This window comes from Lissotriton vulgaris, chromosome 4_1, assembly GCF_964263255.1.
Source record: "Lissotriton vulgaris chromosome 4_1, aLisVul1.2, whole genome shotgun sequence".
Taxonomy (NCBI): Eukaryota; Metazoa; Chordata; class Amphibia; order Caudata; family Salamandridae; genus Lissotriton; species Lissotriton vulgaris.
The window spans coordinates 1839535248-1839607336 of NC_141691.1; the positions used below are offsets into that span (position 1 = coordinate 1839535248).

The following is a 72089-nucleotide window of genomic DNA, read 5'->3' on the forward strand; positions in this document are numbered from 1 at the left end:
ATTTTTGGAATGAGCAATTGCTCTTCCCCCTTTTTTTTATGCACTAAATCATTTTTTTGATTTTTCACTTTCACGCCCCTAGGTCAGGGTGGACGATTAGAGAGTCCATACCGCCGGGGTATAATTCTGTCATTATAAATGCCTAGGTAAATTTAAACAACTGTAAAGGATGAAACATGTTGACTGACTAATTAGTATTCTGAATTAACAAATCCATTACCTTGGGCATTAAATTCAGACACATAACTCTTTCATTTGTGTACTAAGGATCAAGAATTATAGAATTGTGCATACACATTAGGCACTTTTAATTATAAAACTCACAACATGCCCTTTTCACACAACCAGCTCCGCAGTCTTCTGGCGTCGTAGCACACCAAAGAGGCATTCGGCCTCTTTGGTGGGGCCCAATGATGAAGCATGACACTGACTAGGTCGGTGTGTGAGGGCTTTCTTTTCCACCTAAAGTGGGTGTGCAATTCCCCAGTTGCATCGCTCCGTCTCTGTGGCAATTTGAGACTTATTTAACGTCTCTTCTCTTCTTTATTTAGATTCAACAGGGGACTAAGTGTTCCTTAATCTCCCTGCCTCTCCTATTGTTGTTTTGTACTTGCTTAAAATTACAAACAATGCTTCTAATACACTCTTTACAACTTCAAATAAAATTCACATTGTGTAATTTACATTTCTATCTTTTTTTTATACCTTCCTTTCTACACCTCTATATCCTCTCTCTTCCTTATCATACTTCTCTCTTTTCCTTATCTTTCCTACTTTATCTTTCTCTTTTCATCTTTCCCCTACTCTCAATCTTGCCTATCCACCCCTCTTTATTTCCATCTCTTCTTCCTGCCCTCCATCTCTCTCTATCTTGCTCACTTTATCCTCCTTACTACTATACTTTACTAGTTACTCTATACTACATACACTACTTCTAATACTCTATTTACGACTTCTAATATGCTTCATCACTCAAACCACACACATACTACACATACAACTTCTACACATAGACTTAAAGTATGTACTACATATACACTTTGTACACACAATTTCTACACATATGCCTTTATACATATACGTTCGCCACTCTTTACACATGCACTCTTTACACATGCACTCTTTACACATGCACTCTTTACACATGCACTCTTTACACATGCACTCTAGTCACAATGTTTCAAAAACCTATATCAACATACAATACAATACACTATATACTATTAAATATAACTTACTGTATACACTTTTTAATACTAGTAATTAATTAAAATTAAAAAACTTTTTGCTAAATATTTTTATATACTAACAATGATTAGGAGTATCGAGCCACTTTTATTATATTAATATGTAAACTCAATATTAATGCTTGTTTTCATTCTTCCTTAGATTGCCAATTGATTGAATAAAATCAGACGTTCATAATTGTTTGACACAACATCATCAGTGAAAACATCATCACGGTAAAAGTATCTATTTTGCTTCTGTATTCACTTGTAAGTATAGAAATAGCAAGGAAAAAAATAAGACACATATATCAACACACACACACACATATATATATATATATATATATATATATATTATATATATATATATATATATATATATATAATATATATATATATATATATATATATATATATATATATATATATATATATATATATATATATATATTCACTGAAAAAACCATAGGTTATAGACCATATATATTTAGGAATTCGCATTTACAAAACCTTATTTTACTCACACAAAACCATTGAAATTCCATATATAGTTAGTTGCACTAACTATATATCGCGCACCCGCAATCCACTGCTGATGATGTCACATATTACATCATTCATGACATGGTCAGTGACATCACTGATGACATCACTGATGACATCTCAAATGACATCACTGATGACATCTCAAATGACATCACTGATGACATCACTGATGACATCTCATTTGACATTACTGATCACATCACTGATGATATCATTCATGTGATAATACGATGAACCTCTTCAGACTCTAATATAACCTTAGATACAATCAGTGTAAACAGACACTCACAGACTGTCACTCATCCATGGAGTTACTCACACACCTAGTCAGTCAATCAAAGAATCAATCACACCTCCATTTCCTCAACTATACAGTTATACAAACTTTACTTATTCAAACATATACTAACACATATTAACTCTCTTATACAATCCCTGATACAAGTTCACAATGATCCATACAGCCACTCACACATTCACTGGCTCTTATGCACAGTTATTTGTATATGTCAACTCTCACATGTACTGTGTTTTACATATGTACTTACTTTGACATGTAGCACTGAGATATCCATTCACTCACCAATACACTCATGCACACAGTCAACCGCCCATACAGCTGTTTCCACATGCACTTTTGAAACCATACATCTAGTGAATCAACTGCTCACACATCTATGCACAGAGTCATACACCTCCCAGCCACCCACACACACACTCAGTCTCCCATACAAATACTTGGGCAACCAATCAATAACCCATATAGTTACTCATATAGCTACTTATCAACACATGCAACAGTTTACAGAACAACAGACATAATGATGCACAAATTAAGACAGTTTAGTCACTAACCCATGCACTCAGTGAGACACATTTAATCACTCACTCATACAGTCAGTCATGCACCTACTAAATCCTTCATCCAGACACTTATACATCCACTCATTCTTCAATATGTAAGACATATTTTAACTTTACAGAAACATACAGTCACTGGATGTTGTCATCAGTGATGTCATCAGTGATGTCATTTGAGATGTCATCAGTGATGTCATCAGTGATGTCACTGACCATGTCATGAATGATGTAATATGTGACATCATCAGCAGTGGATTGCGGGTGCGCGATATATAGTTAGTGCAACTAACTATATATGGAATTTCAATGGTTTTGTGTGAGTAAAATAAGGTTTTGTAAATGCGAATTCCTAACTATATATGGTCTATAACCTATGGTTTTTTCAGTGAATTTTCAAGGTTTTGTAAATGCTAATTCCTAACTATATATGGTCTATAACCTATGGTTTTTTCAGTGAATTTTCAAGGTTTTGTAAATGCTAATTCCTAACTATATATGGTCTATAGCCTATGGTTTTTTCAGTGAATATATATATATACATACATATATAAACATATATCATCTGTATATCTATATAAATACAAACATAAATGCATGCATACATATACTTATATGCATTTTAGGGTTGTTAGGGCGTTTTCGTGTGTATTATGTAGCTTTTTTAGGGCTTTTGGGTCAATTAAGTAGGGTTCCCGGAGCCTAGGGCTGAGGGGCCGGTTCAGTTTCGTGCGTATTGGTGTTGGCAAGGTTTTGAGGGATTTTGGCGGTTTTTGGTCGAGATTTGGCCGTTTTATGGCTTTTTTTGTGTTTGCGGGGGGCGCGTATTCGGGTTGAAATTCGTCCCCGTTCCAGTGGATGGATTGGGCTGATTTTTGGTGAGATGTTAGGGAATCGCTGGAACTAGTTTCCAACCAAGTTTGAAGCGGATCGGAGCAGTGGAAGTGCTTTAAAGAGCAATTTTTGTGCGGAGTAGCGAATTGTCATGTTATTCAATGGGAGTTTTTGGTGCGCATGGAGAAGGTGAATTTGGGGTGTTCCAGTTGCGCTAGAGGGACGGGGCTTGGGTGAGCTGTAGGGAGAGTGGATCGGCAGGTGTGCCGAATTTTTGGGATTTGTTGGCCGAAGGGAAGGGTGTGATTGGGCAAAGTCGATTTGGTGAAAACGGTGCGTTATTTACATGAAAGTTGAAAAAACACTAATAAAAGCAAAGCTAAAAAGCCACCTCATTACAAACAGAATGGCTTTAACTTAAACGAGGGCGAGATCTATTGCATTTTCAATGCTTGTTTACTTTGGTTCCATCAAGAAGGCATTCAGATGTGTCACACATTTGCCATAAATTCTGAATGTTAGCACTCTAGTTGCACATTAGATCACTGTAGTAAAGCTACTGCTCACCAGGGACGTCTGCTGCTGGTATTCAAAGTGCATGATTCAGTCTGCATGTCAGAATTTTTTTAATGAAATAGAAGAGGATTTGAGAAGTCACTCAAAATGATCCCTAATTTTTCTTTCTGAAGCACTAATCATACTTTCTATGGCAAAATTAACCCCCTCATGTTGTTCCTTTTTAAATTGAGTGTCTTCAGACTTACCACTTCATTCCAATCAAGATGGCTTCTGGTGTGCCATACTTTTGTCATAAGTAAGACTGTTAGCGCTCTAGTTGTTCTTTAGAACACTCTGGGACATTCTGTCATTGGGCTATACTTGGGGTACATCTGGGTGATATTTGGGCTACATTTAGGCTCTTTTGTCTCTGGTGGCCATCTTGCGAGACTATGTCAGAATTTTTTAATGAAATTGAAGAGGGTTTGAGAAGTCACTCAAAATGTGCCCTAATTTTTCTTTCTGCAGCACTAATCATAATTCATATGGCAAAATATACCCCCTCATTTTGTTCCTTTTTAAATTAAATGTTTTAAGAGTTACCACTTTATTCCAATCAAGATGGCTTCAGGTGTGCCATACCTTTGTAATAAGTAGGACTGTTAGCGCTCTAGTTGTTCTTTAGAACACTCTGGGACATTCTGTCATTGGGCTATACTTGGGCTACATCTGGGTGATATTTGGGCTACATTTGGGCTCTTTTGTCTCTGGTGGCCATTTTGGGAGACTGCATGTCAGAATTTTTTAATGAAATAGAAGAGGATTTGAAAAGTCACTCAAAATGTGCCCTAATTTTTCTTTCTGCAGCACTAATAATACCTTCTATTGCATAATATACCCCCTCATTTTGTTCCTTTTTAAATTAAATGTCTTAAGAGTTACCACTTTATTCCCATCACGATGGCTCCAGGTGTGCTATACCTTTGTAATAAGTAGGACTGTTAGCGCTCTAGTTGTTCTTTAGAACACTCTGGGACATTCTGTCATTGGGCTATACTTGGGCTACATCTGGGTGATATTTGGGCTACATTTGGGCTCTTTTGTCTCTGGTGGCCATTTTGGGAGACTGCATGTCAGAATGTTTTAATGAAATAGAAAAGGATTTGAGAAGTCACTCAAAATGTGCCCTAATTTTTCATTCTGCAGCACTAATCATACTTTCTATGGCAAAATATACCCCCTCATGTTGTTTCTTTTTAAATTAAATGTTTTAAGAGTTACCACTTTATTCCAATCAAGATGGCTTCAGGTGTGCCATACCTTTGTAATAAGTAGGACTGTTAGCGCTCTAGTTGTTCTTTAGAACACTCTGGGACATTCTGTCATTGGGCTATACTTGGGCTACATCTGGGTGATATTTGGGCTACATTTGGGCTCTTTTGTCTCTGGTGGCCATTTTGGGAGACTGCATGTCAGAATGTTTTAATGAAATAGAAAAGGATTTGAGAAGTCACTCAAAATGTGCCCTAATTTTTCATTCTGCAGCACTAATCATACTTTCTATGGCAAAATATACCCCCTCATGTTGTTTCTTTTTAAATTAAATGTTTTAAGAGTTACCACTTTATTCCAATCAAGATGGCTTCAGGTGTGCCATACCTTTGTAATAAGTAGGACTGTTAGCGCTCTAGTTGTTCTTTAGAACACTCTAGGAGGCTGCAGTAGAACACAAAGGAATCAACTGACAGTCTCTGTCCTTGTTGGATGTACATGTTTTACTGAGAATGTCAGACTTCATTTTCACATGACTGAGAAAGATAATGTGAATTTACAGAAAATATGCTTTCAGTTTAGCTTATAGATCCCCTTCCAAACCACTGTGGGAAAATCATGAGATATTAGTTTTCTTTCAAACAATATTCATGATATCACAGCAGAAGGTTTTTTCACATGGTAAAATCAGCTTAGAACCCACCACAATTCCTAAAACGAGTATGGTACCATCAACAAATGATTTATAATGTAACTAAAGTCCTAAAACCCTCTATTAACTACAATGCTTTTTAATGAGGTGCTATCATGTATATTGGTCCCAAGATGGCTGCCAACACTTCTTGGATGAAGTGCTGACAGCCAATCAGATCAGATGTGTGGTTAGGCTCCGCCCAGATATATATATTTTTTTGAACCTAAATTACTCAAAATCCACTGGAGCACATATATTGAGACCTAGCAAAGGCACATCAGGCTAACAGTCCCTACAATTTTGCCAAGTTTCGTGCAAATCCATTCAGCCGTTCGAGCTAAAAGTGAGGCCAACCGCCCTATGGAAATTAACATGGGAAAAATGCGTTTTGGGACCCCCCTTTTTTCTCGGCCCCCCCTTGATGAAACCCCCCCAAATTGTCAGGGGCTGCTCAGAAACAAAATGTTCCATTTTCCTGAAAATTTCAGCCAATTCCGTCCACAAACGCCAAAGTTATTAGACATAGAATTTTCAAAAATCCCATAGAGAAAAAATCCTAACTATATATACCTACTGGCGACCGCCAGTAGGTAATATATATATATATATATATATATATATATATATATATTGTATATACTTATAATTAGGAAATATCATATAGAAGATTTACATAGGTAAGATTAATCTTAAGAAAAAAAAAATTAGTTAGGAAAAAAATAAAGTAAGAATCAACATAATATAGCCGTTGCATAATTTGCTTTTGTTTTTAGGTAACTGCCAAAAAAAAGGTAAGGGATATATAGATATATATCACATTGAAAAAGTTCAATTGTTTACTTCTTTCACATTGCTCATTCTTAAGCAAAACTTCATCAAAGTAAAACTAATTGCTTTGTTTTGCTACCAGCTCCAACTATAAAACAGGTCAAAAACAACAATAGAGTGGATTTAGATAAAAAAAAACTAGAACTAATCATATATATAATTATTTATTAAAAAAATATATATATATATTTATATACTTACCATTGACAATTGTTTCTTTTGTAAAGACAATTGCTAATTGTTTGGAAATATATACAATTACAAGTATCTTTTTTAAATAAGTTATCAACCTGTAACTAGAAATCTATTTAAAATCAGTAAAATAACTATATATATATACATATAAATATATACAAATATATATATATATCTATATATATATATATAGATATATATATATATATACACCCTAATAGTATAAATTATAGCTACTACATCACTAAAATTGTAAAAAAGATACATCTAAAGTTGCTACCTAAAATACAAAGCAAAAAAATAGTGTAAAATTAAATTAATTGCCTTGAATTATAGTTAACTACAAGACAAATATATATAAGAGAGAGAGAACCAAAAAAGACTCAGGTATTACAAAAAATCTAGCAATACTGTAGCGATATCAAATTATTTAATAAATTAGCTTAGCTAAGATGCAAATACTAGCAGCAGATTATCATCAAGGTCATGACAAATTTACATGCAATTCTAGAGGTTATCAATGCTTGCCAAATAGTACATTTGCAATTATACACAACTATTACAAAGATGCACATACATGGACTAAAGAAGACTTGCATTACATTATGAAATTAGGTGATGCTTTATATATAGATATGCATTTACTTAATAGCGAACAACTTAGGCATCCAGATGAGTTACCAAATTTTATTGAACACAATACTACTATCTATTCACTTAAACTTAAAGAACCTTATTATGGAGACATATTACAACAACGTGACCCTTCGTTTCCAAATCTCAACCAAATAATAAAACCTGCACTTGATTACAACTCCGGTGTTATACTTTGCATGGAAATTTATGTTATTTCCATTTTTAAGAAAAATGATTCGTACTTTGTATTTGACTCACATAGTCGTGATAACACTGGAATGCCTCACCCAAATGGAACATGTATTACTATACAGTTCATATTTGAAAAACTTCTAGAGTACATCACAAATCTGGCACACTATCTAAAGAAACCAAACATGAATTGTGTACCGTATGAATTAACTCCAATACAAATAAGTACGATTAAAAAAGAATCGCTTCAAAAAGCAATGGTGCTTCATGAAAAAAATAAGAATGCAGTAGCACCGAAAAATCTTTATGTGTATTCTACTAAAGCTAGTGAAAAAATTTTCACACAAGCATTTGAAATGCGTATAGAAAGTGCCAAAAATTTCATTCAGAGATGTCAATCTAAAACAAACACTTTTTTGAATAAGGAACAGCCATTAGCATCTTTAGATAATACTCCTAGTACTAGTACATATTCCTGTGCAATTCTCACTACAACAGGGCCTAATAATCTATCTAAAAACAACAGCAAGCAGATCAGCACAACACAATATACTAATACACCACAAGAGACTACTCCTACTGACACATATGCAAGTATACTTAAGAAAACACTAAAGGGCAACACAGAAAGACAACATATTATTAGCACACACATAAATGTACAACAGACAATACCAGCAAGTAATTTAAATACCAACACATATGGAAAGGGGCGACCACTCGGTCCCCCCGAACGTATGGTGGAGTACCCCGATCCCCCCGGGAGGCCATCTTGGGCGGGAGGCGAGTCTCGGTTGGTATGCCCGAAGCGGCGTAGCCGGGGCGCGCCTTTTCCCGCCCTGGAGTGGGTTGTCCTAGACGCTGACGCCGCCGGCCACGCCCCCGGAGGCAGGCGGAGGCGGGTTTACGCCCGCCCGAAGACGGATAAAAGGAGCAACAAGCCAAGAAAGCATCCTCTTGTTCCTGTGCTCTGAAGCTGCACCTCCCCGCTGCACGTGAGCTCGAGACGGAACGAAGAGCCAATTTTGAGCGTTGTAATTTTGTTCTTGTTTTACAGATATCTTCGTTGGAGAATGCCGGGCAAGAAGGTCGGAGAGCGGGTCGGTACCGATCAGATGCTCCGCATGCTCGTAAAGGAGGTAGCCGAGTTGAAGAAACAGATGGCGGTGAAGAACGGGGAGGGAGGCCCTTTTTTAGGGCTTTTGGGTCAATTAAGTAGGGTTCCCGGAGCCTAGGGCTGAGGGGCCGGTTCAGTTTCGTGCGTATTGGTGTTGGCAAGGTTTTGAGGGATTTTGGCGGTTTTTGGTCGAGATTTGGCCGTTTTATGGCTTTTTTTGTGTTTGCGGGGGGCGCGTATTCGGGTTGAAATTCGTCCCCGTTCCAGTGGATGGATTGGGCTGATTTTTGGTGAGATGTTAGGGAATCGCTGGAACTAGTTTCCAGCCAAGTTTGAAGCGGATCGGAGCAGTGGAAGTGCTTTAAAGAGCAATTTTTGTGCGGAGTAGCGAATTGTCATGTTATTCAATGGGAGTTTTTGGTGCGCATGGAGAAGGTGAATTTGGGGTGTTCCAGTTGCGCTAGAGGGACGGGGCTTGGGTGAGCTGTAGGGAGAGTGGATCGGCAGGTGTGCCGAATTTTTGGGATTTGTTGGCCGAAGGGAAGGGTGTGATTGGGCAAAGTCGATTTGGTGAAAACGGTGCGTTATTTACATGAAAGTTGAAAAAACACTAATAAAAGCAAAGCTAAAAAGCCACCTCATTACAAACAGAATGGCTTTAACTTAAACGAGGGCGAGATCTATTGCATTTTCAATGCTTGTTTACTTTGGTTCCATCAAGAAGGCATTCAGATGTGTCACACATTTGCCATAAATTCTGAATGTTAGCACTCTAGTTGCACATTAGATCACTGTAGTAAAGCTACTGCTCACCAGGGACGTCTGCTGCTGGTATTCAAAGTGCATGATTCAGTCTGCATGTCAGAATTTTTTTAATGAAATAGAAGAGGATTTGAGAAGTCACTCAAAATGATCCCTAATTTTTCTTTCTGAAGCACTAATCATACTTTCTATGGCAAAATTAACCCCCTCATGTTGTTCCTTTTTAAATTGAGTGTCTTCAGACTTACCACTTCATTCCAATCAAGATGGCTTCTGGTGTGCCATACTTTTGTCATAAGTAAGACTGTTAGCGCTCTAGTTGTTCTTTAGAACACTCTGGGACATTCTGTCATTGGGCTATACTTGGGGTACATCTGGGTGATATTTGGGCTACATTTAGGCTCTTTTGTCTCTGGTGGCCATCTTGCGAGACTATGTCAGAATTTTTTAATGAAATTGAAGAGGGTTTGAGAAGTCACTCAAAATGTGCCCTAATTTTTCTTTCTGCAGCACTAATCATAATTCATATGGCAAAATATACCCCCTCATTTTGTTCCTTTTTAAATTAAATGTTTTAAGAGTTACCACTTTATTCCAATCAAGATGGCTTCAGGTGTGCCATACCTTTGTAATAAGTAGGACTGTTAGCGCTCTAGTTGTTCTTTAGAACACTCTGGGACATTCTGTCATTGGGCTATACTTGGGCTACATCTGGGTGATATTTGGGCTACATTTGGGCTCTTTTGTCTCTGGTGGCCATTTTGGGAGACTGCATGTCAGAATTTTTTAATGAAATAGAAGAGGATTTGAAAAGTCACTCAAAATGTGCCCTAATTTTTCTTTCTGCAGCACTAATAATACCTTCTATTGCATAATATACCCCCTCATTTTGTTCCTTTTTAAATTAAATGTCTTAAGAGTTACCACTTTATTCCCATCACGATGGCTCCAGGTGTGCTATACCTTTGTAATAAGTAGGACTGTTAGCGCTCTAGTTGTTCTTTAGAACACTCTGGGACATTCTGTCATTGGGCTATACTTGGGCTACATCTGGGTGATATTTGGGCTACATTTGGGCTCTTTTGTCTCTGGTGGCCATTTTGGGAGACTGCATGTCAGAATGTTTTAATGAAATAGAAAAGGATTTGAGAAGTCACTCAAAATGTGCCCTAATTTTTCATTCTGCAGCACTAATCATACTTTCTATGGCAAAATATACCCCCTCATGTTGTTTCTTTTTAAATTAAATGTTTTAAGAGTTACCACTTTATTCCAATCAAGATGGCTTCAGGTGTGCCATACCTTTGTAATAAGTAGGACTGTTAGCGCTCTAGTTGTTCTTTAGAACACTCTGGGACATTCTGTCATTGGGCTATACTTGGGCTACATCTGGGTGATATTTGGGCTACATTTGGGCTCTTTTGTCTCTGGTGGCCATTTTGGGAGACTGCATGTCAGAATGTTTTAATGAAATAGAAAAGGATTTGAGAAGTCACTCAAAATGTGCCCTAATTTTTCATTCTGCAGCACTAATCATACTTTCTATGGCAAAATATACCCCCTCATGTTGTTTCTTTTTAAATTAAATGTTTTAAGAGTTACCACTTTATTCCAATCAAGATGGCTTCAGGTGTGCCATACCTTTGTAATAAGTAGGACTGTTAGCGCTCTAGTTGTTCTTTAGAACACTCTAGGAGGCTGCAGTAGAACACAAAGGAATCAACTGACAGTCTCTGTCCTTGTTGGATGTACATGTTTTACTGAGAATGTCAGACTTCATTTTCACATGACTGAGAAAGATAATGTGAATTTACAGAAAATATGCTTTCAGTTTAGCTTATAGATCCCCTTCCAAACCACTGTGGGAAAATCATGAGATATTAGTTTTCTTTCAAACAATATTCATGATATCACAGCAGAAGGTTTTTTCACATGGTAAAATCACCTTAGAACCCACCACAATTCCTAAAACGAGTATGGTACCATCAACAAATGATTTATAATGTAACTAAAGTCCTAAAACCCTCTATTAACTACAATGCTTTTTAATGAGGTGCTATCATGTATATTGGTCCCAAGATGGCTGCCAACACTTCTTGGATGAAGTGCTGACAGCCAATCAGATCAGATGTGTGGTTAGGCTCCGCCCAGATATATATATTTTTTTGAACCTAAATTACTCAAAATCCACTGGAGCACATATATTGAGACCTAGCAAAGGCACATCAGGCTAACAGTCCCTACAATTTTGCCAAGTTTCGTGCAAATCCATTCAGCCGTTCGAGCTAAAAGTGAGGCCAACCGCCCTATGGAAATTAACATGGGAAAAATGCGTTTTGGGACCCCCCTTTTTTCTCGGCCCCCCCTTGATGAAACCCCCCCAAATTGTCAGGGGCTGCTCAGAAACAAAATGTTCCATTTTCCTGAAAATTTCAGCCAATTCCGTCCACAAACGCCAAAGTTATTAGACATAGAATTTTCAAAAATCCCATAGAGAAAAAATCCTAACTATATATACCTACTGGCGACCGCCAGTAGGTAATATATATATATATATATATATATTGTATATACTTATAATTAGGAAATATCATATAGAAGATTTACATAGGTAAGATTAATCTTAAGAAAAAAAAAATTAGTTAGGAAAAAAATAAAGTAAGAATCAACATAATATAGCCGTTGCATAATTTGCTTTTGTTTTTAGGTAACTGCCAAAAAAAAGGTAAGGGATATATAGATATATATCACATTGAAAAAGTTCAATTGTTTACTTCTTTCACATTGCTCATTCTTAAGCAAAACTTCATCAAAGTAAAACTAATTGCTTTGTTTTGCTACCAGCTCCAACTATAAAACAGGTCAAAAACAACAATAGAGTGGATTTAGATAAAAAAAAACTAGAACTAATCATATATATAATTATTTATTAAAAAAATATATATATATATTTATATACTTACCATTGACAATTGTTTCTTTTGTAAAGACAATTGCTAATTGTTTGGAAATATATACAATTACAAGTATCTTTTTTAAATAAGTTATCAACCTGTAACTAGAAATCTATTTAAAATCAGTAAAATAACTATATATATATACATATAAATATATACAAATATATATATATATCTATATATATATATATAGATTCACTGAAAAAACCATAGGTTATAGACCATATATAGTTAGGAATTCGCATTTACAAAACCTTATTTTACTCACACAAAACCATTGAAATTCCATATATAGTTAGTTGCACTAACTATATATCGCGCACCCGCAATCCACTGCTGATGATGTCACATATTACATCATTCATGACATGGTCAGTGACATCACTGATGACATCACTGATGACATCTCAAATGACATCACTGATGACATCTCAAATGACATCACTGATGACATCACTGATGACATCTCATTTGACATTACTGATCACATCACTGATGATATCATTCATGTGATAATACGATGAACCTCTTCAGACTCTAATATAACCTTAGATACAATCAGTGTAAACAGACACTCACAGACTGTCACTCATCCATGGAGTTACTCACACACCTAGTCAGTCAATCAAAGAATCAATCACACCTCCATTTCCTCAACTATACAGTTATACAAACTTTACTTATTCAAACATATACTAACACATATTAACTCTCTTATACAATCCCTGATACAAGTTCACAATGATCCATACAGCCACTCACACATTCACTGGCTCTTATGCACAGTTATTTGTATATGTCAACTCTCACATGTACTGTGTTTTACATATGTACTTACTTTGACATGTAGCACTGAGATATCCATTCACTCACCAATACACTCATGCACACAGTCAACCGCCCATACAGCTGTTTCCACATGCACTTTTGAAACCATACATCTAGTGAATCAACTGCTCACACATCTATGCACAGAGTCATACACCTCCCAGCCACCCACACACACACTCAGTCTCCCATACAAATACTTGGGCAACCAATCAATAACCCATATAGTTACTCATATAGCTACTTATCAACACATGCAACAGTTTACAGAACAACAGACATAATGATGCACAAATTAAGACAGTTTAGTCACTAACCCATGCACTCAGTGAGACACATTTAATCACTCACTCATACAGTCAGTCATGCACCTACTAAATCCTTCATCCAGACACTTATACATCCACTCATTCTTCAATATGTAAGACATATTTTAACTTTACAGAAACATACAGTCACTGGATGTTGTCATCAGTGATGTCATCAGTGATGTCATTTGAGATGTCATCAGTGATGTCATCAGTGATGTCACTGACCATGTCATGAATGATGTAATATGTGACATCATCAGCAGTGGATTGCGGGTGCGCGATATATAGTTAGTGCAACTAACTATATATGGAATTTCAATGGTTTTGTGTGAGTAAAATAAGGTTTTGTAAATGCGAATTCCTAACTATATATGGTCTATAACCTATGGTTTTTTCAGTGAATTTTCAAGGTTTTGTAAATGCTAATTCCTAACTATATATGGTCTATAACCTATGGTTTTTTCAGTGAATTTTCAAGGTTTTGTAAATGCTAATTCCTAACTATATATGGTCTATAGCCTATGGTTTTTTCAGTGAATATATATATATACATACATATATAAACATATATCATCTGTATATCTATATAAATACAAACATAAATGCATGCATACATATACTTATATGCATTTTAGGGTTGTTAGGGCGTTTTCGTGTGTATTATGTAGCTTTTTTAGGGCTTTTGGGTCAATTAAGTAGGGTTCCCGGAGCCTAGGGCTGAGGGGCCGGTTCAGTTTCGTGCGTATTGGTGTTGGCAAGGTTTTGAGGGATTTTGGCGGTTTTTGGTCGAGATTTGGCCGTTTTATGGCTTTTTTTGTGTTTGCGGGGGGCGCGTATTCGGGTTGAAATTCGTCCCCGTTCCAGTGGATGGATTGGGCTGATTTTTGGTGAGATGTTAGGGAATCGCTGGAACTAGTTTCCAACCAAGTTTGAAGCGGATCGGAGCAGTGGAAGTGCTTTAAAGAGCAATTTTTGTGCGGAGTAGCGAATTGTCATGTTATTCAATGGGAGTTTTTGGTGCGCATGGAGAAGGTGAATTTGGGGTGTTCCAGTTGCGCTAGAGGGACGGGGCTTGGGTGAGCTGTAGGGAGAGTGGATCGGCAGGTGTGCCGAATTTTTGGGATTTGTTGGCCGAAGGGAAGGGTGTGATTGGGCAAAGTCGATTTGGTGAAAACGGTGCGTTATTTACATGAAAGTTGAAAAAACACTAATAAAAGCAAAGCTAAAAAGCCACCTCATTACAAACAGAATGGCTTTAACTTAAACGAGGGCGAGATCTATTGCATTTTCAATGCTTGTTTACTTTGGTTCCATCAAGAAGGCATTCAGATGTGTCACACATTTGCCATAAATTCTGAATGTTAGCACTCTAGTTGCACATTAGATCACTGTAGTAAAGCTACTGCTCACCAGGGACGTCTGCTGCTGGTATTCAAAGTGCATGATTCAGTCTGCATGTCAGAATTTTTTTAATGAAATAGAAGAGGATTTGAGAAGTCACTCAAAATGATCCCTAATTTTTCTTTCTGAAGCACTAATCATACTTTCTATGGCAAAATTAACCCCCTCATGTTGTTCCTTTTTAAATTGAGTGTCTTCAGACTTACCACTTCATTCCAATCAAGATGGCTTCTGGTGTGCCATACTTTTGTCATAAGTAAGACTGTTAGCGCTCTAGTTGTTCTTTAGAACACTCTGGGACATTCTGTCATTGGGCTATACTTGGGGTACATCTGGGTGATATTTGGGCTACATTTAGGCTCTTTTGTCTCTGGTGGCCATCTTGCGAGACTATGTCAGAATTTTTTAATGAAATTGAAGAGGGTTTGAGAAGTCACTCAAAATGTGCCCTAATTTTTCTTTCTGCAGCACTAATCATAATTCATATGGCAAAATATACCCCCTCATTTTGTTCCTTTTTAAATTAAATGTTTTAAGAGTTACCACTTTATTCCAATCAAGATGGCTTCAGGTGTGCCATACCTTTGTAATAAGTAGGACTGTTAGCGCTCTAGTTGTTCTTTAGAACACTCTGGGACATTCTGTCATTGGGCTATACTTGGGCTACATCTGGGTGATATTTGGGCTACATTTGGGCTCTTTTGTCTCTGGTGGCCATTTTGGGAGACTGCATGTCAGAATTTTTTAATGAAATAGAAGAGGATTTGAAAAGTCACTCAAAATGTGCCCTAATTTTTCTTTCTGCAGCACTAATAATACCTTCTATTGCATAATATACCCCCTCATTTTGTTCCTTTTTAAATTAAATGTCTTAAGAGTTACCACTTTATTCCCATCACGATGGCTCCAGGTGTGCTATACCTTTGTAATAAGTAGGACTGTTAGCGCTCTAGTTGTTCTTTAGAACACTCTGGGACATTCTGTCATTGGGCTATACTTGGGCTACATCTGGGTGATATTTGGGCTACATTTGGGCTCTTTTGTCTCTGGTGGCCATTTTGGGAGACTGCATGTCAGAATGTTTTAATGAAATAGAAAAGGATTTGAGAAGTCACTCAAAATGTGCCCTAATTTTTCATTCTGCAGCACTAATCATACTTTCTATGGCAAAATATACCCCCTCATGTTGTTTCTTTTTAAATTAAATGTTTTAAGAGTTACCACTTTATTCCAATCAAGATGGCTTCAGGTGTGCCATACCTTTGTAATAAGTAGGACTGTTAGCGCTCTAGTTGTTCTTTAGAACACTCTGGGACATTCTGTCATTGGGCTATACTTGGGCTACATCTGGGTGATATTTGGGCTACATTTGGGCTCTTTTGTCTCTGGTGGCCATTTTGGGAGACTGCATGTCAGAATGTTTTAATGAAATAGAAAAGGATTTGAGAAGTCACTCAAAATGTGCCCTAATTTTTCATTCTGCAGCACTAATCATACTTTCTATGGCAAAATATACCCCCTCATGTTGTTTCTTTTTAAATTAAATGTTTTAAGAGTTACCACTTTATTCCAATCAAGATGGCTTCAGGTGTGCCATACCTTTGTAATAAGTAGGACTGTTAGCGCTCTAGTTGTTCTTTAGAACACTCTAGGAGGCTGCAGTAGAACACAAAGGAATCAACTGACAGTCTCTGTCCTTGTTGGATGTACATGTTTTACTGAGAATGTCAGACTTCATTTTCACATGACTGAGAAAGATAATGTGAATTTACAGAAAATATGCTTTCAGTTTAGCTTATAGATCCCCTTCCAAACCACTGTGGGAAAATCATGAGATATTAGTTTTCTTTCAAACAATATTCATGATATCACAGCAGAAGGTTTTTTCACATGGTAAAATCACCTTAGAACCCACCACAATTCCTAAAACGAGTATGGTACCATCAACAAATGATTTATAATGTAACTAAAGTCCTAAAACCCTCTATTAACTACAATGCTTTTTAATGAGGTGCTATCATGTATATTGGTCCCAAGATGGCTGCCAACACTTCTTGGATGAAGTGCTGACAGCCAATCAGATCAGATGTGTGGTTAGGCTCCGCCCAGATATATATATTTTTTTGAACCTAAATTACTCAAAATCCACTGGAGCACATATATTGAGACCTAGCAAAGGCACATCAGGCTAACAGTCCCTACAATTTTGCCAAGTTTCGTGCAAATCCATTCAGCCGTTCGAGCTAAAAGTGAGGCCAACCGCCCTATGGAAATTAACATGGGAAAAATGCGTTTTGGGACCCCCCTTTTTTCTCGGCCCCCCCTTGATGAAACCCCCCCAAATTGTCAGGGGCTGCTCAGAAACAAAATGTTCCATTTTCCTGAAAATTTCAGCCAATTCCGTCCACAAACGCCAAAGTTATTAGACATAGAATTTTCAAAAATCCCATAGAGAAAAAATCCTAACTATATATACCTACTGGCGACCGCCAGTAGGTAATATATATATATATATATATATATATATATATTGTATATACTTATAATTAGGAAATATCATATAGAAGATTTACATAGGTAAGATTAATCTTAAGAAAAAAAAAATTAGTTAGGAAAAAAATAAAGTAAGAATCAACATAATATAGCCGTTGCATAATTTGCTTTTGTTTTTAGGTAACTGCCAAAAAAAAGGTAAGGGATATATAGATATATATCACATTGAAAAAGTTCAATTGTTTACTTCTTTCACATTGCTCATTCTTAAGCAAAACTTCATCAAAGTAAAACTAATTGCTTTGTTTTGCTACCAGCTCCAACTATAAAACAGGTCAAAAACAACAATAGAGTGGATTTAGATAAAAAAAAACTAGAACTAATCATATATATAATTATTTATTAAAAAAATATATATATATATTTATATACTTACCATTGACAATTGTTTCTTTTGTAAAGACAATTGCTAATTGTTTGGAAATATATACAATTACAAGTATCTTTTTTAAATAAGTTATCAACCTGTAACTAGAAATCTATTTAAAATCAGTAAAATAACTATATATATATACATATAAATATATACAAATATATATATATATCTATATATATATATATAGATATATATATATATATACACCCTAATAGTATAAATTATAGCTACTACATCACTAAAATTGTAAAAAAGATACATCTAAAGTTGCTACCTAAAATACAAAGCAAAAAAATAGTGTAAAATTAAATTAATTGCCTTGAATTATAGTTAACTACAAGACAAATATATATAAGAGAGAGAGAACCAAAAAAGACTCAGGTATTACAAAAAATCTAGCAATACTGTAGCGATATCAAATTATTTAATAAATTAGCTTAGCTAAGATGCAAATACTAGCAGCAGATTATCATCAAGGTCATGACAAATTTACATGCAATTCTAGAGGTTATCAATGCTTGCCAAATAGTACATTTGCAATTATACACAACTATTACAAAGATGCACATACATGGACTAAAGAAGACTTGCATTACATTATGAAATTAGGTGATGCTTTATATATAGATATGCATTTACTTAATAGCGAACAACTTAGGCATCCAGATGAGTTACCAAATTTTATTGAACACAATACTACTATCTATTCACTTAAACTTAAAGAACCTTATTATGGAGACATATTACAACAACGTGACCCTTCGTTTCCAAATCTCAACCAAATAATAAAACCTGCACTTGATTACAACTCCGGTGTTATACTTTGCATGGAAATTTATGTTATTTCCATTTTTAAGAAAAATGATTCGTACTTTGTATTTGACTCACATAGTCGTGATAACACTGGAATGCCTCACCCAAATGGAACATGTATTACTATACAGTTCATATTTGAAAAACTTCTAGAGTACATCACAAATCTGGCACACTATCTAAAGAAACCAAACATGAATTGTGTACCGTATGAATTAACTCCAATACAAATAAGTACGATTAAAAAAGAATCGCTTCAAAAAGCAATGGTGCTTCATGAAAAAAATAAGAATGCAGTAGCACCGAAAAATCTTTATGTGTATTCTACTAAAGCTAGTGAAAAAATTTTCACACAAGCATTTGAAATGCGTATAGAAAGTGCCAAAAATTTCATTCAGAGATGTCAATCTAAAACAAACACTTTTTTGAATAAGGAACAGCCATTAGCATCTTTAGATAATACTCCTAGTACTAGTACATATTCCTGTGCAATTCTCACTACAACAGGGCCTAATAATCTATCTAAAAACAACAGCAAGCAGATCAGCACAACACAATATACTAATACACCACAAGAGACTACTCCTACTGACACATATGCAAGTATACTTAAGAAAACACTAAAGGGCAACACAGAAAGACAACATATTATTAGCACACACATAAATGTACAACAGACAATACCAGCAAGTAATTTAAATACCAACACATATGGAAAGGGGCGACCACTCGGTCCCCCCGAACGTATGGTGGAGTACCCCGATCCCCCCGGGAGGCCATCTTGGGCGGGAGGCGAGTCTCGGTTGGTATGCCCGAAGCGGCGTAGCCGGGGCGCGCCTTTTCCCGCCCTGGAGTGGGTTGTCCTAGACGCTGACGCCGCCGGCCACGCCCCCGGAGGCAGGCGGAGGCGGGTTTACGCCCGCCCGAAGACGGATAAAAGGAGCAACAAGCCAAGAAAGCATCCTCTTGTTCCTGTGCTCTGAAGCTGCACCTCCCCGCTGCACGTGAGCTCGAGACGGAACGAAGAGCCAATTTTGAGCGTTGTAATTTTGTTCTTGTTTTACAGATATCTTCGTTGGAGAATGCCGGGCAAGAAGGTCGGAGAGCGGGTCGGTACCGATCAGATGCTCCGCATGCTCGTAAAGGAGGTAGCCGAGTTGAAGAAACAGATGGCGGTGAAGAACGGGGAGGGAGGCCCTTTTTTAGGGCTTTTGGGTCAATTAAGTAGGGTTCCCGGAGCCTAGGGCTGAGGGGCCGGTTCAGTTTCGTGCGTATTGGTGTTGGCAAGGTTTTGAGGGATTTTGGCGGTTTTTGGTCGAGATTTGGCCGTTTTATGGCTTTTTTTGTGTTTGCGGGGGGCGCGTATTCGGGTTGAAATTCGTCCCCGTTCCAGTGGATGGATTGGGCTGATTTTTGGTGAGATGTTAGGGAATCGCTGGAACTAGTTTCCAGCCAAGTTTGAAGCGGATCGGAGCAGTGGAAGTGCTTTAAAGAGCAATTTTTGTGCGGAGTAGCGAATTGTCATGTTATTCAATGGGAGTTTTTGGTGCGCATGGAGAAGGTGAATTTGGGGTGTTCCAGTTGCGCTAGAGGGACGGGGCTTGGGTGAGCTGTAGGGAGAGTGGATCGGCAGGTGTGCCGAATTTTTGGGATTTGTTGGCCGAAGGGAAGGGTGTGATTGGGCAAAGTCGATTTGGTGAAAACGGTGCGTTATTTACATGAAAGTTGAAAAAACACTAATAAAAGCAAAGCTAAAAAGCCACCTCATTACAAACAGAATGGCTTTAACTTAAACGAGGGCGAGATCTATTGCATTTTCAATGCTTGTTTACTTTGGTTCCATCAAGAAGGCATTCAGATGTGTCACACATTTGCCATAAATTCTGAATGTTAGCACTCTAGTTGCACATTAGATCACTGTAGTAAAGCTACTGCTCACCAGGGACGTCTGCTGCTGGTATTCAAAGTGCATGATTCAGTCTGCATGTCAGAATTTTTTTAATGAAATAGAAGAGGATTTGAGAAGTCACTCAAAATGATCCCTAATTTTTCTTTCTGAAGCACTAATCATACTTTCTATGGCAAAATTAACCCCCTCATGTTGTTCCTTTTTAAATTGAGTGTCTTCAGACTTACCACTTCATTCCAATCAAGATGGCTTCTGGTGTGCCATACTTTTGTCATAAGTAAGACTGTTAGCGCTCTAGTTGTTCTTTAGAACACTCTGGGACATTCTGTCATTGGGCTATACTTGGGGTACATCTGGGTGATATTTGGGCTACATTTAGGCTCTTTTGTCTCTGGTGGCCATCTTGCGAGACTATGTCAGAATTTTTTAATGAAATTGAAGAGGGTTTGAGAAGTCACTCAAAATGTGCCCTAATTTTTCTTTCTGCAGCACTAATCATAATTCATATGGCAAAATATACCCCCTCATTTTGTTCCTTTTTAAATTAAATGTTTTAAGAGTTACCACTTTATTCCAATCAAGATGGCTTCAGGTGTGCCATACCTTTGTAATAAGTAGGACTGTTAGCGCTCTAGTTGTTCTTTAGAACACTCTGGGACATTCTGTCATTGGGCTATACTTGGGCTACATCTGGGTGATATTTGGGCTACATTTGGGCTCTTTTGTCTCTGGTGGCCATTTTGGGAGACTGCATGTCAGAATTTTTTAATGAAATAGAAGAGGATTTGAAAAGTCACTCAAAATGTGCCCTAATTTTTCTTTCTGCAGCACTAATAATACCTTCTATTGCATAATATACCCCCTCATTTTGTTCCTTTTTAAATTAAATGTCTTAAGAGTTACCACTTTATTCCCATCACGATGGCTCCAGGTGTGCTATACCTTTGTAATAAGTAGGACTGTTAGCGCTCTAGTTGTTCTTTAGAACACTCTGGGACATTCTGTCATTGGGCTATACTTGGGCTACATCTGGGTGATATTTGGGCTACATTTGGGCTCTTTTGTCTCTGGTGGCCATTTTGGGAGACTGCATGTCAGAATGTTTTAATGAAATAGAAAAGGATTTGAGAAGTCACTCAAAATGTGCCCTAATTTTTCATTCTGCAGCACTAATCATACTTTCTATGGCAAAATATACCCCCTCATGTTGTTTCTTTTTAAATTAAATGTTTTAAGAGTTACCACTTTATTCCAATCAAGATGGCTTCAGGTGTGCCATACCTTTGTAATAAGTAGGACTGTTAGCGCTCTAGTTGTTCTTTAGAACACTCTGGGACATTCTGTCATTGGGCTATACTTGGGCTACATCTGGGTGATATTTGGGCTACATTTGGGCTCTTTTGTCTCTGGTGGCCATTTTGGGAGACTGCATGTCAGAATGTTTTAATGAAATAGAAAAGGATTTGAGAAGTCACTCAAAATGTGCCCTAATTTTTCATTCTGCAGCACTAATCATACTTTCTATGGCAAAATATACCCCCTCATGTTGTTTCTTTTTAAATTAAATGTTTTAAGAGTTACCACTTTATTCCAATCAAGATGGCTTCAGGTGTGCCATACCTTTGTAATAAGTAGGACTGTTAGCGCTCTAGTTGTTCTTTAGAACACTCTAGGAGGCTGCAGTAGAACACAAAGGAATCAACTGACAGTCTCTGTCCTTGTTGGATGTACATGTTTTACTGAGAATGTCAGACTTCATTTTCACATGACTGAGAAAGATAATGTGAATTTACAGAAAATATGCTTTCAGTTTAGCTTATAGATCCCCTTCCAAACCACTGTGGGAAAATCATGAGATATTAGTTTTCTTTCAAACAATATTCATGATATCACAGCAGAAGGTTTTTTCACATGGTAAAATCACCTTAGAACCCACCACAATTCCTAAAACGAGTATGGTACCATCAACAAATGATTTATAATGTAACTAAAGTCCTAAAACCCTCTATTAACTACAATGCTTTTTAATGAGGTGCTATCATGTATATTGGTCCCAAGATGGCTGCCAACACTTCTTGGATGAAGTGCTGACAGCCAATCAGATCAGATGTGTGGTTAGGCTCCGCCCAGATATATATATTTTTTTGAACCTAAATTACTCAAAATCCACTGGAGCACATATATTGAGACCTAGCAAAGGCACATCAGGCTAACAGTCCCTACAATTTTGCCAAGTTTCGTGCAAATCCATTCAGCCGTTCGAGCTAAAAGTGAGGCCAACCGCCCTATGGAAATTAACATGGGAAAAATGCGTTTTGGGACCCCCCTTTTTTCTCGGCCCCCCCTTGATGAAACCCCCCCAAATTGTCAGGGGCTGCTCAGAAACAAAATGTTCCATTTTCCTGAAAATTTCAGCCAATTCCGTCCACAAACGCCAAAGTTATTAGACATAGAATTTTCAAAAATCCCATAGAGAAAAAATCCTAACTATATATACCTACTGGCGACCGCCAGTAGGTAATATATATATATATATACACCCTAATAGTATAAATTATAGCTACTACATCACTAAAATTGTAAAAAAGATACATCTAAAGTTGCTACCTAAAATACAAAGCAAAAAAATAGTGTAAAATTAAATTAATTGCCTTGAATTATAGTTAACTACAAGACAAATATATATAAGAGAGAGAGAACCAAAAAAGACTCAGGTATTACAAAAAATCTAGCAATACTGTAGCGATATCAAATTATTTAATAAATTAGCTTAGCTAAGATGCAAATACTAGCAGCAGATTATCATCAAGGTCATGACAAATTTACATGCAATTCTAGAGGTTATCAATGCTTGCCAAATAGTACATTTGCAATTATACACAACTATTACAAAGATGCACATACATGGACTAAAGAAGACTTGCATTACATTATGAAATTAGGTGATGCTTTATATATAGATATGCATTTACTTAATAGCGAACAACTTAGGCATCCAGATGAGTTACCAAATTTTATTGAACACAATACTACTATCTATTCACTTAAACTTAAAGAACCTTATTATGGAGACATATTACAACAACGTGACCCTTCGTTTCCAAATCTCAACCAAATAATAAAACCTGCACTTGATTACAACTCCGGTGTTATACTTTGCATGGAAATTTATGTTATTTCCATTTTTAAGAAAAATGATTCGTACTTTGTATTTGACTCACATAGTCGTGATAACACTGGAATGCCTCACCCAAATGGAACATGTATTACTATACAGTTCATATTTGAAAAACTTCTAGAGTACATCACAAATCTGGCACACTATCTAAAGAAACCAAACATGAATTGTGTACCGTATGAATTAACTCCAATACAAATAAGTACGATTAAAAAAGAATCGCTTCAAAAAGCAATGGTGCTTCATGAAAAAAATAAGAATGCAGTAGCACCGAAAAATCTTTATGTGTATTCTACTAAAGCTAGTGAAAAATTTTTCACACAAGCATTTGAAATGCGTATAGAAAGTGCCAAAAATTTCATTCAGAGATGTCAATCTAAAACAAACACTTTTTTGAATAAGGAACAGCCATTAGCATCTTTAGATAATACTCCTAGTACTAGTACATATTCCTGTGCAATTCTCACTACAACAGGGCCTAATAATCTATCTAAAAACAACAGCAAGCAGATCAGCACAACACAATATACTAATACACCACAAGAGACTACTCCTACTGACACATATGCAAGTATACTTAAGAAAACACTAAAGGGCAACACAGAAAGACAACATATTATTAGCACACACATAAATGTACAACAGACAATACCAGCAAGTAATTTAAATACCAACACATATGGAAAGGGGCGACCACTCGGTCCCCCCGAACGTATGGTGGAGTACCCCGATCCCCCCGGGAGGCCATCTTGGGCGGGAGGCGAGTCTCGGTTGGTATGCCCGAAGCGGCGTAGCCGGGGCGCGCCTTTTCCCGCCCTGGAGTGGGTTGTCCTAGACGCTGACGCCGCCGGCCACGCCCCCGGAGGCAGGCGGAGGCGGGTTTACGCCCGCCCGAAGACGGATAAAAGGAGCAACAAGCCAAGAAAGCATCCTCTTGTTCCTGTGCTCTGAAGCTGCACCTCCCCGCTGCACGTGAGCTCGAGACGGAACGAAGAGCCAATTTTGAGCGTTGTAATTTTGTTCTTGTTTTACAGATATCTTCGTTGGAGAATGCCGGGCAAGAAGGTCGGAGAGCGGGTCGGTACCGATCAGATGCTCCGCATGCTCGTAAAGGAGGTAGCCGAGTTGAAGAAACAGATGGCGGTGAAGAACGGGGAGGGAGGCCCGAAGCGAATCGTCGGACCAGCATTGCCGGGAGTAATCCCTAGCGGGAGAGGCAAGAGGTCCAAGAGGGGGGCACCTGGGGGGGAGGCCCCGGTTCCCGATACACCGATAGAGGAGCCAATCCCGGTTCCGAAGGAGGGGCATCCGATCCCCGTGGTAGTCACCCCCGTGAACGGGGAAGATATGCCTCCCGAGTTGGCTGCACAACTGGCAGCGTGGTTGGGAAAAGATAGTGAGGGCACCATGGCTGACGACGCCAGGGCAGTAATGAGACAATTGCGGGAATCTAGAGAGGCTGCGAAGGCACCATCTTCTGTTCCCCCACAGGTTCCGGTGGCTGAGATTGCAGCAGGCGCGAGTTCGGCAGCAAGTACAGCACCTAGTTCAGGTAAGCGGCTACTGCCGATTGCGGGGGAGGGGTCTGTACCCTCACGAAGGGAGAAAGTGGCCCAGCATGTTCCACTCGAAATTAAGGAAAAGATTTGGGCTGATAAGTATGTGAACATGTTTTCTTTGCTTACTGACCATTACGAGATCGAGCATGTGAAGGCCCAAAAAGAGCTTATGCATCCGAGTGTTTGGCGCGCAAAAATGGCCGCCTTTAAGGTCGACGAGAACATAGGTACTTGGGGCAGAGAGTTTGGCATTTTCACCTCCATTATGGGTGAGCGAAGGCCTGAGTTGTTGACGGAATTGCCTATTTATCAGACACGTATTATGGAGTATTCTCTAGCGTACGAGGGCAATCAGTGGTTTTGTTATGACAATATTTTTAGGAAGGCTAAGGAGCACGACCCAGCTCTAACTTGGGATTGTTATGACTCCATTTCTTGGCAAAAAATTGAGAATTCAGGCATGTTAAAGGTACCATTGTCGGGGGGTGTCGGGGGTGAGTCTTCCCGCCAAACCGCTGGGACACCCTTTCAGACGGGTGCAGGTAACGAGCATCACTCGAAGTCGAGTGGCAACGCAGGTAAAAAGGGGATTTGTTGGAATTTTAACAGGGGAAAATGTACACGGCCTCAGGGGTCATGCAAGTTTAGACACGAATGTGGGGGGTGTGGACGGTCCTCTCATCCCGAGACCATGTGCAGAGCCAAAACGGGTGATAACAGTGGTAGGGGAAGCGCCAAACAGGTCTGAAATAGTCTGAGGGGCGCCTTTACCTACCCCGGTTGATACCATGGCAATGATTCCTTGGCTCAATGAATACCCGGATCATGTCTCCGCTGGGGTGTTGCGAGACGGGTTTTCGTATGGTTTCCGCATTCCAGTGGGGGATTCTCAGGGTAAAACTAGTTGTAAGAACCAACTGTCGGTCCTGCAGCATACGGCGGTGGTACAGGTAAAGATTGGGAAAGAGGTGACTCGAGGGCGGGTTGCCGGTCCATTCGATTTACCACCGGTTGCTAACTTTGTTTGTTCCCCCTTAGGGGTGGTCCCCAAGAAGGACCCGGGTGAGTTTAGGCTAATACATAATTTGTCAGCCCCACGAGGTCTTTCCGTGAATGATGCGATAGACCCGGAAGTGTGTTCGGTGCGGTACGCATCTTTCGATGAGGCCGTCGCCATGTTGAATCGCCTGGGGCCCGGAGCGCTGATGGCCAAATCAGACATCCAGTCAGCGTTCCGGTTGCTCCCGGTACACCCAGACGATCAGCGTCTCCTTGGTTTCATGTTTCAGGGTCGCTATTACATGGATAAATGTATGCCAATGGGTTGCTCCATATCTTGTGCTTATTTTGAAAAGTTCAGTTGTTTTTTGCAATGGGTATTCACAAGAAAGACGGGTTTTCAGCATGGATGCATTATCTCGATGACTTTCTGTTCCTGGGGGCAGCCGGGGATCCAGAATGTGGACAGGCTTTAAGAGAGTTTTGTGCCTTAATGAATCACTTTGGCGTGCCATTGGCACCAGGTAAGACTGTGGGTCCCTCGACTTCACTCGAGTTTCTGGGGATCGAGCTCGACTCAGAGGAAGGTTGTTTTCGGTTGCCCAAAGAGAAGGTGTTGAAATTCAGGGCATCTCTTGAAACATGTATTCGAGAGACTAAGGTAAACCTGCATCAATTGCAACAAATGGTGGGCCAGTTGAATTTTGCCCTTAGAGTAATCCCAATGGCCCGCCCTTTTTCCCGCTCGATTGCACAAGCCATGGTCGGCCTTAAGGAGGGACATCACCGCACGAGGCTCTCGGCAGAGATTCGCCAGGACATGCGCATTTGGTTGGCATTCCTGGCGGATTTCAATGGTCGAATTGTCTGGAACAAGCCGGCGGTGTCCTCCGAGGAGCTGGGGCTGTGGACAGATTCGGCGGGGAGTATAGGTTTTGGCGCCATATTCGGTACGCAATGGTCGGCTCAGAAATGGCCGTCATGGTGGCACGAGTGCGGGCTGACAAGTAACATTGCTTTCCTCGAACTCTTCCCTATTTTGGTGGCCCTGAAAACATGGCCTGAGGGGTTCCGAGATCACTCTGTGGTGTTCTGGTCTGATAACATGACCGTGGTTGAGTGTATCAATAGTCAGGCAGCACGTTGTAAATGGATTCTGAGATTGCTTAAAGAAATTGTATTGTTGTGTATGCAGTTGAATGTGCTCTTTAGGGCGCGACATGTCCCAGGGGTGCTGAACCAAGCGGCTGATGCGCTTTCTCGTTTCCGTATGCAGGCCTTCTGGGGTTTTCTGCCCACAGCGGACCCGGTGGCGGCAGCCTTTCCCGAAGCTCTCTGGTCTCTCGGTGCCCCGAACTACAAAACCTCGTGGGAGAGAGTTTAGCACCCAGGACAAGGAAGGCATATGAAGGGGCGTTCCGTTCCTATTGGTCCTTTTTGGGTTCCGCTAGGGGGGAGCTTTGGGGCCAGGAAGAGCTTGTCGTAAAATTCTTGCTGTCTTTACATCGGGCAGGCAAATCAGTAGCTACGGCCCAGAGGCATCGGGCCGCCATTTCCTTTATGGCAAGGGCTCATGGGATGCAGGACCCGACAGCGTCTTTTGTGGTGCAGAAAGCGCTACGTGGGTGGCAACGCCTTGAGGGTCGCAGAGTAGATGAGAGGCACCCGATAGGTCTGGATAGGTTGGCCCTGTTATTATCCGTACTCCCTGCGACATGTTCATCCCAGTATGAAACCGTGTTATTCCGGGCCGCCTTTGCGTTAGCATTCCATGGGGCAATGCGGGTCAGCGAACTGGTGGCGAAGAACAAGCAGGATACGGTGGGGGGACTGTGCCGAGAGCACATTCAGGTAAAAAGGGAGACAATGACTGTCTCGTTTGTCAGGTCCAAGGCCGATCAGGGTGCGATAGGGGATTGTGTAGTCATACATCGGATTCCCGGATCTCCCATGTGCCCTGTTGTTTGCTTAGAGGAATATTTAGCGCAGAGGGCGTCATCATGGGGGGGGACCTTGTTGAGGCACGCTGATGCCACCCCACTGACGAGGTTTCAGTTCCAGCGGGTGCTTGCAATGGCGCTTTCGGCCGCGGGCTTGAACCCCGGCGAGTTTGGGACCCATTCCTTTCGGATAGGGGCTGCTACTGAGGCTACAGCCAGGGGTCTGAGTGTCGAAAAAGTGAAACGTTTGGGGCGTTGGTCCTCGAATTGTTACAAAAGGTATGTGCGGTTGCACATGTTGTGAAGCGGCTATCATGTACTCACGCTTCTTGTTTTTGTTTGGTTTACAGTTTCGCAAGCTTACGAGGCGGGGCGGACTGTGCAGTCGACCCGACACCTGGGAACCAGCGGTCAAACATCACCGGCTGCGGAAAAAGTGGTGTGGGTCGTGGGCCACTCATACGTGAGGCGTGCCGCGGACGTATTCAAAGCAGGTGACATGATTCACAAGGCTGGGGAATACGGGTACAGGGTGACCTTCTACGGAAGGGGCGGGCTCTGTATTGACCAGTTTCAATCCTTTTTCGAGGGTTTGTTAGGGCGGACAAGGTCACCGCCGTCTATAATCATAGTCCATCTTGGGGGTAATGATTTGGTGACCACTGGTAGACGACTGCTTCTCGAGGCAATGCTTTCCACGGTAAGTTGGTTGGCGAGAAGAGTTCCAGGGTGCACAATTGCATGGTCCCATATGATTCCACGAAAAGTGTGGCGGGGGGCGATTTCGGTTTCTGCTCTGAATCACTCAGTGAAGAAAGTAAATAACAAGTTGGGTAGATTGTTTCGTTCAAGGGCACTGCATTCTATTCCGCATGGTTGTATCAAGGGGGACAGTATGTATTTAAAAGATGGGGTCCATTTGTCCCGGGTGGGGAATGAGTTACTCATAGGAGACCTCATAGCTTGGCTAAAGAGTTTAAAACATGACCTTTAGGCAGGAGTTGTTGTGGGGGGTCCGGATAGCCGGTCAACTATCCGGCCTGTGGCGGTAAGGTCATGATCGGTGAGCAGTAATTGGAAGATCCCTATGGGGGGGCGTCACCCATTACGGATGGGAGCGCCCGGGGGAGGTGGCCATTGGCCCCTCAACGGGGAGGCGGTCCCTTCTAAGGATGGGCCGCCGAAAGAAAAGGAAAGGCGGTCAAGGCCCCTTCCTTGATAGGAGGGGCTACGGGCCCCTCCTGGGGAATTTCCCGGGGCCAGGACACCTGTGACGGCAGATGTGGTAAGTTTTGTGGGGTGGGGAGGGGGTTTACGCTACCTTCTAGACACCTCACACGAGTCCTCGGACGACCTTTAAATGGCGTCGAGTTCATTGGGGCCCCCGTCAAGTCAAGGGAAATTGGTAGATGCATTTGAGGTACAGCCTCTGTGCGGTCGCCCCTCCCAAGTGGGGGGGGTAATTCTGGTTTAGGGATCTGACACCGGTTACGACCTTGCCGTTGGCCCTTAACGTTAGGATGTACAATTTCAAGTTAAATGTTTTGTAGGATGTTAGTTCGGCTAGGAGAACCTTTGTATTAGAAATATGTTAAGGTTAGCCAAACATCGTAATGTGGAAATGAAATTGTACATAATATGAAACAGTTATTTTAATGTTTTGATTTTGTTTCATATTTTAATAAATACGGCCGGGAGGGTCACTCCCTCCCGCCTTCCAAAAGTTCAGAACCGTTTCTGTTTCCCATCCTTGGGGACTGCGTCGAGAGGGGGTGGCGGGTATCTCAGCCATATTCTAGTAATGTAATTAATAGCACACACATAAATGTACAACAAACAATATACACAAGTAATTTACATACAAACACATATTCAAGTGATTACTATAATACATATAAACTTATTACTGGAAGTAAGGACAGTTTACTTCATGATAATATACACAATAGCACATTGCACAACAAGCAAAGTAGCACAAATAATACCAATATAGATTCAAATATTTTAACACAAACACCACAAGAAATTCCCTTTTTACATAACACACATCCACAGGAAAAAAATACACATAGTGATAAAAGTATTCACTATACACATTCTCTTCAAAATAGTATATTTGCTATTCTAAAGAACTACTGTAAACCAGCATATATTTGGGATAGTGTAGACTTGCACTGTATTATGAATCTTGGAGATGTTTTGTACACTGAAATGCACTCTGTTGATGAACAAGATTGTATGCAACCTCTAAAGTTACCAAATTACATAGTTAGCAATGACATAATCTATTCTATAAAGCTCAAAAAATGCTTTAGCGAAGAACTAACAAAATCAGCACAAACTTTACATAGTAAATTTATATCTGCATTAACTTCTGCAATTAATTCACAAACTGGTGTATTGATCTCTATAGGTAGATATATAATTTCAGTCTTCAAAACTATACATACATACTCTCTATTTGATTCACATAGCCAAAATGAAAATGCAATACAACATCCTAATGGAACATGTATTGCTATCCAAATTGACTCTATTAATCTTATTATAGAATACATCCTAAAGTTAGGCAATAGAGAACAAATTACTAATTCTGAGAGTATTATTTTAGATTTAACTACGGTGAACATAAAAACAATTAGAAAAAAAGGATTACAGCAAACACAACGGAATCATAAACAAGGAAATGTAAAGTCTAGAAAAAGCATATATGTTCATACGACACATATATCTATAAATGCATTAGGGGAAATTCCTTCAAATAACTTACAAGTAGAAAATACAATAATAAACACACAAAACAGCAATAGTCAAGACAATAGACTGCATGTAACAGAACACAGTTATTTAGCTTCACATATAGCTCTTAACAATACTGAGATAATAAACACATTAACAGCTGATGTTGAATCACTAATTCAAACAACCAATATAGAAATTCTAGAAATAAACAGTAATAGAAAAAGAAAACGGACACAAAACAGAGAAAATGAACCTAATCATAGAGATATAGCAGGTCAAACAACAAATGATATAATTAGGATATTTCAGGAAGAAATACGATATGGACCTGAGTACACTTGCACTATTTGCAATCAACTATGGCATAAGCAAAGTCTTCAAAAAACAAACAGTATTAGTAAGAGAGCTAAATTCATAGAATGTAACATTAGCAAATACAGAACAGATGAGATATGCAGAACATGTTACACATATATATGTAAAGACAAAATACCTCCATGTTCAGTATATAATGGGATGACATTTCCTGATATCCCAGCAGTCTTACACTTGCATAACTTAGAAGAAAGATTAGTATCACCAAGAATACCTTTTTTACAAATTAGAACATTACCACGTGGATTCCAAAAATCTCTATCAGGTGCAGTAGTAAATGTACCTGCAGACGTTATGACAACAGTAACTGTTTTACCAAGGCAAATTAATGATAACATGACAATTCCAATAAAATTAAAAAGAAAATTAAGTTATAAATCTTATACCCATTATGAAAATGTTAGACCAAACAAAGTAAAACGTGCAGCTTTATATTTAGCCACTACTAGCACTTTGTTTCAAGAATATGGAATCACTATTAATAAAGATTGGGATTATACAACACAAGATATACATTCTTGTGATGAGACTTCAGATACAAGTTATATGTCAGATTCCTCAGACAACATTCCAGCAGGAAATTTAGATACTATGTTAGATAATGAAACTATTACTACAGAAACAAATAATATTTTAAGTTTAGCACCTGCAGAATATAACACACCAAGAGGCTTGTATGAAGACAAAGATTCCGAATATTTGGCATTCCCAACTATATTTTGCGGAAAACGAAGGCCAACTAATAAAGAAAGGCATGTCCCAATACATTACAGCACAATCTGTCAATCAGAAGTAAGAAGTAATGATCTAAGAGTAGCAAAGTGTGTTACTAATCTTTTCTTTAAATTAAAAACATTACACATTAAACAATTACAGAGCAAAATATTTATATCGCTTAGGAAATACTTTAATAATGGAAACATTATAACTGCCAAAGACATAAAAGATAAATTAGATACAATTTTACAGTATAATGAAGGATACAAAATACTTAAAACTATCCGTAGTTCACCACCATATTGGGAGCAATGCAAGAAAGACCTCTTTGCTATGATTAGACAATTAGGATTACCAACATTTTTTTTTAACTTTATCTGCTGCAGAAACGAAATGGTATCACTTAATTAACATATTATTACGTACAGAAAAAAGACCAGAATGCACAAAAGAAGAATTTAAAAATATGTCATGGGAAACAAAATGCCAATTAATACAGCAAAATCCCATTACATGTGCAAGACATTTTGACTTCCAAGTTAGGAAATTATTTAATTCTATTTTATTGCATGAAAGTAATCCGACTGGCAAAATTATTGATTACTTTTATAGAGTGGAATTCCAACAACGGGGATCACCACATATAGATGCTATAATATGGATAGAAAATGCTCCACTATATGAAACTTCTGATAGAAATGAAGTCACTACTTTCATAAATAAGTATGTTACATGTGCAAAAACACAAGAACCAGATATAGAGTCTTTACTACCTCTACAAAGACACGGCCATACCAAAAACTGCCGTATCAAACATAAAAGAACATGCAAATATCATTATCCCAGATATCCAATGCCTGAAACTTTTATACTAGAACCAATAGAGCTAGACAAAACAAATAACGAGCTCTTACAGCAAATTGAACTAATACATCTAACTATAAACAGCCAAGAATTTTCAAATTATACTTTTGAACAGTTTTTACATTCAATGAACATAGATCTAAAACAATATACTTTATGTATACAATCTATTATAGAAAAAAATACTATTTTCTTGAAAAGGACACCAGCTGAATGCTTTATAAATAACTACAATCCAACTATTTTGAAAGCATGGCAAGCAAACATAGATATACAATACATCTTAGATGCATATGCATGTGCTGTGTATATTGTTTCATACATTAATAAATCACAGCGAGGAATGAGCAAATTAATTGCCCAAGCTGCTAAAGCAGTACATGCCAATCCAAGTATTAAAGAACAACTTAAGCATATAGGTAACAAATTCTTAAACTGTACAGAAATAAGTGCCCAAGAAGCAGCATATCTAATACTACAAATTCCTTTATGGAAAAGTTCAAGATCTTTTGTATTTATCAATACAAGTCCTAATGAAAAGCATACATACTTATTAAAAGACATCGAAACTATCAATTCTTTACCAGATGAGTCTTGTAAAATACAATATGATAATATTATAGTGAGGTACAGCAAACCCCCTGTAAAATTAGAAACATGTACATTAGCTGACTATGCATCTATGTATAATGAAAAGAAAAAATGTAAAGGAAAAGAAGAAACAGGCCATGACAATTTCCTTATTGAAAATAACTTTCATAGCTCAGATGACGAAGAACTTGAGATAAATTTAGTACACGAAACAAACTACATAAAAAGAAAAAAAGCAAGAGTAATTCGCTATTGCAGATTTAACATCAAAAATGACTCCGAAAATTACTATAGAGAATGGAAAGGGGCGACCACTCGGTCCCCCCGAACGTATGGCAGAGTGCCTCGATCCCCCCGGGAAGCCATTTTGGGCAGGAGGCGCGTCTCGGCTGGTATGCCCGAAGCGGCGTAGCCGGGGCGCGCTTTTTTCCCGCCCTAGAGTGGGCTGGCCTAGACACTGACGCGGCTGGCCACGCCCTCGGGGCAGGCAGGGGCGGGTTTACGCCCGCCCTGAAGATGGATAAAAAGGGACGCAAGACCAGAAGACATCCTCTTGTTCCTGTGCTCTGAAGCTGCACCTCCTCGCTGCACGTGAGCTCGAGACGGAACGAAGAGCCAATTTTGAGCGTTTTAATCGTTCTTGTTTGTTTTACAGTTACTTTGTCGGAGAATGCCGAAGAAGGTGGGAAAGCGCATGACTACTGACCAGATGCTGCGCGTTCTCATGAAGGAGATGTCCGAGCTAAAGAAGCGGGTGGACAAGAATGAGGAAGGGGGTCCAAAACGTCCTTTGGCGGGAGCAGCCCCGGGAGGGAAAAACAAGAGGCCCAGGAGGGGGGCAGCGGGTGAAGACATCCCGGGTCCCAGTGCCCCGCTCGAGGCTCCAACTCCCGTGCCGAAGGAGGGGAATCCAATTCCCGTTGTGGTCACCCCCGTGTCCGAGGATGATATGCCGCCCGAGCTGGCGGCACAATTGGCAGCGTGGTTGGGTAAAGGTAACGAGGACGCCACGGCTGTCGATGCGCAGGCGCTGATAAAGCAATTGCGTGAGAAACGGGAAGCAGCCAAGGTGCCCGTGCCGGCTGCAGTAGGGGACAAGACACCAGGGACGATTGCGACCACAGAGGCAGCGTCAGGTGCAGGTAAGCGGCCATTGCCGATCGCGAGGGATGAGTCAACACCCTCTCGGAGAGAAAAGTTGGGGCAACATGTTCCTTTGGCAATTAAGGAAAAGATTTGGGCGGGGGAGTATGTGAACATTTTCTCACTGCTTGTTGATCATTATGAGGTAGAGCATGTGAAGAGTCAGAAGGATCTCATGCATCCGAGTGTTTGGCGCGCAAAAATGGCCGCCTTTAAAGTGAATGAGAATATCGGCAATTGGGGCAATGCTTGGGGAATCTTTACATCAATCTTGGGGGAACGTAGACCTGAGTTGCTTTCCGAGTTCCCAATCTATCAATCACGAATCATGGGGTACTCGACATCGCACCAGGGTAACCATTGGTTCTGTTACGATAATCTGTTCAGAAAGGAAAAGGAGCATAATAAAAGTTTAACCTGGGATTGTTATGATTCCTTGACTTGGGATAAAATGAAGGAGTCAGGAATGTTGAAAATGCCGTTGGTGGGAAGTAATGTTGGCGAATCCTCCCGGCAATATGCGGGGACGCCCTTTCGATCAGGTACGGGTGCCGACGATTACTCGAAACCTGCCGGCAATACCGGAAAAAGGGGTTTCTGCTTTAATTACAACAGAGGTAAATGTACTAGACCCCAGGGATCGTGTAAATTCAAACATGAATGTAGTGATTGTGGGTCGTCCCATCCTGAGTCCTCGTGCAGAGCCAAAACGGGTGATAACGGGGGGAGAGGAGGTGCCAAACAGGTCTAATATAGTCCGAGGGGCGCCTTTACCTACCCCAATTGATACCCTGGCGATGATTCCCTGGCTCAGTGAATACCCGGATCGTACTTCTGCTGGGGTGCTGCGGAACGGTTTTTCGTATGGTTTCCGCATCCCGGTAGGGGACTTTCAGGGTGTGGAAAAGTGTAAAAATCAACTTTCCGTCCTGCAGCATACGACCGTAGTACAGGATAAGATCCGGAAAGAGGTGACTCGAGGTCGGGTCGCCGGCCCGTTTAGTTTACCCCCGGTCCAGAATTTTGTTTGTTCTCCCTTAGGGGTAGTCCCCAAGAAAGACCCCGGTGAGTTCCGACTGATTCATAATTTATCAGCTCCACAAGGTCTTTCCGTAAATGATGCAATCGATCCAGAAGTGTGTTCGGTGCGGTACGCATCCTTCGATGAGGCCGTAGCCATTTTAAATCGCCTGGGGCCCGGGGCGCTGATGGCGAAGTCAGATATTGAGTCAGCGTTCCGATTGCTCCCGGTACACCCAGACGACCAGCGTCTCCTAGGATTCATGTTTCAGGGTTGTTATTACATGGATAGGTGTATGCCAATGGGGTGCTCTATATCCTGTGCTTATTTCGAGAAATTCAGTAGTTTTCTACAATGGGTCTTCACAAAGAAAACAGGTTTCCAAGATGTAATGCACTACCTTGATGATTTTCTGTTTCTTGGGGCAGCCGGGGATCTTGAATGTGCCCGGGCCTTGGCCGAATTTTGTGTGTTAATGAAACAGTTTGGTGTGCCATTGGCGCCGGGTAAAACAGTGGGTCCTACGACTTGCCTCGAGTTTCTGGGGATCGAGTTGGACTCCATTGAAGGGTGTTTCCGTTTGCCAGCTGAGAAGGTGTTGAAGTTCAGGGCTGCGCTGCAAGTGTGTATGAATGCATCAAAAGTTACGCTGCAACAATTACAGCAGTTGGTGGGACAGTTGAATTTTGCCCTGAGGGTAATACCAATGGCCCGCCCCTTTTCCCGTTCAATTGCCCAAGCGATGGTCGGCCTTAAAGAGTGCCACCATCGCACGAGACTATCGGCCGAGATCCGCCAGGACATGCGTATTTGGTTAGCATTTCTGGCGGACTTCAATGGTAGAATCGTCTGGAAGGAACCAGCCGTGTCTTCTGAAGAGCTGGGGCTGTGGACAGATTCAGCAGGAAGCATAGGTTTTGGCGCCATTTTCGGCACGAAATGGTCGGCACAAAGATGGCCGACATGGTGGCATGAGAATGGTCTGACGAGTAATATTGCTTTCCTGGAACTGTTTCCCATCTTGGTGGCCTTGAGAACATGGCCCGATGGGTTCAAAGATCACTCTGTCATATTTTGGTCTGACAATATGACCGTGGTCGAGTGCATCAATAGTCAGGCAGCACGTTGTAAACTAATTTTGAGACTGCTTAAGGAAATTGTTTTACTATGTATGCAATTGAACGTGCTATTCAGAGCAAAACATGTTCCGGGGGTGATGAATCAGGCGGCTGACGCACTGTCTCGTTTTCAAATGCAGGCTTTTTCGGGTTTCCTCCCCTCAGCGGACCCAGAGCCGGCACCCTTTCCCGAAGCTCTCTGGTCTCTCGGTGCCCCGAACTTCGTCACCTCGTGGGAGAGAGTCTAGCACCAAGGACGAGGAAGGCATACGAAGGGGCGTTTTGGGCCTATTTAGCCTTTTTGGGGAGTGATAGAGAGCGACTTTGGGGTCACGAGGAATGGGTAGTGAATTTCCTGATGTCCTTACGTAGGGCTGGGAAATCGGTGGCTACGGCCCAGAGGCATCGTGCTGCCATTTCCTTTGTTGCCAGAGCACACGCTATCCAGGACCCAACAGCGTCTTTCGTTGTACAGAAAGCGCTACGTGGGTGGCAACGCCTTGAGGGTCGCAGAGTAGATGAAAGGCGCCCGATAGGTTTGGATAGATTGTCCCAGTTGTTGGCCACACTCCCGGCCACATGTTCATCTCAGTTTGAGGCGTTGCTGTTCCGAGCCGCTTTTACGCTAGCATTTCACGGAGCAATGCGGGTAAGCGAACTTGTTGCAAGGAACAAACTGGATGTGGCAGGGGGTTTGTGCCAGGAACACGTTCAGATCAGGGAAGAAACAATGACTGTCTCCTTTGTAAAATCCAAGACTGATCAAGATAGGATGGGTGACTGCGTCATCATACGCAGGATTCCTGGGTCCTCCATGTGTCCGGTACAGTGTTTAGAGGATTACCTAGCACGAAGGGTGGCATCATGGGGGGGGACTTTGTTAAGACACGCTGACGCCACCCCACTGACGAAATTTCAGTTTCAGCGGGTGCTTGCGATGTCGATTGCCGCTGCGGGCTTGAACCCGGGCGAATTTGGGACCCATTCCTTTCGGATAGGGGCTGCTACGGAAGCTACAGCCAGGGGTCTTAATGTTGAGCAAGTGAAACGAGTGGGGCGTTGGTCCTCCAATTGTTACAAAAGATACGTGCGGTTGCACATGTTGTGAAGCTGTAATAATGTACTCACGCTTCTTGTTTTTGTTTGGTTTTCAGTTACGCAAGCCTACGAGGCGGGGCGGACTATGCAGTCGACCCTACACCGGGCCAGCGGTCAGACATCACCGGCTGTGAAAAAGGAGGTGTGGGTCGTGGGCCACTCATACGTGAGGCGTGCCGCAGACGTATTCAAAGCAGGTGACATGATTCACGTAGCTGGGGAATACGGGTACAGGATGTCCTTCTACGGAAGGGGCGGTCTCTGTATTGACCAGTTTAAAACATTTTTCGAGGGTTTGTTAGGGCGGACAAGGTCACCGCCGTCTATAGTTATAGTGCATGTTGGGGGTAATGATTTGGTCACCATCGGTAGACGACTACTCCTGGAGGCAATGCTTTCCACCGTAAGTTGGTTGGCGAGGAGAGTTCCGGGGTGCACGATTGCATGGTCCCATTTGATTCCACGAAAGGTGTGGTGGGGGGCTATCTCTATTCCTGCTTTGAACCATTCTGTTAGAAAGCTTAACAATAAAGTGAGTAGGTTGTTCCGTTCCAGGGCATTGCATTCTATTTCTCATAGCTGTATTAATGATGACAGTATGTATTCGGGGGATGGTGTGCATTTGTCTTGGGTGGGGAATGAGTTACTCTTGGGAGACTTCTTAGCATGGTTAAAATCGTTGAAACATGACCTTTAGGTAGGAGTTGTGTGGGGGGTCCGGATAGCCGGTCAACTATCCGGCCTGTGGCGGTAAGGTCATGATCGGTGAGCACTAATTGGAAGATCCCTATGAGTGGGCGTCACCCAACACGGATGGGAGCGCTCGGGGGAGGTGGCCTTTGGCCCCTCAACGGGGAGGCGGTCCCTTCTAAGGATGGGTCGCCGAAAGAAGAGGAAAGGCGGTCAAGGCCCCTTCCTGTGTAGGAGGGGTTACAGCCCCCTCCTGGGGAATTTCCCGGGGCCAGTGACATCTGCGACGGCAGATGCGGTAAGTTGTGTGGGGTTGGGGGGAGGTCTACGATACCTTCTAGATACCTCACACGAGTCTTCGAACGACCTTTAACTGGCGTCGAGTTGATAAGTGCCCCCGTCAAGTCAAGGGAAATTGGTAGTAGTTGCACTTGAGTACGCCTCAGTGCTGTCGCCCCTCCAAGTGGGGGGGGTATGTCTGGTTAGGGATCTTGACACCGGTTACGACCTTGCCGTTGGCCCTTAAACGTTAGGATGTACAATTTCAATATTTCAAGTAAATGTTTTGTAGGATGATAGTTCGGCTAGGAGAACCTCTGTATTAGAGAATCTGTTAAGGTTAGCCAAACATCGCAATGTGGTATGAAATTGTACATTAATGTTTAAATGTTTATGATTTTTGTTTTAATAAATACGGCCGGGAGGGTCACTCCCTCCCACTTCCAAAAACTTCAAGAACTGTTTCCGGTTTCCCTCCTTTGGGGATTGTGTTGAGAGGGGGTGGCGGGTATCTCAGCCATATGGAAAGGGGCGACCACTCGGTCCCCCCGAACGTATGGCAGAGTGCCTCGATCCCCCCGGGAAGCCATTTTGGGCGGGAGGCGCGTCTCGGCTGGTATGCCCGAAGCGGCGTAGCCGGGGCGCGCTTTTTTCCCGCCCTAGAGTGGGCTGGCCTAGACACTGACGCGGCTGGCCACGCCCTCGGGGCAGGCAGGGGCGGGTTTACGCCCGCCCTGAAGATGGATAAAAAGGGACGCAAGACCAGAAGACATCCTCTTGTTCCTGTGCTCTGAAGCTGCACCTCCTCGCTGCACGTGAGCTCGAGACGGAACGAAGAGCCAATTTTGACCCACCCACCAGCCCCTGAGGACAGCCAGTGGTTTTAATAAATTTGATCAATTATTCTATTTCATTTACAGGTTATTGTAGTGTTGTGTTGATGTTGAAATGCGTAATAAAGATTGGTCTAATTTTACAAGTTTGCGATTAAAGAACTTCGGATGTAAGGTCCATTTATAAACAGGTTTTTTCGGTCATAGTGGCCAATGTAGTTTCGTTTAGTTAGCATTTGTCGTATTTATTTTGGTCGGGCGGTAAGGTCATGATCGGTGAGCACTAATTGGAAGATCCCTATGAGTGGGCGTCACCCAACACGGATGGGAGCGCTCGGGGGAGGTGGCCTTTGGCCCCTCAACGGGGAGGCGGTCCCTTCTAAGGATGGGTCGCCGAAAGAAGAGGAAAGGCGGTCAAGGCCCCTTCCTGTGTAGGAGGGGTTACAGCCCCCTCCTGGGGAATTTCCCGGGGCCAGTGACATCTGCGACGGCAGATGCGGTAAGTTGTGTGGGGTTGGGGGGAGGTCTACGATACCTTCTAGATACCTCACACGAGTCTTCGAACGACCTTTAACTGGCGTCGAGTTGATAAGTGCCCCCGTCAAGTCAAGGGAAATTGGTAGTAGTTGCACTTGAGTACGCCTCAGTGCTGTCGCCCCTCCAAGTGGGGGGGGTATGTCTGGTTAGGGATCTTGACACCGGTTACGACCTTGCCGTTGGCCCTTAAACGTTAGGATGTACAATTTCAATATTTCAAGTAAATGTTTTGTAGGATGATAGTTCGGCTAGGAGAACCTCTGTATTAGAGAATCTGTTAAGGTTAGCCAAACATCGCAATGTGGTATGAAATTGTACATTAATGTTTAAATGTTTATAATTTTTGTTTTAATAAATACGGCCGGGAGGGTCACTCCCTCCCACTTCCAAAAACTTCAAGAACTGTTTCCGGTTTCCCTCCTTTGGGGATTGTGTTGAGAGGGGGTGGCGGGTATCTCAGCCATATTGCTCATGCTTTTTTACCCATGGCGAAATGAACATAATATAATTAATAACAAGGAAACGTATTATGAACGCTATCTAGAACTTAAAGATGCAGTTGATTCTAACCATAATAAATATAATAAACATAATAAACAACTAACAACTAATAGCAATGAAACTAGTATATTAGATACATTGCTACCACCAATAGATACCGAAGAAGATAACACCATATTTCATGAAGTGCAAAATAATGAAAACCCATTGTATGACCTATCATTTGATTTAGGGATTAGAAGTACAAGTAGAGAAGAAGCACAAGCAATAACATAATGCCAAAAGAACAATATGATAGTATAATGCAAAATCTAACAGCAGAACAACTTAACTTTATATATCATCATTTGCATTGGGTTAAAACAAAAGAAACGCCATGCTACACATTTTGTACAGGTGGTGCAGGAGTAGGCAAAAGTTTCCTTATAACAGCACTTTACCAAACATTAGTACGTTATTACAATACAAAAGCAGGAGAAAACCCAGATAACATATATGTATTGCTTACAGCTCCAACTGGCAAAGCAGCACATAACATTCAAGGCAAAACACTACATAGTACTTTTAAAATACCTATTTCACAAACACTAACTCATAGACAGATAACTCATGAGAATAGAAGCACACTACAAGGTCAGCTAATGCATCTTAAATTGCTAATAATTGATGAAATATCAATGGTAGGGGCTAATGTATTCAACTTTATACATAATAGATTGCAAGAGATAAAATTGTCTGATCTCCCTTTTGGTGGAATATCTATTTTAGCAATTGGAGACTTTTACCAATTGAAGCCAGTTTTTGACCCATACATATTTGACAACCCAAAACATTCATATAGGCCAGTAAGTACTAATTTATGGCAGACACATTTCAAGTTATTTGAGTTGACTAAAATAATGAGACAACAAAATGACTTGCCATTTGCTGAACTACTAAACAGATTAAGAGAAGGGAAACAAACAAATGAAGATATTATACAGATAAAAACACGAGAAATAGAGCCACCTGAAAACATTAGCAAAACGATCCCTTACATTATGGGCACTAACAATGAAGTCAATAGCATAAATAATGCAGTTTTATTAGAACATATAACCATTACCCAGTTTACCCAGCTACAGCAATAGATACAGTTGCAGCAGACTTAAGTGAAGCAGTAAAAAAAAAATACTCCAACAGTTTCCCACAGATCCTACTAAAACAATGAGCCTGCCATCAATATTACATATTGCATTACAATTAAGATATGATTTAACTAACAATATAAATGTCAATGATGGTTTAACAAATGGTGCAACAGGTATAGTAGAATTTGTAGAAACTATCAATAACAGCCCAAATGTAATTTGGATTAATTTTGATAAAGAAACAGTAGGCAAATTAACAAGACAAGAAAACAAACACATATATCACAGTAATATTTTGCCTCATTGGACACCCATTCATGCTATTACACTGCATTTCCAATATACACAGAAATTTATAACTATTATACGCAAACAATTCCCATTGCGACAATCATCTGCAAGAACTATACATAGAACACAAGGAGAAACAATTGAGCCCATTTACATTCACTTTAACAACAGTAAAGTACTTCATCTGCATTATGTAGCTTTAGGCAGAGCTAAATCTTTAGACAACATATACATTAGAAACTTTCAGCAAGACAAAATAGCTGTACATCCAAAAGTACATGAAGAAATGACACATTTAAGAACACACATGCAATTACAAATATCAGTACCACAATTAGATAGCTATAGACAACAGTGTAATATAATTGTCCATAACATACGGTCCTTGCAAAGAAATTACACTGCTATTAAATCAGACAAAAATATCATGAACAGTGATATTATATGCCTCACTGAAATAAACACAACTAGAAAAGCAGGTAAGAATACGTTCTTAATAGAACAATATCACCTAGTATTATTTGATAAATTTCACAACCAGCACACAAAGCATGGTATTGCCATTTATTACAAAAAAACATGCTTTTATCGCCAATATATGAAACACAACACAAAATTGACTTTTTATTTTTCACTCAGCATCTTAATGATTCTGAATACTTATTTATTATACTGTACAAACCACCACATGTACTTTTGCAGACATTATTACAAGTTTTAAGTAGCATAATTAACTTGTATCCAAATTCGAAATATGTCATCATGGGAGACTTCAATATAGATTTAACACAAATGTCACCAAACAGAACTTTGCTATTAGAATATATGCTGCAGCAATTTCAATGCCAGCAAAAAATACAACAATACACAACAGACTACAATTCAACACTAGATCACATCTATACTAATGACAACATCATGCACTACGGTACATTAGAATCATATTATAGTGATCACAAAGCATTATGGGTGGCAGTTTAAAATGCAACCACTTCATTAACATGCTATTTTATTACAGGTAATAGCAAAAGGGGAAAAATGTATGTTCAGAATGTGTACTAACATTTTCTCTCGTTTCAGATGATTTCCATACAAGACCTCAAAAAATTGAAACATGAAGACAACAAACCGTACCAAAAAACAATCCGAGCCAACGTTATAAAATGTTCGACAAAAACAAACTATACAAATGCTAAACAAGAGAACAAAGTCATGTATCATCTAGCTCTAGCTGATGAAAGTAGTTGCATTAAAGCAACGTGCTACAATGAGCCATTTTACCAGCAAACTAAAGAAGGACAAGCTATTATGATTCGCAATTTCTTAGCCAAAAACAATGTGATTATCATCACGAAACAAACGAAACTATCACGCATGATCCCCTTAACTATACCTCAAGAAATAATACAGGAGGCAGAATATATCCTACAACCCCCTGCTCCACCAATATCACCTATAAAAACAGTTAAAGCAGCTTCACTACGCTCATTAATGAGCATTTCTGGGACAATTGCAGAGGTAAGCTTATAAAAAGAAAGAAAATTATCACACACACCCTTTAACACACTTTTACACACACACTATATACCAAACACTCTTGCACACAATACTCTCTCTCTTTGACAGACTCTCTCTCTTTGACAGACTCTCTCTCTTTGACAGACTCTCTTTCTTTGACAGACTAGACTCTCTCTCTTTGACAGACTCTCTCTCTTTGACAGACTCTCTCTCTCTTTGACAGACTCTCTCTCTCTTTGACAGACTCTCTCTCTCTTTAACAGACTCTCTCTCTTTGACAGACTCTCTCTCTTTGACACTCTCTCTCTTTGACAGACTCCTCTCTCTTTGACAGACTCTCTCTCTCTTTGACAGACTCTCTCTCTCTTTGACAGACTCTCTCTCTCTTTGACAGACTCTCTCTCTCTTTGACAGACTCTCTCTCTCTTTGACAGACTCTCTCTCTTTGACAGACTCTCTCTCTCTTTGACAGACTCTCTCTCTTTGACAGACTCTCATAAAAAAACACTTTCGTACACATTCTTGAGCACACTCTTTCGCACACTCACACACTTTCACACACACTCTTTAACACACACATTCTGCTACAACACGCTCACACCCACTCTTTCAAACCCACACTCTTACACACCAACACTGTAACATAATAAACAAATTTCTATTACCAATTTTTTGTCTTACAGGAAGAAGAAACAAAAACAATTATTATTGCTGGCCAAGATACAAAACTTAAATCAATAACTGTGAAAGATACAACGGACTCAGTGAAAATAACTCTTTGGAGAGATGCCACAGACTTCCCGATAGAAATTGGATCCTACATAAAGATGACGCACCTGACAGTGCATGAATTTAACAGCAATAAAATGTTAAACACAACAAGAAATACACAATTTCAAGTAAGTACAAATTATTAAACTATTAATAACTTGCTCTACTACTCAATCTATACTATTTACTTTTTAAAACACTATCAAACTCTATATTCACTAATTACAATTCCCTCAAACTCTCTCTTCTAATACTCTCTATCTAAATCGATTAAGCTATACTACATATTCTACTAATCACTACTATAAAACTCACTAATACTCTCCACTAATAAATCTACTACTCAATCTTAACTACTCTCTCTTTATTACTCACACCATAAAAAAACACTATTACAGAAAAATAACATTCACTATTTCAAAATAACTTACTAATAATGCCCAACTATCACTTACAAATATGACTTTAATACTAACACTTAAGTACCCAATTTTTTGTCGTTTTCAAATTCTCTTTATACTACTACGCCAATACCTTCAATACTCCCAAAAATAATTGACAATGCACTAAAAAACTCATACACACTCTACTAATAACTCAAACTCAACTCACACTGCACTATTAACTATAATCACTATTTACAATACTATTCTAAAACACAAAACTAGTACCTACTACTCACTATTTATTAATACGTATTTTTACTAAAGTAGCTATAACATTACAAAACAGTCTCTAATCCTCTATTATACACACTATATTATACCTTTTCACTATCTTTACTCACATCTATCCTTTCTTAAACTATCTTTTTGCTGTTTTTCCTTGTTTTGCCCGTAATTTGTGCTTGTCTGTTTCTGCCGTCTGCTCGCGTATTTTGCCGTTTTTATTTGTTTTGCCCTAAATTTGTGCCTGTTAATTTCTTTGTATCCCCTGTGCCGTGTCCTGTTTCCTTCCTGATTGGCCGCCTACCTCGCCGCCCTCCGCTCTCGCTTCCCGCCACCGACATTGGCCCCGCCCCTTTTTCTCTTCTGTTCCCTCCCCGCTCCCGCCTCCCAGCTGCTCCGCCCACCCGCGCACTTGGCCTTAAATGGCGACCGTGCAGCGCAGGTGAGTGTGACCCACTTGTGGGACACCCCCGCGCCGCACGGCCACCAGCTGCTGCGTGTGTTCCCCTCTGCCTGCCTTCTGCCTCGCCGCCGGCCTCGCTGACGCCGTGGTCGCTCCCCTCTGGTTTCCCAGTTGTTTTGCCCTAAATTTGTGCTTGTCTGTTTCTGCCGTCTGCTCGCGTATTTTGCTGTTTTTCCTTGTTTTGCCCGTAATTTGTGCTTGTCTGTTTCTGCCGTCTGCTCGCGTATTTTGCCGTTTTTATTTGTTTTGCCCTAAATTTGTGCCTGTTAATTTCTTTGTATCCCCTGTGCCGTGTCCTGTTTCCTTCCTGATTGGCCGCCTACCTCGCCGCCCTCCGCTCTCGCTTCCCGCCACCGACATTGGCCCCGCCCCTTTTTCTCTTCTGTTCCCTCCCCGCTCCCGCCTCCCAGCTGCTCCGCCCACCCGCGCACTTCGCCTTAAATGGCGACCGTGCGGACGCGCAGCGGTCACGCGCAGCGGGCGCGCCGATTGTGCGCCGAAGGCGCGCCAAAGGTAAGCCCGTCTACGCCCGTCCGCGACCGGATCGCGACCAGCGCCAGGACCCCTGGCCCACGAAGACCCCGACCGACCCGCCTGACGTACTCCGCCGCCACCCTCACCGCTCTCAACACCGGCCGACTCCCAGAATGCCATCAAGCCTCTCCACGACGTACCCACGGACCCTTCAGCTGCCACGCCTGCAAGTTCACCTGCATCCGGACCTGCCTCGCACCAGCACCCACCAAGCCGAACACCAGCAGTACCCACCTCAAGTGCATCCTGCTCAACACCCGCTCCATCCACAGACATGCCATCGAACTCTGGAACCTCCTCGACACCACAGCTCCAGACGTTGCCTTCCTCACGGAGACCTGGATGAACGCCTCTTCAGCTCCCGACATCGCCATCGCCATCCCAGAGGGCTACAAGATCGTCCGGAGGGACCGCAACGCCAACCAGATGGGAGGAGGCATCGCCATCATCCACAGGAGCACCATCCGTCTCACGACCAGCACCGACAACTCCCTGACCACCGCCGAACACCTGCATTTCCAGATCCACACCAACCCGAACACCACCCTCAGAGGCACCCTGATCTACCGACCCCCTGGACCACGCACACAATTCAGCGAGGACATCGCCGACTTCGTCAGCCCACATGCCCTCCCCTCCGCTGACTACATCCTCCTGGGAGACCTCAACTTCCATCTGGAGAACAACAACGACCGCAACACCAGCACCCTGCTCGACAACCTCACCAACCTGGGACTCAAGCAACTGGTATCCACCCCCACCCACCTCGCCGGACACACACTCGACGCTGTCTTCTCATCCAGCAAGGACATCAACTTCAGCCACACCACAGAGCTTCAATGGACGGACCACAGCTGCGTCCACTTCACCTTCAAGAAAACAACGACCCACCACCACCAGCAACAGACCGCCCGCAGAAGCTGGAACAAGATCACAGCAGACCAGCTCGCCACCTCCCTGAGCCAGCACCCTCCTGCCAGCTCAGCGAACCCCAGCCAGGCCGCCGACAACCTCACGAAGTGGATCAGCAACTGCGCGGACGAACTCGCCCCACTGAGGACCCCGCCCAGCAGACCCGGCAGCAAGAAAGCCCCATGGTTCACCGACGAACTCAAGAGCTCCAAGAAGAACTGCCGAGCCCTCGAGAAAGTCTGGAGAAGGGAACCGACACCGGACAACAGGACCTCCTTCAAACTTGCCACCCGGAAACACCACCAGCTGATCCGCGCCGCCAAGAAAACAGCATTCAAGGACCGGTTGGACAACAACGCACACAACTGCAAGGAACTCTTCAACATCGTCAAAGAGCTTTCCAACCCCAGCGCAGGAAACAACGACATCACCCCATCGCAAGACCTCTGCAACTCCCTGGCTTCATACTTCCACAACAAGATCGCGGACATACACAACAGCTTCAACAACCAACCAACGCACACCATGACCGAACAACCACCCCCCACCACCACCCTCCACGCCTGGACCCCGATCAGCACCGAAGACACCATCCGCACGATGAACTCCATCCACTCCGGATCACCGACCGACCCCTGCCCTCACCACGTCTTCAACAAAGCCGACGCTGTCATCGCACCCCACCTGCGAGACATCATCAACACATCCCTCGACACCACCATCTTCCCCGAGAGCTGGAAACACGCCGAACTCAGCGCCCTACTCAAGAAACCAACAGCGGACCCCACCGACCTCAAGAATTACCGCCCCATCTCGCTCCTCCCGTTTCCAGCCAAAGTCATCGAGAAGACCGTCAACAAGCAGATGGCCGCTTTCCTCGAGACGAACGGATCCCTCGACCCCTCACAGTCCGGCTTCCGAGCCAACCACAGCACCGAGACCGCCCTCATCGCCGCCACCGACGACATCCGAGCCCTGATGGACAATGGAGAAACAGCGGCCCTCATCCTCCTAGACCTCTCCGCGGCATTCGACACGGTCTGCCACCGCACCCTAGTACGGCGCCTCAGCAACGTCGGAATCCAGGACAAGGCACTGGAGTGGATCACCTCCTTCCTCGACGGGAGAACACAGAGAGTCCGCCTACCACCGTACAAGTCAGAGGCCACCGAAGTCATCTGCGGCGTCCCCCAAGGATCATCTCTGAGCCCCACCCTCTTCAACGTCTACATGAGCCCCCTCGCGGCCATCGTACGCAAACACAACCTCAGCATAATCTCCTACGCCGACGACACCCAGCTGATCCTCTCCCTGACCAACAACCCCGCCGCCGCCAGAGCCAACCTGCACGAAGGGATGAAAGAGGTAGCCGAGTGGATGACGACCAGCCGCCTGAAACTGAACTCGGACAAGACGGAGGTCCTCATCCTGGGCTCCTCTCCCTCCGCCTGGGACGACTCCTGGTGGCCTCCCGCCCTGGGCACCGCACCCAAACCGACAGACCATGCACGCAACCTGGGCTTCATCCTGGACTCCTCCCTCTCCATGACCAGGCAAGTCAACAACGTCTCCTCGGCATGCTTCAACATCCTACGCATGCTACGGAAGATCTTCTGGTGGATCCCCACCGAGACCAGGAAGACCGTCACCCAGGCCCTCGTCACCAGCCGACTGGACTACGGCAACGCCCTCTACGCCGGGACCACCGCCAAGCTCCAGAAGAGACTCCAGCGGATCCAGAACGCCTCAGCCAGACTCATCCTCGACATCCCACGAACCAGCCACATCTCCGGACATCTGCGAGACCTTCACTGGCTCCCCGTCAACAAAAGAATCACCTTCCGCCTCCTCACCCACGCACACAAAGCCCTACACGACCAAGGCCCGAGCTACCTCAACAGCCGAGTCAACTTCTACGCTCCCAACCGCCACCTCCGATCAGCCAACCACGCCCTCGCCGCCGTCCCCCGCATCCGAAGAGCGACTACAGGAGGAAGGTCCTTCTCCCACCTGGCCGCCAAGACCTGGAACTCCCTCCCGACCGACCTGCGCCTGACCCAAGACCACCTCTCCTTCAGGAAGAAGCTGAAGACCTGGCTGTTCGAGCAGTAGCGGCTCCCCCCCCCCCCAGCGCCTTGAGACCCCACGGGTATGTAGCGCGCTTTATAAGTGTCACTGATTGATTGATTGATTGATCTTCACTACTTATTAACATTATTTAAGCCTGCATATAACAAGAAATTTTTCCGTAGGTCAACACAAGAAAAAAAACAAAAGGACTTCAAAAAAATGAAATTAACTAACTTCTTTTTCCTTCACAGAAAATACAACCACCAGAAGAAGAAATAAATATGACTATATATGGGCTAGAAACTGCTAATCAGGAACACTGTACACTAAATGTACATATTGATAACGCCGAAAATTTACAATCTGTGGAAATAAATAACAATATTCTACTGGACTTCTTCAATATACCAGCCGACATTGACGACATTCAAGAAGCTCTAATGCCTAACTTGCCAAAAAATGTTAATGTCATTTTTCAAAACGGATACATACTAAAAATACATGAGTTGTAAAAAAGGACACAATACTTTACTGTAAATAGAAGTACAAAAAGAAGATATTCAAATTATGTTTCAGTAAAAAGGCTAAAAATACAGTATTTTAATTAAAGTTTAATTTGCTTCCATACAATAATACTAAATATATTTACTTAAATAAAAATTTTAAAGCTTTTTATCTTGTCTTTGCATTATTATTTACAAAGTACATAAGATATGTTACTGGGCAATTTTACTTTAAAAAGACTACAACAAATGCAATCATTCTATGTTCTATAGCAAATTGAGCAAAATGCCTAAAATGTTACTGTGCACAATTTTTTTTTTACAGAAGCTACACCACATGCACTCATTCTTTGTTCTGTAGCAAATTCATCTGTCTTATACCTTGTGAAAGAATGGTAACATAAAAACATATCCCACGTTCATTGGAAATGCTACTCCCGTGATAATGCTCATACGCCCACACTTTCATCGATCCACCCATCATTCATCCCACCACCTTTTCATACATCATTCATACATGCAACATTTTCTCCATCCATACATCCATCTAACATTTCATTCTCCCAACTATACATCCATCCACACACCCTTTCATCAACCATCATTCATCCACTTACCTTTTCACACATCCATCCATGCAACTTTTTATTTAGCCTTTCATCCTCCCATCCATACATCCTTCATCCATCCACGCTATCATCTATACATCCATACGCCCACCCTTTCATCCATCCACCCATCATTCATCGCATCCACCCATCATTCACCCCACCACCTTTTCACACATACATACATCATTCATCCATGCAATTTTTATCCATCCATACATCCAGCCATGTTTTCTTCCATCCGTCCTTCATCCGTCCACCCTTTTATCCTTCCATGCATCCTTTCATCCACACTTTTATTCATCCATCCTTCATCCATCCACACTTGCATCTTTCCATCCATACATCCATCCTTTTCTCATCCACCCTTCAATCCATACACCCATCATACAGCCACCTACATTTTAACGCATCCATCCATCATTCATGCAACATTTTTATTAATACATCCATCTACCATTTCATTCTACTAACAATACATCCATCCACACTTTCAGCTTTCCATCCATACATCCATCTTTACACATCCACCCTTCTATCCATTCACTCATCATTTGTCCAACCACCTTTTCAACGATCCATCAATTATTCATGCATGCAACATTTTCTACATCCATCTTAAAATTTAATTCCCCAATCTATACACACATCAACGCATCCATCCAGCCACACATTATTTATCCACCTACCTTTTCACACATACATCATACATCCATGCAACATTTTAACTATCCATCCTTTCATTCTTCCATCCATCCATCCTACATGCTTCATCCATCCAACGTTTCATCTATACATCAATACACACCCACTTTCATCCATCCACCCATCATTCATCACACCACCTTTTCACACATCCATACATCATTCATCCATTCAACATTTTATACATCCATACATCCACCTTTTCTTCCATCCGTCCTTCTTCCGTCCACCCTTTCATCCTTCCACGCATCCTTTCATCCATTCACACTTTCAACAATCCATCCTGCATCCATCCACCCTTTCATCCTTCCATCCATACATCCATCCTTTACACATCCACACACCTTTTCACACATCCATCATTCATCCATGCAACATTTTATACATCAATCTTCAGATTCTTCAGAAGTTATGGGATTTTTCAAACTAGTAAAGTCACTGTGCAATATTGTTCCTATGCATGGTTCTGTGTCATCCTCAAGTGCCTTATTGATGTTTTACAACAAAACATGCAATCGCTTTCTAAGACCTTGACCTCATTGTATATGTTGTTTAAAGAAGTTTCTAAGCAGCTGCCTGCATCCATCTAACAGTGGCTTGTCCAAGATATATTTTCATAAGTTGAAAAAAAGGACACAATACTTTACTGTAAATGGAAGTAAAAAGAGAAAATATTCAAATTAGGTTTCATAAAAAATGCAAAAAACAGTATTTTCATTAAATTGTAATTTGCTTTCATACAATAATAGTAAATATATTTACTTAAATAACATTTTGAAACATTATTATCTTGTCTTTGCATTATTATTTACCAACTCCATAAAATATGTTACTGTGCAAATTTAGTTGAAAGAAACTACAACAAATGCACTCATTCTATGTTCTATAGCAAATTGAGCAAAATGCCGAAAATGTTACTGTGCACAATATTCTTTTTTTTAAAGAAGCTAGACCACATGCACTCATTCTATGTTCTGTAGGAATTGTAGCAAATTCATCTGTCTTATACCTTGTGAAAGAATGGTAAAATAAAAACATATCCCACATTCATTAGAACTGCTACTCCCGTGATAATGCTCATACGCCCACACTTTCATCCATCCACCCATCATTCATCCCACCACCTTTTCATACATCATTCATCCATGCAATATTTTATCCATCCATACATCCAGCCACGTTTTATTCCATCCGTCCACCCTTTTATCCTACCATGCATCCTTTCATCCACACTTTCATTCATCCATCCTTCATCCATCCACACTTGCATCTTTCCATCCATACTTTACTCACCCACACTTCGATCCATCCACCCATCATACAGCCACCTACATTTTCACACATCCATTCATCATTCATGCAACATTTTTATTAATACATCCATCTAACATTTCATTCTACTAACAATACATTCACCCACTTTCAGCTTTACATCCATACATCCATCCTTTACACATCCACCCTTCTATCCATCCACTCATCATTCGTCCACCCACCTTTTCAACAATACATCAATCATTCATCCATGCAACATTTTCTACATCCATCTTAAAATTTCAGTCTCCAATGTATACACACATCAACGCACCCATCCAGCAACACATCATTTATCCACCTACATTTTCACACATACATCATACATCCATGCAACATTTTAACTAGCCATACTTTCATTCTACCATCCATCCTTCATCCATCCAACGTCTCATCTATACATCCATCCACCCACACTTTCATCCACCCACCCATCATTCATCACAACACATTTTCACACATCCATACATCATTCATCCATGCAACATTTTATCCATCCATACATCCACCTTTTCTTACATCCGTCCTTCCGTCGACCCTTTTATCCTTCCATGCATCCTTTCATCCACACTTTTATTCATCCATCCTTCATCCATCCACACTTCAACCTTTCCATACATCCATCCTTTACTCATCCACCCTTCGATCCATACACCCATCATACAGCCACCTAAATTTCCACACATCCATCCATCATTCATGCAACATTTTTATTAATACATTCATCTACCATTTCATTCTACTAACAATACATCCATCCACACTTTCAGCTTTCCATCCATACATCCATCATTTACACATCCACCCTTCTATCCATTCACTCATCATTCGTCCAACAACTTTTTCAACGATCCATCAATCATTCATCCATGCAACATTTTCTACATCTATCTTAAAATTTCATTCCACAATCTATACACACATTAACACATCCATCCAGCCACACATTATTTATCCACCTAGCTTTTCACACATGCATCATACATCCATGCAACTTTTTAACTATCCATCCTTTCATTCTTCCATCCATCCTTCATACATCCTTCATCCATCCAACGTTTCATCTATACATCAATTCACTCACACTTTCATCCATCCACCCATCATTCATCACACCACCTTTTCACACATCCATACATCATTCATCCATGCAACATTTTATACATCCATACATCCACCTTTTCTTTCATCCGTCCTTCCGTCCACCCTTTCATCCTTCCACGCATCCTTTCATCCATTCACACTTTCAACAATCCATCCTGCATCCATCCACACTTTCATCCTTCCATCCATACATCCATCCTTTACACATCCACACACCTTTTCACACATCCATCATTCATCCATGCAACATTTTATACATCAATCTTCAGATTCTTCAGAACTTATGGGGTTTTTCAAACTAGTAAAGTCACTGTGCAATATTGTGCCTATGCATGGTTCTGTGTGTCATCCTCAAGTGCCTTATTGATGTTTTACAACAATACATGCAATCGCATTCTAAGACCTTCACATCATTGTATATGTTGTTTAAAGAAGTTTCGAAGCAGCTGCCTGCATCCATCTAAAAGTGGCTTGTACAAGATATATTTTCATAAGTTGAAAAAAAGGACACAATACTTTACTGTAAATGGAAGTAAAAAAAAAATCAAATTACGTTTCATAAAAAATGCAAAAGTATTTTCAGTAAAGTTTAATTTGCTTTCATACAATAATAATAAATATATTTACTTAAATAAAAAATTTAAACCTTCTTATCTTGTCTTTGCATTATTATTTACAAACTACATAAAATATGTTACTGTGCAAATTTAGTTTAAAAAAATACAACAAATGCACTCATTCTATGTTCTATAGCAAATTGAGCAAAATGCCTAAAATATGTTACTGTGCAATACTTTTTTTTTTAAAGAAGCTATACCACATGCACTCATTCTATGTTCTGTAGCAAATTCATCTGTCTTATACCTTCAGAAACAATGGTAAGAAAATATCCTACGTTCATTAGAAGTGCTACTCCAGTAATAATACTCACAACAAGATAAAAATTGTGAATAAGATACATTATTCATCCTACCACATTTTTACACATCCATACATCATTTATCTATGCAACATTTTATCCATCCATACATCCACGTTTTCTTCCATCCATCCTTCTTCCATCCACACTTTCATCCTTCCATGCATCTATTCATCCACACTTTCAACAATCCATCCTGCATCCCTCCACCCTTTCATCCTTCCATCCATACATCCATCCTTTCAACATCCACATTTCAATCCATCCAACAATCAATAATCCACCCACATTTTCACACATCCATTCATCCATGCAACTTTTAATACATCAATCTTCATATTCTTCAGAAGTTATAGGGTTAATTAAACTAATAAAGTCACTGTGCAATATTGTGCCTCTGCATGGTTCTGTGTCATCCACATGTACCTTATTAATGTTTTACAACAATACATGCACTCACATTCTAAGACCTTGACCTCGTTGTATATGGTGTTTCAAAAACTTTCTAAGCAGCTCCCTGCGTCCATCTGAGAGTGGCTTCAATAAGATATATTGTACACCATTGTATAGTTACAAAGGAATATATTCTTCATAATAAACAGTTGCAAATAACTCTCCAAAGCTTTATAGAACTCTAAGGGCTTACTATACATTGCCAAACAAGGGGAGGGCTTTCTGTGTGTGAGCGGGGTGGCTCTGTGTGTGGAGGGGGCTTTGTAGGAGGTGACTCGCAGTGTATAGAGGAGGCTCACAGTCTGTGGAGGGAGCTCGCAGTGTGTGTGGTGGGGCTCGCAGTGTGGTGGTGCTCGCAGTGTGTGTGGGAGGGGCGCAGTGTGGGTGTGTGTTGGGGGCTCTCTGTAGGTGTTTGTGGGTGTCATTTGCAAAAGATAAAGCTAGTGGCATTGCAAATAACAATGGCATTTATTTATGTTAAAAAAAAAAAGGTCAAGAGCTTTGCCAACAGCTCAAACTTTAACAAAGGCAAAACCATTGCATTGTAAATGCTTGTTTACCTTGCTATGCGCTTTTGGGCTCTGTCTCTTAGAATTGTTTTGTACGCTTCCCATATTGTGACTCCAGAGTCTACTGTACCTATATTTTCTGCAAAGAAGACTTCTGTGTCTGCCTTATGCCTCCTAATATGGTCTCCTTTTGTAGGTCCCATGCATTGATTCTCCACTGTGGGTGTGTATCCCAGTTTCTACCTCCTATTTGTACATGTAGTGGAGAATGATCGGACAGTCCCCAAGCGAGATATTCTGCTTCACAAATCTCCCCCACCTCTCCCTTCAGAAGGAAGACGTAGTCTAATCTGGAATAGACTTTATGGGCCACCGGGTAATACGAATACTGCTTGGACTGTGGGTTAGTTTGTCTCCATATATCTACTGGGCCTAGTGTGTTTGTGAAGCGTGCCAGTGAAGTGGTCGTGGACGACTTATTTTGGACCCCTACATGATCCACAGGTGTATGCATACCATCAATGAAATCACCTCCTATCCCGTGGAGCGAGGCTGGGGAGTCTAGTAAAATCGCTGTCACATTATTGAGCATACTCACTTGTAATTTTGTGACCTTCACTCCTACGGCCGGATTTTCTAGCAGTTCGTTCTTTCTTTTAAACTGAATCAGATGAGTCTACCTGTGTTGGGGTTTTTTCTTTCTCCATTCCCTGATCCATAGCTGGCACATTATTAAGCTTCATACATTGCTAGCTAGGCCGTTACCAGTTGTTAATTTAGAATTCTTGGACTTGTATTGTTAATCATATTTAAAATCAGTACTATTAGCCACTTTATGCAAAGTATAAAACATGAACTGGCGTACCTGATCACAAATGAAATAGAGAAAGTTACCATTTAGGGAGAGTATGGGGTGATGGAGCGAAAATTTCATGGTAATTTCTCAATGCAAAACATCATTACCTCTTGTTTTCCGCTCAAGGTGATGGAACTTTGCCACTGTGTGATCACCATTAAGAGACTTTGCATAAACAAGAAAAATCAGATGCAAATAAATATTTAAGGCAATAATGAGAGTTGTAAGTAATTTTAAAAGGATTTATTATCTAATCAAATGTCAATGTTCTTTGACTCTTTATTCATTAGTCAAATATCAATCAGGTTACAAAATTGAAAAATAGAAAAAACTTGAATTAATACTGAACATACTATAGATTGCATACAAAGTACCCCATATAGGACTACAAACCCTATTTCAGATGGATAATGAGGCATAGAATGTTATTCAGGACTCATAAAGAGTTTCAGGAAAAATATAATTCCAAGAGTGAGTCAACTAAGACAATAATAGCAAAAATCTCCCAGGAAGTGAATTTAAGTGCATAAGATAAATAAGTCATTGCAAAGCCAGTTAGGCCAAGCATAAAACTTAGAGTTTTAGCATTAAACCTGTACTGCTCTTTCAGCTGATTCTCTCTGGCTTCACGATATTCATCTCTGCCTCCCTGTGTCTAACCCAGAAGCTGCCCATTGGTCCCCCTTTCTCTCTCTCTCCGCAGTACTCTGAAAAAGAGTGTTTTTCTGCAAGCGTAAGAATAAGGAAAAAACACACCTCTCAGCTAGCAACCAATATTTTAACAAAAAAACACATGACTTTGTCTTCGTAGCCTGTCCAATGGGAGCTTCAGAACACATGGACACCCCATGGGCTGACTGGACACGTCATCAATCAGGTGAGCTCTTGTAACACATTTGAGTCGTGTGCTAAATGATTTAATCTCCCAACATCCTAAAAACAATTACATTTTCTGCAACAAAAAGTATTAATTATGCAGAAACAGAGATTACTTATTATAAGAAAAATGTGTGCATTGCAGTTTTTCACCCCATGTTATCAAGTGAATAAAGCATTGTCTAAACAAACTGTATGGAGATAAAAGTATGCTACAAGCTCAGGTCTTTTCATGAAGAGACTGAAATAGGAGGCATAAATTATTAGAAAGGGCTTTCATGAAGACGAGAGGAACAGGGAGGAAAGAGCACATTCCATTTCAAAACTATAGAACAAAGAACAAGTAACATGAATACATACACATGCAATGCTACTCTCATATGATCTCACTTGTGTGCTCTAGATACCTTATCTACTTGAGTGATATCCTAGCCACAGGAAACAACCTGTTCCATATGTAGATAAGCCAATCAAACACAAACACAGTAGGTTAAACCACTCTTATGTCATTCCATACCGCTAACATCCTCCATACATAGGAACCCCAGTACATACCGGTTCTCTAAAATCTGTGACTTTAAGGTAGCTCAGAGCCAAAGTCTCGATCCATAAACGACTACGTTCAAAGTAAATTTCCAAGGTATCACAGGAGTGTATATACAGCACATCTCTTGTGAACGAAAGCATTCAGTATGTAATAATAAGTAAAGGCTGCTCCCTCCAGGAATAAAGAAAAACCAAAATGTGTGGAGGCCTTTCGGCTCCTACCTCAAGCAAGTAGTTCATAATGGGGCGGAGCAGTTAATACTCACCGCCGCCCTAGACAGCTGATCCGGTGAACTCTCCCCAGCCAGCAGAGTGTGCAATCAGCACCTTCCAAATATTTTTTGGTGTCTCCACTGGAAATTACCAAGCCCACGCCGGAACGCCAATTACCTGAAACCCACAGCAGAACAATGTCTTGCTCAGCGGAGCGGAGGCTCTCCTCTACACAGAATCCCCAAGGCCGTGCACGGAGCCCTCCCCTCTTGGGTTCGTATCCTGCCTGAGCCCAAAACAAACAATTCAGAATCATGCACGCTGACGAGCGTGCGTTGCGTCTTCTTGTAGACGCTACTCCTCCTCCTCCTGGCTTCTGGGTAACGTAGTTCTAACGGTTAGGTAGGCGCTAACCGAATGTGGTTCCTGACACACATAACTTTACCGGTCACTAATTTTCAGTTTCAATATGCCTTCAGCAAAAGCAGACAAACAAATATGAAAACATGGGTAAGGAATACATTGAGGAATCTTGGGAATTACCATACAGATTTCGATGCCAGAGTGGGGATCGAGAAGTAATTCTAAGCGGTACAAACTGCAAGAATGCTTTAAACGGTTCTCTCATGTGCCAGGATATTTTACTGCACGGAGCTTGTAATGGTTCCGTAGCAAACTTGTCCTGCCACATGAAAGGGACACCAGCAGCCATGATTACTCCGGTATTCAATCTGCTCTTGAATGGGAGTTACTTGCTGCTGGACGATCTAGGTTGCTCTGGGATGCTTCCGGGCATTGCCTATCTGGTCACTGTGAACTCCAGGATTACTGGCTTGATGCAAGTATTGTTTCCCCCAATGAATACAGTCAGGGAGGCGCCGTAATGGCCTTCATTGAATATTTCCTTTATACAGTTTGATACTTTGAGCAGACTGAAAGCCAAGCTCCTACAGCAAACTGTACCCTTATACTCCGTCTGAGAGACCGTTGATCTTCAAATTGTAAGGACTTCGACTGAGATGCAGTCACTTATAAATACAAATGCCCCTTTCATTTAGCAGAAATGGTGGGTCGTACCTTTAACATGTCTGAAACGAGTGGTATTGTACACCTATTAAAGACCATAGGGTCAGGTTTTCTAAGCACCTTTCAGACAATCCTTGGAGTTATTCCAAATACCTCTGTTTTGGGAAGCATTTTTGGAGGTCTACCTCTGATCCTGCTCTGGGCACACCTCCCCTAAGGAAACTGAGCGCCTCTTGGTTCCTATCCTTTAAACCAGTCTGGATGGACTGCATCTTACCAGTTCTTTGATGCCTGTTTTGCGGAGAAGAATGCGTGTTGGATCTCTGTCTGACACTTGCATCGGACACGCCTATGGACTTGAATACCAGGCTGGAACCCTTGAGGTCCCATGCTCGGCAAAGTCCCCAGCGTATTCCTATACTGATGGCAGCATTCCTCGAGAACCCGCAGGTGCCTTTTGTGACAACTGGGTTGAGCATCAGGTCTTCCACTAGCACTCAGGTATCGACTACAGCACCAGCTGCCTCTGCACCAGCTATTGGCAGTTCTGAGTATCATCTGTGCTCCATTGACGTACTCTGCGAGGTATTACAGGGACCGTCCTCTGAAACGGCGAGCAAAAACGAAATAAAGAGATGAATCAAGACAATTATTAAAACACAAATCTGTGGATAATACCATAGTATTCCCTGACTAATTAACATAGGGATTGTGCCGAGACAATCATGGAATGTCTAAGATAATTGGATGGCTGCAAAAGATGATGAGGTTGAAAAAGATTAAGGGGCAGATTTATGAAGGCATTGCACCACCGATGCGTCACTTATCATGACGCATCGTAGATTTTTTTCTTGCGCAAGATTAACAAGGTGACGCATCCATGACTATGCGTCACGTAACCTGAGATGCGACGACATCAAACTGCGCAAGATTTGGCTGCGTCGCGTAAGAATAAATATATGCAAGGTAGGCGTTCCCACGTAAAAAGTCACGCATTTCCGTCGCATCCATATTTACGACATTCCGTCACGTTGACGCATCTACAAAATGCGTCACGCAAATCTGAAAAAACGCTCGCAAGCCTACGCCTCAGAAACTAACGCGCAGGAAATAACGCAAGTCCGACTGAACGACTCCACAAGTGTTGCAGAGTAATTTTGACGACTTGGAAGAAATATGGATCTATTACTTTTGCAGTTGGGAGTTGCACAACCACCTCTACAAGTAGTTCCACAACCTCATCTTCCAGCATTAGTCCCAAGGCAGCGCAGGAGAAAGGAGCACATTTTCCGTGTAAGGACCACACTGACTGGATTACGGAATGAACAAATCATAAAACTGTACCGCCTCAAAAAAGTCTCATTTTGACCCTCTTGCGGCAGATCAGACCACAGTTGCAGTCAGAAAATGAAAGGGGTAACAACATCCCACCAATGACAAAGCTACTGGCAGTTTTGCACATGTTGGCATCAGGATCATTCCAAACAACAGCAGCTACATTGGCAGGAGTTTCACAGGCTTCTTACTCCGCCTTCCTGCCATCAGTCTTGGATGCAATTATTGAACTAACACCACACTACATCCATTTCCCAAGCACCCACCAGCAGCAGATGGACATCAAACAGGGCTTCTATGCCATAGCTGGATTTCCACATGTGCTTGGAGCAATAGACTGCACACATGTACAGTTTGTACCACCTGCAGCAACAGAACACCTATATAGAAACCGGAAGCATACACACTCCATTAATGTGCAAGCCATTGTGGACCATCGTGGACTATATATCAATGTACTGGCAAAATATCCAGGGAGTGTCCATGATGCGTACATATTCAGAAACTGCATTATCAATGACCGTTTTCAAAATGGACAATATGGCAATGGGCTCCTTGTAGGTAAGCACAAATAATTGCACATACAAGTATACTATGCAGTAATACTTCGCACTCTGCCACACCACATGTTGGCATTTCAACATGATGGAATAAGTCAATGTGGGGGGGGGGGATTGCGCAGGGATGTCCCCTAAAAGTGGCTGAGTGAATTCCACAGGATTTCATGTACTAACTTTACAGCGCATGTTGGGTCAAATCCTTTGCCTGCTTGAAGCAGGTGTAAGGATTGATGCAACATTGTAAAAATCGTGCCCCCCCCCGAGCATATTTTTTGTGGTGTGTTGCGCTTGCAATCAAATTCTAGCAATGTACCACCTTCATGGCACAGATTCGTCAGACATCAGTCAAGTTATTCCATCATGGTGTGCTGCATTGTAAATGCTGTGCATTCATGGTAGTGGAAGTGTGGTGCTGAATAACTGGTTCATCCTTGTTGGTATGCAGGGATGCGCAAGTCAATGTCAAAATGTCCCATGGCAACTAACACAAATTAACTATAGAACGGTGCAGTGCTTTGTAATAAATGCATGTATTATTTATTTTGGTTACACATATTATTTGGTTTGCAGGATACATATTCTTGCACTTCATGGGTCAGATTTACAATTAGTGGCTCATCCCTGCTAATCAGCAGGGATGCGCCAGTAAATGTGCACAGCAGCTCCACCACCCATGGTGCCCTGCCATTACAATGCGATGCACCATGGTCCCAAAACTGCACAGATGTGTCATGCATGTGGGCTGTAAAAGTGGGGCGTTGCTGGAGTTGCGTTGCAAGCGTGACGCAGCTCCAGCAATGCTCTGTGGTGGGCCCATTGTTTCAATGCTTCCCAAAGCCATACGCCTGCTTCAAGCTGGCACAGGGTTTTGTTGCAGCAGGGGCTTAAAAGTGAATGAGTGAAATTTGGTAGATTTCCCTCAGCCACTTTTAGGATGCATTCCTGCGCAGGAACGGCCCCCTGCGCAGGAACGCCTCCTAATGGGGCAGGGATCTACAACGTGACGCATCTCCCAGATGCGTCATGTTGTTAATACCCCACACCATGGACTTGGATTAGCGGTGGTGCTGCGTCCTGAAAGTGATGCAACCGTGCCGTAAATGAGGCGCAAGGGGCTTGCAAATCTCACACCAAATGTTGCTTGAATTTTATTACATGCATACACGTACATTTTATTGCAGATCACATCACAGGTGTACATATTGTTGCAGTTCAGATGACCACTATGTAATACATTTATATTGACAAACACAGTTTATTTTGCATTTTCAACTATGTAATACAATACAGGATGTTGGACATATTCTGAGATAAGAGCGCTCAATCATATATATATACACACATCATAACATGTCAAGATTTGTATTTAAACATATATGTAACGCAACCATTTAGGGGACAAAAAGTATCCAAAAGTAATAAATGTACTCCAGTCTGCCAATAGTAACGCACATCTGTGCCATCCATGCATACCCTCCTTTAATATACCACCCACAACTATACCTCCCTATAAAGGATGAACAATCAACTTGTTTGCTACATTACTATGAATGAGGCAAGGAGTCAGTGAAACAATACTGCATATGTTTCCCTAGGCTTGGGGGGGGGGGGGGGGGGCTGAGGAGGAAGGACCAGTGAGGTGGCAAGACAGTCAGGGGTGAGAAGGTGGGGGGGGGGGTGAAGGATTGGTTCAGGTTTGGTAATGTAAACAACCCATCACCTCTTTGGTCCAGAAATGTAATTCCCTATCTACTTTGAGTTGCTGTCCATAACATAGCCCCATGCCAATGCGGCTAACTCAACCGGTAGATATAGGGCTGCATCTACATCTTCTCCTACCAGTTCCTTAAATTGTTCCTACACCTGAGTCCAAAACAATGCAATTGGTTTCTTCTGCAAACCCCTATATTCTACTTGGGCCAGTGCCTCCTCCTCTGTCACCACCCATCTAATGACCTACTCCCTCCAGATGCCCTGTTGTGGCGCCCTGCATGAATGTAGTCGCTGTGTCATCATTTTCTGTTTCCAAGCATCACAGCCAGCAAAGTGGCACACCAGTTTTGCTAACTTTGAGAGGGGGAGAAGACCCAAGAAACACACTTCCATGGCTTCGCAAACATTGTGCTCAGTCAATGTGGAGAATCCACCGACAACTTCAGACCAAACCCCCCCCCCCCCAGGACAGGTCCATGCGAATAACATATGTGTGACATCTGAAGAATCCTGTGGACATCTTGGGCAGCAGCCAAGGGGTACATGAATTGTATAGCCTGCTTAGTAACATACCTCCTTTGTAGTATCAGTAGATGAATGGACTGTATGTGGAAATTATGCAACACCCGACAGGTATGCTCCAGGGCGGCATCCCACTCCCTGTACTCCAGTTCCTGTGTCAGTGCCAACTCACACTTAAGACAGTGTCAGCAGTGGTAACTTCTGGTGTGAACTCAAAACATGGTATCGCCAGTGCACCAGGTGGTGACCATGGGCCATGATGTGCATGGACAGCATCAACTGAAATGTTGGGTGTTCCGTCTGCGTTGCCAACCAATATTGCCGGACATATTCTACAAACGATGCATGTGTGATAAAAAGAGTCTCTTGTACTGCTGTGTTATGGGCACATTTGCCATGAGAATTCAGTGCACCATTGTAGCGAAAAACATCAACTGTGGTTGTGTCCGCTTATATCAAGTCTCGGACCTGGCCAGCTGACAAGACACTGCGCCGGGTAGGGGAAGAACACAGAGGGATATTTGGAGCATAGGTGTGTCCAATTTTAGACGATAAAAGTGCCTGATTCCAGTAGTGGGTTGCGGTGGACAACAGTAAGTGAGGGTCACGCAGTATGTGAGCTCCAGGACATAGCAGCTCATGCAGCTTACTGCAAGGAAAATACGCTGGGGTGGAAAGAATTTAAAATGCACCTGGTAGTAGCGGTGCACTCGTTCACATTACAGTAAGTATTAACAGTGTTGGCTAATGTAGCCCCAAACACATGATCCACTAGTGTTGCTGGCTGCAGACGCCATGTATGGATATGCGTTGGTACCCCCACCCACTTCAGCGACACTCATATTGTATAATGGGTGGATATAATTTTGCCCAGGAACGTACTGTGGTGTATGGCAGGGGATAGATGTGTGGTACAATGGAAATGATCTAACCGGGTATGTAAGTTGGGTGGGTGGGAGTAGAAAGAATATTCCTGTATATGTCTGTGTTGGGATCTCAAGATGTGTAAGGTTTCATGCCTGTGCCCACCTCGTTAAGTCAGCGGCATGATGTATAGCATTGGTGTTCTTAAAATGAAGGGTGTGAGTGGTCCAAGGTCATGGACTACTCCTCTGCATCCAAGTAAGCAGCTCCATTGCACACCACCTTTGCGATGTCATTAATCTCTCCCTTGAGACCATGACTTTTCCAGAAAACAGGAAGCATGCAAACATGAAGGCCTGACTCAAAAAACTCAAGGTAGACACGAGAGACAACAACAAATTCCATACCATCACTCTGCTCCCCTTCGTGGCCAAGGTCATAGGGGAAATCGTTATCACACAGCTAACCCGGTACCTCAAAGAGAACAGAATCCTGGAAGATTCTCTGTCAGGGTTCCATAGCAACCACAGCATCAAGACTGCCTCATTGCTGCCACCAACATTATCAGGACCCTGCTAGGTAAGGTCAAGAGTGCAGCACTCATCCTCCTACACATCTCTGTCTCCTTCGACACCGTTTGTCACTGCACAATATGTGCATGCATCCATGCTGCAGGAATCCAAGACAAGGCTCTGTTTTGGACCACCTCCTTCTTCCCCGTCAGAACCCAGAACATATGCCTAGCGTGTTCCCAAGTCTGCTGCCAGCGAGTGTGTAGTCGGGAAGCAGCAAGGAGGTAGGAGTCACGCACCCAATCTGGTCAGCACACAGGCTCCTGGGTGTCCCCACCGGGACAAGGAGTGGAGGACCAAGCCTGGCCCTTGCGCATTAGGGTCTGCCGCTTGTGAGGACAACAGCAAACGCACCACGGCAGGACACTCCGGTGCAGCAGAAAGCACCAGGCCACTTCCAGGCCCTGAGTGTAGGCGTGTCCTAACACCGACACGTGGGAGCAATCAAGCCCTCCTGCACAACCACACTCCAGCAAAAGTCAGCCGGACAGCCACGCCATACTTGGGTACGAGTTCACGCTGATCCAGCCTTATTTATGCCAGGGGGACAGGATGTATGGTCGCATTGCAGCAGGGCCAGCATGGAGCAAAGCGCCTATGCAAACTCCATCTTAGGCTGCAGGTCAGGCCCCCCCCCATGTACTACATAAGAACATAGCCAGTGATAACATGATGACTACATTCCAACCTGCATTACTCAGTCTTAATGCCTACTCCAGTTACCATCAATTCCGGGACCAACAGCCTCCCCCAGTACCTCACACAAAATACTGGCCCCCTCCCTAACCCACAACCATAAATAAAAAATTGATCCGCTGTATTACAGTCTGCTCCGTTGTGAGACTGATCTTAGGGTCAATACGGGGAATGCTCTGCTACTATGACTTAGGTTGAGGTGACCCCAATGTGACATTGCAGCTCTTGTTTCCAAGGTCCAACACTGTTACCAAGGACTAATGGGCCACAGCCACTCCACAGGCACCAAGTCCCTCTGCATGCCATTCCACCCAATGCAACTCTCTCTTGAGAACTGTGCCTCTTAGGGCGAGAACTCAAGGTGCACAGGGAAATGTAAAAGCCACAACACTCACAGCAGCCACCACCCACAGCAACAACAAAGCAACCACCCACCACAACACCAAAGTAAGCATCAACAAAGGAAAGTGCTGTGTGTAAATGATTCTAAGTAACAATGAGTCAAAAATCCACCCAGGGGGTGTCTGTCAGTACATAGTAATATGGTGCAGTGCACTGCACTGACAGTGCGTCCCAAAAAAACAAGTAGTGTCAGGGGCATGCAAAGCTGATCAGCAACATCAAACAAAATATGCAATTGACCACAAATTAATTCACCATTAAAAACTTCACAAACTATTTGTACAACACATGCTATGTATACAGAATTAACACTAAAGTAAGACATTTATATTTACTTCCAGCTGATCAAGGTTATGGTCTACAGACGTGGGTGATGACTCCATTTGGAAACCCACAGACGGAACCTCAAAAGGCATACAACCATGCCCATTGTAAGACACGTAACATCGTAGAGAGAAGCTTTGGAATGCTGAAATCCCGGTTCCGTTGCCTTGATGTAACTAGTGGAAGGCTACTGTAAACTCCAGAAATTGTGTGTAAAATGATACTAGTATGTGCAATACTACACAACATATGTGAAAAAACAAATGTCCCCTGGGACGAAGAGGACCAACACCCTGAGCAAATGGATGATGGTGATGGAGGTCAAGCAGGAGGACAAAACATCTGCAACACTGCAGCAGGGATAAGACGCCGCACACACATTGTGACACATTTTTTTGCATGAATGTTCATACTTAAGTATGTAATAATGTTAAATAAATTTAAATCTGAAAATTAAAGTAGGTCCATCAGTTTTTTATTCCAATAACTGTACAGCCCATATGATTTGCAAATATGTGTGTGGAAGTTCGTGTTTCCATCTCCTGGACGGGTGCAAGGGTGTATTCATCAAGGACTGGCATGGTTAAAATACACAATAAAGGAAATGCTGCACGGGGAACATCCGTAGTCACATGTGAATGACCGGGTGCATGGAAGGTTCATTATCTATTGTTCAAGTCAGTTTAGCAACACTCTCCACAAAACTCCCTATATAGACATAATTGCCCTCTGTGGAGGTTGATGTCTACCAGGATTTCTTTGAAAGTCAGTACTTGGTCTTTGAAATCTAAATAACGGGATCATTAGTGCCTCTTGGGCAGCCGCAGGCAATACACCGTTGTCCCAAGATTCCCTGTAAATAGCTTCCAAACGTGGGGCCAATATTTCTGCATATGCTGCGTAAAACTTGATTGCTAAACCGTCTGTGTGGTATAATGTTATTGTTTGAAAATGACGCGCGTGAACGCACGCGCGTCATTCACAAACAATATGTGTATTGTAATGGTTTGAATGTGTCTATGTCGCGTGTTGTGTTCGCGTGCGGTGTGTATGCTGATCTGTGTCGCGTGTCTGTATGTTGTTCTTTGAATGTTGCGGTGTGCATGCGGATCTGTCTCGCGTGTCTGTGGTTGTTCTTTGAATGTTTAGGTAGATATATAAATAGCATTGCTGGACAGTTGACGATCATCTTAACTGTACGCTGCTGACCTGGCTGGATCATTAAAGACCTGCTTACTTACCTTTACTGGATTTCCCTGTATTATTATTCAGGAAGGTTTTCTTTGGCTTCATTACACTGGCGACGATCAGGAACACGTTTCCATGCGTGCAACGTGTGCATTTTCGAAGGATTTTCTACATTTTGGCATAACCCGTTTTCATTGACCGTTTCACTCGAGGATTTTTCCTTTGGCATTTTCTATTGGATGCTACATAACTCTTCTCATTGGATAACAGAAGGAAGGATTTATAAGAGCTTCCTTTACTGGATGTTACTTGATATCATCATTTTTCTAAAAAAAAAAAAAAAACTTTATTTCTTCAGTTGAGTTGGGGATTGTGAACAACTTGGATAAATCTGCTTTGAGGAATATTTACAAGAGAAAAATAAACAGTAAGTGACTTCTGTGATTCGCACACACTGTTGTGAGTCACAAATATTTCAGACTGTAAAATAAATTATCTTTATTACTGTTTATATCAGTTGTTCATTAACTATGACAGGGATTCAACCTCCTCCATCATTCTTAGCCACTAAAGGTGACCCTCCTATTGAATGGGATATTTGGGAACCAATGTTTTTAGCATATGTAGAAGTCTTAGAGGAAAAAGATTGTGGAGCAGAAAGGAAATTAGCTTTATTAAAGCATTGCCTTGGAGGGATAGCACTTAAAGAATTTAAAAGTTTACCTCCTTTAAGTGATACGTCTAATATGAATGTATATCAGATTGCTACTAAACAACTAGCTATTAGATATGGAAAAAAAATTAATATGGTCATGGAAAGGTTTAAATTTTATTCAAGAAAACAACAAATAGATGAGTCCATTGATAACTATGTATCTACATTGAGAGCATTAGCAGTTACATGTGATTTTGAACATATTAATTATGATCAAGTTTTAAGAGATCAAATTCTTATGTGTACTAATAACAAAAAGATACAACAAAGGTTATGGACAACTTCTGATATGACCTTAAATGCTGCAATTGAAATTGCCAAGTCAATAGAACACTCTGAAAAATTTGTAGATGAAATTCGTTCGCAAAACAACAATAAACCTGATGTTTTGATTCTCAATAAAGAAAATGAAAAATTTAAGGATTCAGGAAAATATGGGAAAATTGTTAATACAAGGAATGATAACCAATATAAAAATGAGAACAGAAATAGATGGCAAAAGCCTGATCAAAGACCAAATACGTGGCAAAGATCAGATCAAAGGATGAATATGTGGCAAAGAGCAGATCCAAGAACATACAATATGTACTGTTTTAGATGTGGTAGTGGTTACCATCTAGGGAATTCGAAATTATGTCCAGCACTAGACAAAATATGTTCAAGATGTGAAAAAAGGGCATTTTTCAAAAGTTTGCAGATCTGCACCAAGAAGAGTCAGTTTAGTCCAAGATCAGGAACATGAAGGTTCAAGTGATTGTGAATTTGATGTAAACACTATAATGTGCATAACTAAGGAATCTAAAGTAAAAAAATTTCCTTCATGTAATATCACCATCAATGGAGTTTCAACCAAAGTATTTGTTGACTCTTGCTCATGGTACACTATTCTACCAGACACTTTATTTAAGTCTAACTGGCCTGATACTAACTTAATACAACCAGACATCACACCAAGTGGATATACTGGTCATAGACTGCAACTTATTGGTTACTTCATAGCTGAACTCAAATTCAAAACTCATTCTACACAAGGGAAGGTGTATATTATAAAATCTGGTGATTCATTGTTAGGTTGGCCACACCAGGAACAATTGGGAATGAAACTTGATCCTAATGCTGATCCTCCGGTTTATTCTATCGATTCTGAACCAAGCAAATCTGTGCAAAGTAAAAGTGGAGAGGATTTGATTTCTGAAATTAAAGAGAAATTTCCCAAATTATTCTGCAATGATTTAGGAAAATATAAAGGATTTGAACATCGGATAAAAGTACATGCCAATGCTTTACCTGTCCGTCATAAAGTTAGGAATGTGCCTCTTTCTTATAGAGAAAAATTAAAAGAAATTCTAAATGATATGTGTCAAAAGAAGATAATAGAACCCATTGAATCATCTCCATGGGTTTCACCCATTGTACTTTCGATCAAATCTGGGTGTGATCTTCGCGTGAGCATAGATTTACGCAGTTTGAACAATGCAATTTGTGTGGACTCCAATCCTTTACCCAATCTGCATGAAATGGTTTCCACTTTAGATAATGCCAAGATATTCTCTTGTCTAGACTTAGCAAGTGCGTATCATCAAGTGGTCCTACATGAAGATTCAAAAGACTTAACTGTCTTTATAACACCTGAAGGTTTATACAGATTTTGCAGGATGCCTTTTGGGCTAGCAAGCGCAGCTGCTGTATTTCAAAGGTTGATGAAAGAGACCCTAACTGGATTAACTGGGGCAATTGCATTCCAAGATGACATTTTGGTATTTGGGAAGGATATAATTGAACATGATAAACATTTATTTAAAGTACTGAATGCTCTATCAGAGAAAGGTTTAACTCTGCGTGCTTCCAAGTGTAAATTCAGGAAAGAAGAAGTGGAATATCTTGGACATTGTATTAGTGCAAATGGCATTAGACCTAAAACTTCACATTTGGAAAACATTAGCAAAGCTCCTATTCCTCAGAACAAAGAACAGTTAATTGCTTTTTTAGGTCTTGTGGAATTTTATGCGAAATTTATCCAGAACTATGCAAGTGTGATTGAACCTTTCAGGATGCTCCTGAAGAAGAATGCAAAATTTGAATGGACAGATACTATGAGAGCAACTTTTAATGCTGTAAAGTCAATGATTATTAAGGCGCCTTGTCTCAAACCATTTGTAATTGGGAAAAAGTGTATTGTGACGGTTGATGCAAGTAATTGTGGTTTGGGTGCTGTACTGATCCAAGAGGAATGGGGTAAAGAATGGATTGTAGCATATGCTTCAAGAACGTTGAGGGAGTCAGAACAACATTGTTCCGTAATTGAAAGAGAACTTTTGGCATGTGTTTGGGGGGTGGAACATTTTCGACCTTTTTTGTGGGGAACAAAATTTACCATTAAAACAGATCACAAGCCCTTGGTGCATATATTATCACCAGGTGGAGGACGTACACTTTCATCTGGATTAGCTAGACTTTCATCTAGGTTACAAAATTTTCAGTATTCTTTAGAATACATTCCTGGGAAATCAAATGTTCATGCTGATTGCATGTCAAGACTTCCATTAGCATGCAGAGATTCTGATGTGGTTGATAAAGATGAATGTGAGGTAGCACATGTTTATAATGATGTTAATTTGGTGTTTGGAGAAAATTCAATAGTAGAAGAGGAGATATGGAATGAAGAAATGGACAAAGATTTAGAACTCAAAGAAGTTAAGGAATATGTGCTGAAGGGTTGGCCCGAAGGAAGGAATTTTACAGGAGGTTTAATGAGTTATCATAAAATTAAGGATGAATTGGCGATAGAAAATGGCATTCTATTAAGGAATGACAAATTTATTCCACCTTTTGGTCTCAGGAAAAGATTTCTGGATTTAGCTCATGTGGGGCATTTTGGAATATCAGTTACTAGAAGACGTTTAAAGAACAATTTCTGGTGGCCAGGTATTGATTATTTTGTGGAACAACAGGTAAAACTGTGTGAATTGTGTGCTAAAAGTGATAAAACAGCTAAAGCCCTACCCAGTGTACCACAACCTGTTGAATTACCTGCATCACCCTGGGATAAACTTGGTATTGATATTATTGGACTATTTGGTGTATTGCCACAACAGCATTCCTTTGGTATAGTTCTCATAGACTATTTCTCAAAATGGCCAGAAATAAAGATGGTTAGAGAAGTTACTAGTGATGTCATTATACAGTTTATGGATGAGGTTTTCTGCAGAGAGGGCATTCCTCAAGAGGTAGTAACGGATAATGGTCCACAGTTTGTTAGTAAGCAAATGGAAAGGTACTTTAATAGATGTGGTATTTTTCACAGAAGAATAGCGGTATTCCATCCTGATGCAAATGGTCAGATAGAGAGATTCAATAGAGTAGTCAAGGAGGCCATTCAATTGGCTGTCAAAGGTGGTTTATGCTGTAATAAAGCATTACAATCCATGTTGTTGTCATACAGGACTGCACCCAATGCTATTACATTTCTATCTCCTTTTGAGATGTTGAGAGGGCGTAAACCTAGTACTAATTTGGTTCCTTGGTGGTTAAAGAACAAGGATAGTAGTCGTATTGATTTTTCAGAAATTGATTTTGGAGAAATTCGCAGGAAAGCTGATGTTTATAAGGAGAAAATGAAGAAGGATTTGTCAAAAGTGGGAACAAGAAGTTGTGTGCCCATTCGTGTGGGAGATCTTGTGAGATTAAAAAAAGGTAGTTATGTACATAAAGGGTTAGCCAAGTGGTCTGATCCTGTTGAGGTTGTTGAAGTATTTAAGAATGCTGTAAGGGTATTCGATGGAAGTGTTTGGCATTTTAGCAGAGTTTCAAAATTTAACATCAGCAGAGATTTTTCTGATGTGGTTTTGGATGAAGATGATTCATTTAATGTGTTTTTGGATGTTAATGCAGATAATTCAAAACCATCTGAATCATCTACTGTTTCTACCAATTGTGATTCCAACACGCAAGAGTTATTGCGAAGTTCGAGGTATCGCAGAATTCCGTCACGGTTTAGTGATTTTGTCCTTACTTAAAAAAAAAGGAGGGAGGTGTGTGGTATAATGTTATTGTTTGAAAATGACGTGCGTGAACGCACGCGCATCATTCACAAACAATATGTGTATTGTAATGGTTTGAATGTGTCTATGTCGCGTGTTGTGTTCGCGTGCGGTGTGTATGCTGATCTGTGTCGCATGTCTGTATGTTGTTCTTTGAATGTTGCGGTGTGCATGC

General features: G+C 41.4%; 1 protein-coding gene across 1 annotated transcript; it reads left to right on the plus strand.

The window, feature by feature from the left end:
- Positions 1–1410: 1410 nt before the first annotated feature.
- LOC147724605 (uncharacterized) lies at positions 1411–49939 on the plus strand. Its single transcript, XM_086967034.1, has 4 exons — positions 1411–1463; positions 43496–43933; positions 44617–44832; positions 49603–49939. The coding sequence occupies exons 2-4, from the start codon at positions 43496–43498 to the stop codon at positions 49861–49863; spliced, it is 915 nt and encodes a 304-aa protein (XP_086823160.1). The 5' UTR covers positions 1411–1463; the 3' UTR covers positions 49864–49939.
- Positions 49940–72089: the final 22150 nt, after the last annotated feature.

Bases quoted from the DNA above. Each gene is read 5' to 3' on its own strand.
- LOC147724605 (XM_086967034.1), top strand. From the start codon at position 43,496: ATGATTTCCATACAAGACCTCAAAAAATTGAAACATGAAGACAACAAA. The intron at 43,934-44,616 runs GTAAGCTTATAA...TTTGTCTTACAG, and splicing joins TTTCTGGGACAATTGCAGAG to GAAGAAGAAACAAAAACAAT. The intron at 44,833-49,602 runs GTAAGTACAAAT...TTTCCTTCACAG, and splicing joins CAAGAAATACACAATTTCAA to AAAATACAACCACCAGAAGA.